At 41.4% G+C, this 72,089-nt stretch overlaps 4 protein-coding genes and 1 pseudogene across 5 annotated transcripts; 3 read left to right on the top strand and 2 right to left on the bottom strand.

Annotated features, from left to right (window-relative positions):
- Positions 1-19,187: 19,187 nt before the first annotated feature.
- Positions 19,188-21,400, top strand: LOC146636534 (transmembrane protein 272-like). Its single transcript, XM_085350878.1, has 4 exons — positions 19,188-19,254; positions 19,333-19,383; positions 19,477-19,659; positions 21,222-21,400. Exons 1-4 carry the CDS (start codon positions 19,188-19,190, stop codon positions 21,398-21,400), a joined length of 480 nt encoding a protein of 159 aa, XP_085207004.1.
- A 2,120-nt stretch (positions 21,401-23,520) lies between these two features.
- LOC146636533 (transmembrane protein 272-like) lies at positions 23,521-25,003 on the top strand. The gene is made up of 4 exons (XM_085350877.1): positions 23,521-23,569; positions 23,656-23,706; positions 23,850-24,014; positions 24,789-25,003. Exons 1-4 carry the CDS (start codon positions 23,521-23,523, stop codon positions 25,001-25,003), a joined length of 480 nt encoding a protein of 159 aa, XP_085207003.1.
- Positions 25,004-35,881: 10,878 nt separating this feature from the next.
- LOC146636532 (uncharacterized) lies at positions 35,882-40,030 on the top strand. Its single transcript, XM_085350876.1, has 5 exons — positions 35,882-35,907; positions 36,116-36,188; positions 36,272-36,322; positions 38,871-39,032; positions 39,751-40,030. Exons 2-5 carry the CDS (start codon positions 36,134-36,136, stop codon positions 39,957-39,959), a joined length of 477 nt encoding a protein of 158 aa, XP_085207002.1. The 5' UTR covers positions 35,882-35,907; positions 36,116-36,133; the 3' UTR covers positions 39,960-40,030.
- A 1,409-nt stretch (positions 40,031-41,439) lies between these two features.
- LOC146636531 (PLAC8-like protein 1) lies at positions 41,440-54,391 on the bottom strand (annotated as a pseudogene). Its single transcript, XR_014905463.1, has 7 exons — positions 54,155-54,391; positions 51,792-51,813; positions 47,056-47,167; positions 45,171-45,316; positions 44,792-44,930; positions 41,736-41,876; positions 41,440-41,498 (listed from the first exon to the last, which is right to left on the bottom strand). The product of XR_014905463.1 is annotated as a PLAC8-like protein 1 (transcript).
- A 3,058-nt stretch (positions 54,392-57,449) lies between these two features.
- LOC146636530 (cornifelin-like) lies at positions 57,450-70,479 on the bottom strand. Its single transcript, XM_085350875.1, has 5 exons — positions 70,451-70,479; positions 70,004-70,131; positions 59,043-59,153; positions 58,304-58,449; positions 57,450-57,716 (listed from the first exon to the last, which is right to left on the bottom strand). The coding sequence occupies exons 2-5, from the start codon at positions 70,128-70,130 to the stop codon at positions 57,621-57,623; spliced, it is 480 nt and encodes a 159-aa protein (XP_085207001.1). The 5' UTR covers position 70,131; positions 70,451-70,479; the 3' UTR covers positions 57,450-57,620.
- Positions 70,480-72,089: the final 1,610 nt, after the last annotated feature.

Genomic DNA, 72,089 nt, shown 5'->3' with positions numbered 1-72,089 from the left:
CAAATGTTAATCCCTGAGCGAACAGGAAAGTGAAATGGATTTTGAAATGAGCAGTACGAAGTGTTTTCAGAAAACACTACGTCTAGATGAACAGAATCAACTTTTTGGGATAAAAAAGGCAACCTTGTATGTATGTATGTATTTATTTACTTACAATTAAATAAAAAGAAACAGCACGGATATTTGCAAATACACAAACTCACACGTCATTAACAGGAAGCTTATATGATTGTTAAATAGGGAAGATCATGGTCATTTATTCTGCTATGATGGGTGATCGGTAGGGTTGCCAACTCCCTGAAAAATAAATAAGGGACACCTCGTGGCCAGGGCCGGGCAACCCAGTTGTCTTCACCCTTCCCGGTGTGGTAGCTCTTTTTTTGTATGTGAAATTATTTTTAAGCATTTGACTTGAATTTGATTTAAGCAGATGCATATTCTTTGTGATATGACCATATGGGAAACAAATTATCATTTAGCCATTTATTTTTAGCTCAAAATGACAACATTAACACAGTAAAACAGGTCTCTTTCTTAAACAGAAGCCTGTCATGCTTAACTTTTGAGAATATAAGTAAATCTTTCTTTAAAAGAACTCTGTCCTACTTAACTTAAAATTATATAAATTAATAGAAAGCAATAGAACGAAAAATATTCTTGTAACAGTGCACATTTAGTGCATTTAGTACAATTGGCTTCAGTTGAGGTATTATTTCAGCTTTTCTAAAGCTAATCAGCTGCTCCTGTTTGTAAACCCGCTTGTTCCCATGATTACGCATCTTAACTCATCATCATTATTCATCTATGTATTACTTTTATGTATTAGTCATCTATTTGTTGTAATCATCTATCCTTGCAGTTGTTTATTACACAAAATAAATTATATTATCACACTTCTGGCCACATAGCGCTGATATTCACTGCACATGCCCATATTAACCTTAACCAGAGGGTTTAAAAAAACAAACCAGTGTTTACATACCATATCTGCTTCTGCCGTGGCCTGGTGGACAAGAAATTGGTTAAGGGTTCCCCGAGCTTTCACGCCCCTCATGTTCTTCATGTGCCCACCACTAGAAGCATGCCTATGGAAAAAGTGCTCCGGCACACAGTGCAGTGCGCTTTAAAGGTGTTATGGTGTATTTTCCCAGCCCAGTGTTTTCCTTTTCCCATTCCTCCCTGTACTTTTGCAGCCTTTTTTTCTTTCTCTGAGGGGAACAAACATTGTTGCTCTAATGCTGGGCTCACACTGTGCGATTTTTGGCCCATTTTGAGCCGATTTATGAGTCGTGCGACCGATTTGGTGATCGGCCCGATTTTGGCCTTCATCGTGCATCGTGTAGTATACGTGGGGTAACGAGACACGATTAACACCTCACGACCAGCTCCCGATCATCAATCGCTCGTGAGGGTGTCACCGCAGCCGCTCACACTGCTCACGCGCAAACACGTAAACGTCGGTGAAAAAGACGGTGCAGCTCGGCTGTGCGGCGTGTGATCTGGACACAAGCGATGGAGGCACAACTTGTAGAACTTTGGAAAGCTCATCCGAGCCTTTTCGATGTGGCATCACAAAATTATCACGACCACAACAACTAGGGTTGCCAACTCCCTGAAAAATAAATAAGGGACACCTCGTGGCCAGGGCCGGGCGACCCAGTTGTCTTCACCCTTCCCAGTGTGGTGAATTTTCTAGCTCTTTTTTTGTGTGTGAAATTATTTTTTTAACCCTTTGACTTGAATTTGATTTAAGTATATGTGTATTCTTTGTGATATGAACACATGTGAAACAAATGATCATTTAGCCATTTATTTTTAGCTCAAAATGACAACATTAACACGATAAAACAGGTCTCCTTCTTAAACAGAAGCCTGTCATGCTTAACTTTTGAGAATATAAGTAAATCTTTCTTTAAAAGAACTCTGTCCTGCTTAACTTAAAATAATAGAAAACAATAGAAAGAAAAATATTCTTGTAACAGTGCACATTTAGTGCATTTAGTACAATTGGCTTCAGTTGAGGTATTATTTCAGCTTTTCTAAAGCTAATCAGCTGCTCCCGTTTGAAAACCCGCTTGTTCCCATGATTACGCATCTTAACTCATCATCATTATTCATCTATGTATTACTTTTATGTATTAGTCATCTATTTGTTGTAATCATCTATCCTTGCAGTCGTTTATTACACAAAATAAATTATATTATCACACTTCTGGCCACATAGCGCTGATATTCACTGCACATGCCCATATTAACTTTTTCCAGCCAGGTGTTTTCCTTTTCCCATTCTTCCCTTTCTCTGAGGGGAACAAACATTGCTGCTCTAATGCTGGGCTCACACTGTGCGATTTTAGGCCCATTTTGAGCCGATTTTTGAGTGATCGGACCGATTTTGGCCTTCATCGTGTAGTATACGTGGGGTAACGAGAAGTGATTAACACCTCACGACCAGCTCCCGATCATCAATCGCTCGTGAAGGTGTCACCACAGGCGCTCACACTGCTCGCGCGCAAACACGTAAACGCCGTGAAAAAGACGGCGCAGCACGGCTGTGCAGCGTGTGATCTGGACACAAGCGATGGAGGCACAACTTGTAGAACTTTGAAAAGCTCATCCGAGCCTTTTCGATGTGGCCTCACAAAATTATCACGACCACAACAACCGTGAAAATAGTTGGATCTACATCGCTGCTAAATCACAGCTGCCTGATCAATGTTTTTCATTAGCAATTTAGCAAAGTTGATGATGGTGGTGTGTCTGTGTGAGTGAGAGACAGACAGAGAGAGTGACAGATTTTCTGTTATAACCTTCATTTTATGGACGCACAGTGTGAGCACTCAGGTCGCATCAGAGCATCGGGTGGTATAGTGTGAGACCTGCATCGTGACCTACCAACTTCTAACCCCTGCGAGTCAATCGTGCAGTTTGAGCAGGAGCTGAATAACGCGACTGAAAAAAGCGCACAGTGTCTGCCCAGCTTTAGGTGTACTGTCGTCCGAGACTTGCACCGCAGTGTCGGCGTTTGTTCCCCTGTTGGCCATGCTTCTTGTTGTGGTCATCTGTTGTCTTCCGGTATTTTCTCCGTAAGCGACCTTTCCTCGACCAATGAGATGAGCGGTAATCTGAATTGTCATACTCGAATTGTCATAAGTGTGCTGTCAGCTCATTGGTCACAAAGCAGGAGAGGGGCTGGGAATTATGTTTTCAAACAAAGCGTTAATTCCATAAACATTTATAGACTACTTTTGATTCTCACTGTATTACGGGACAAAGTGCGTCCCTTATTAGCTCAATACGGGACGTGTACTTTTGTTTCTAAATACGGGACGATTCCGTATTTTAAGGGACAGTTGGCAACCCTAACAACAACCGTGAAAATAGTTGGATTTACACTGCTGCTTAATCACAGCTGCCTGATCATGTTTTTCATTAGCAATTTAACAAGGTTGATGGTGGTGTGCGTGTCTGTGTGAGTGAAAGACAGAGAGGGAGAGCGAGCGACAGATTTTCTGTTATAACCTTCATTTTATGGAGGCACAGTGTGAGCACTCAGGTCACATCAGCGCATCGGGCGGTATAGTGTGAGACCTGCATCGTGACCTATGAACTTCTAACCCCTGCGAGTCAATCGTGCAGTTTGAGCAGGAGACTGAAAAAATCGCACAGTGTCTGCCCAGCTTTAGGTGTACTGTCGTCCGAGACTTGCACCGCAGTGTCGGCGTTTGTTTCCCTGTTGGCCATGCTTCTTGTTGTGGTCATCTGTTGTCTTCCGGTATTTTCTCTGTAAGCGACCTTTCCTCGACCAATGAGATGAGCGGTAATCTGAATTGTCATACTCGAATTGTCATAAGTGTGCTGTCAGCTCATTGGTCACAAAGCAGGAGAGGGGCTGGGAATTATGTTTTCAAACAAAGCGTTAATTCCATTAACATTTATAGACTACTTTTGATTCTCACTGTATTACGGGACAAAGTGCGTCCCTTATTAGCTCAATACGGGACGTGTACTTTTGTTTCGAAATACGGGACGATTCCGTTTTTTAAGGGACAGTTGGCAACCCTAGTGATCGGTGTCTTAGCTTAACTGAATTCTGTGTCTCAATAAATCATGTTCACTTCTTCCAGACAAATGTAATAGTGATCTCTTCTTATTAAATTAAATATGGTTTACAATATGTACATCTTTGTTTGTAGTCATAAAGTTTCAAAGTACATGGAGCTAATAAATGATAATAAAAGATTGATTGATTGATTGAATCTTTATTTTGAACATGTTGAAAAAGTATAAAAAAAATAGAATTAAAAGAGACAAATGAACAAAGCAAACAAAAGGAAAACGAGCAACCACAACTCCAAATAACGTCCATGTTCAAAAAGGAGCAGGAAGAAGCATAAGCTTATTTAATCCCACCCCTTTTCCACTATCTAGTATCAATAGACTACAGAAATACCTCCTTGCAATTACATTATATGTAATGTGTAATTTTTTTTTAATATATACACATATATGTTTCTATCTATCCATACATACGTATATACACACATACGCACATATACACATTTTCAATAACCCCATTAACACCTCAAGGATACACAACCTACAATTATATATATATATATATATATATATATACCCATACCAACATACCCGTGCATGCGCACACACATGAAAATATTAGACAAGAACACCCTATCAAATCTCTACCTCTAAAGATTAAACATGAATTGTTAATCATAAGATTTCTCTAACAAAAGATCAAAAACTACATGTTGCTAGATTAACCAACATTAAATATATGATGTTCTAAATAAAGCACACATGAAAATATTAGTATATTTTTCCTGTTGTTTGCTTATGATTTTACTTTAGTCAGTGTCATTATTATTATTTGTAGTTGTAGTAGTAGTAGTATATGTTTATTACTGTGTGATATATTTTATTGTGACCCCATTCTACTCTTTCTCATCAGTATTGGTCCACTTGTCTAAGGGGAGATGGGAAACACAAAAACGTACATACATACATACATACATACATACATACATACATATGTGATATGATTAGCGCCACAGCAGTGGCCGAGCCTCATCAGAAATCTCGTAAGCCTCCATCCGGTTGTTGCAGCAAGCAGTAATAAGACAGGAAATATGAATGGCTATCAGGATGTAGGTCACGTTACTGCACCAAAATGCAAACAGGTAGAAATACATGTTGCATTTGAGATCGGTGTCTGGAGTATGGTTCAGGATGTAGTTGCAGTAGACATGTACAGTACCTGGAAAAATATAAATGAGGGCTCAGGAAATAAGGTTTTATCATGCTTGGATACACACAACATTACTGTAACGCAGTAATTCTTAAACTACGAAAAGCTTTGGTAAATGGACTGGTTCTTATATAGCGCTTTTCTACTCTGAGCACTCAAAGCGCCTTACACAACTTGCTCTTTTACCCAATCACATTTCTAAGATTTTAGTGCTAGCCAGCTAACATTCATACACACATTCACATTCCGATGGACCCATCGGAGAGCAACCTGGGGTTAGTATCTTGCCCAAGGATATTTGGCATGCAGACTAGGATCACACCACCAACCTTCCGGTTAGTAGGCGACCTGCTCTACCACCTGCGCTACAGTCACCCTAAGCTCTGCTAAAAATATTCATCAATAATTTAGTAAACCTCAATATAAATAACTTTTGAGACATGATGACTGAACTCACAGCCAGGTTATTTTTTTTAAAAATTTCTATTGTGTTTAAAAGCTGCACAACTGAATTTCAGGAACTTGAAAGCAGAAGAAAACAGCAAGTTGATTATTTGTTGAGAAAACAAATTCTAGAGTGGCTAATCATTTTCAACAAACCTGATCTTGTTTAGTTTTTAAACAAATACATTTCAATTTATTAAACCTCACAAAAATAAAATCTTTCTTTTTCTGATATCATTCATTAGTGAGAACCTATAAAGTTCACTTCCAGCTCTATATTTTTTATTGTATTATATATTGTGTGTATTACAACAGCAACCTTCACGGTTAACAAGCTAAATATAACTAAATATAAACTTACCTACGAACCAGATAAAAAAGAGAATGGAGATGATACAGTAGCAGAAAATTCTGCATCCATTCTTACACCAGCTCAATGCCCAGAAGAAAGAAATGAATCCAGAAATAACCATTGTGATAGGAATGAAGGGATCCGCTGGACAGTCATGAATGTATATGCATCCTACAGAGCACAAGTATGAAAACGAAGACGACCGTCAAGTTGTTGTTACACAGTTCATGTTATTTGATTTTTCAAATTTTCCTTCCAACACATAAATGAATGTAAATGAATTCAGTCTGAGTAAAGGACAACTCCTACTTACCAATTATCCCCTGAACAATAAACATGATGAAGAAGCTCACAGAGATACAGCCTGAAAAAGGCCGATATGGTTGCAGTTACAAATGACACCATGCAGCAGCTGCAGATGTGTGCAAAACAGTCCAAAATCACTTTCTTACTTAATAAAAGAGACATCCAAGTGTATTGAGGTCTATCGCTCTCTGGCATCGTGGCTACTTAGAAATGAAACCTACAGAGACACAAAGGAAGCTGTGAAACGAGCTCAGGTTGTCTTTAACTGTCAGGCAAATGACAAATAAGATAAGATAAGATAAGATAAGATAGAACTTTATTAATCCCTCGGGTGGGTTCCTCTGGGAAATTCGACTTCCAAAAAAAGCACAGCAACGACCGAAGTTACAGTTACAGAACTGTTATATATATATATATACACACACACACACACACACACACACACACACACACACACATATATAAATACAGAGACAAATATAAATAAAATATACAAAGGGGATAAATAGAATAAATAGGAATAAAAAATAAAAATACAAGTGAATTGCACATTTCAAGTATTGAGTCTATTGCACTGTTGACTATTTACAAAAAGTATTGCACAAGGTATTGTACAGTGAGGTGCAGAGGCACTGCAGCTTAGTTGTTCCCCCCTCCTTTGTCCTCCTGTTTCCCCTCCCTCTCCCCTCCAGAGAGGAGTTAAACAGTCTGATGGCGTGTGGGACAAAGGAGTTTTTAAGTCTGTTAGTTCTTGTCTTGGGGAGAAGCAACCTGTCACTGAACAGACTCTTCTGATTGTTTATGGCCGTGTGCAGAGGATGTCTGGCATTGTCCATAATGTCCATCAGTTTCTTTAATGTCCTTTTCTCTGCCACTGTCACCAGAGTGTCCAGCTTCATGCCGACCACAGAGCTAGCCCTCCTGATCAGTTTCTCCAGCCTGGATGAGTCCTTCTTTGCTGTGCTGCTCCCCCAGCACACCACAGCATAGTAAAGTACTCCAGCAACCACCGACTGGTAAAACATCCTCAGGAGCTTCCTGCAGATGTTAAAAGACCTCAGCCTCCTGAGGAAGTACAGTCGGCTTTGGGCTTTTTTATACAGGTGCTCTGTGTTGCATGACCAGTCCAGTTTATTGTCCACCCACAGCCCGAGGTACTTGTACTTGTTGACCACCTCCACCTCCTCCCCCTCTATCTGAACTGGCAGTGGACCTTCTCTGGACCTTCCCATCGTAAAGAAAACTCCCTTAAAATATGGACAATAACAAACCTGCTAAATTCCTTCCAGAATCTCTGTGTAAAAGAACAGTACCAAAAAAGATGTGTCACAGTTTCTGGATGATCCCCACAGAACGTACAATTAGTATTTATGTCCCTTTTAAATTTTACCATGTAGTGACTGGCTGGATAACATTTATGTAGAATTTTAAATGAGACTTCTTTTACCTTATTTACAATCAAATATTTATGGGGGACCATCCAGACTGTCTTCCACTTGATATCTGGAACAAATCGGTTCCAATAAGATATTATATATGGGAGAGAGACGATATCTTCTTGGAATAAACTACGTATTCTTTTATTGCTATTACCAAGTTCCTGTGAAAAGCAGATTTTTCCTATTGGTGACTCAGCTGGATCAGAGAGAGTGACTGAGGTAGAGATCGAGCTGTCAGTGTTTTTATATAACATTAAAGTCCCTGAGGGTATGGCACCAAGCACCATTGAGAATTCCTGAACACTGATTGGAAAATTATATAGTGCAATAAAGTCGTTGTAAGTAAGTAGTTGTCCCTCTTTATTAACCAGCTGAGCCACCAATAGGATCCCATTTTGGATCCAAGTTTCCAGGAAAAGTGATTTATTTTTATATAAAATATCTCTGTTGTTCCAGATAAGGTATTTGTGAGGTGAGAAGTTGTGTTTATAAATGAGGGTCCACGCTAAGAGGACCTGCTTATGGAAGGATGAAAGCTTTACAGGGAGTTTCTCAACATTGTAATTACAATTTAAAACAAAATTAAAGCCACCAAAACAAGAGAAAATATAATATGGTATAAAGTTCCAGATAGAGGTAGGGTTTTTAAGAAAATGTTTAGCCCAATTAATTTTGAAAGTGTTATTTAAAGTAGAAAAGTCTAAGACGTTAAGCCCACCTGATTCGTACTTATTCATCACAACAGTTTTTCTAATATAATGCGTACGGTTTTTCCATATAAAATTAAAGAGCATACGGTCAATATCTTTACTAATTTTCTTATCCAGATGTAAGGAGAGAGCAGCATATGTTAATCGGGATATCCCTTCTGCTTTAGTAATTAACACTCTACCTTTCAAAGACAAGTCCCTTTGCAGCCACTGGTTGAACTTTTTTAGGGTTTTCTGTATAATTGGAGTGAAGTTTGATGAGCATCTTGATTTTTGGTCTTTGGATATTAGCAGTCCCAAGTATGTGACTTCTTGTTTAACAGAGATATTACCCAAGCTTGCTCTCTGGCACAGCTACAAGCCACGTGAGCTCATAGCCCCTCCCGCTAGGATGTACTACCACAGTGGACTGTCGTAAAGCAGCCGCAAACCAATAGCAATTTAAAAAAAAACAACTCAAAATCATTGAAGAACATTTTATAACACTCAATATAGATATATACATATATACTGAATATCACACAATATCAGATAACCAAATTAACACTGGGTTACACCTACATTAAAATTTAGGGAACACCTAAAATGTCCAACTGTAATTTGATATACAATGAAAAATCACCGAACTTGTCTTTGAATTATGCATTTATTTAAGCAAATACAAAATAATTTGAAAATATCATGTGGTGAAATTATTATTAACCAGTCTGCTTTAAGAACAACATTTACAATGGGTAATTTAAATTAATAGTTTATGCCATTTAAATGTCATGCAGCTGTGTCAGAGATTAGCTTAAACCCCGCCCCCAAACCTTTGAAGGTTCAACTTCAAAGGAAAGTGGATGACGTCACAGTGGCTGCAGCCGAACGTGGGCGGGGCTTAAACCTATATAAAGGGGCCGTCCAGACTCCCAAGCATTTGGTTTACAAAGAGCACACATGCCTAGTCCAACTCCAACCAGCCAACAATTTATTTCCTCTTCTACATTTCAGAGTCAGAGAAATAGTAATACAAACTTAAACATGACAACTCCACACAGTAACACCTCAGTGGAAACATGGAAGTCCTTAAGTGACCACTTTTTTGGTACAATTGTACCACAGTGGCAATCTCTGCAGTTCAACCCAGAGTACTGCAACACTGAGCTGCCTTCCACTTTGCTGAAAGACATGTTGAAACTTTGTTCCATGTTAGTGGATGCAATGGACACAACCGTGGAGAAGGGAGATGCAGTGTCCACGCAGAATAATGAGCCTTCTCTTCACTCAGTGCACACAGAGTCCCCTGAGAAAACAGAAGAAACAGGAGCAAAGGACAGCATCCTGAAAGAAATTTCTGTAGATGACCACGGTGATAATGAAGAAACAGAAACTCCAGGACTGGAGGAATCTTCAGACTCAAAAAACCTCAAGCTGCATTTGACTGCAGAGGAGAGCAGTCTTGATGAAACATCCACAGATGACAGTGAAAACAGAGAAATTCTAACACTGCATCGTGTACCTGCACCACCTTGCATATATCCAGATATTTTAATAGGTTTCAGCTGTGAGTCATCTGAGGAAGAAGCGTCTGTGTCATCCCAGAGGTTTCCTCCTCAAACCCTCACCGCAGCCACAGTAGAACCGAAGAAAAACTACTCAGCTGATACAAAAGACTTGGACAACATAGAAGCTTCCCCCCTGGAAAAGCCTGTGAAGAAAACACTACATAGGTCAGTCCGTAAGTCTGATTCAGATTTTGGTTCTTATGATGTCACTCTGGCATCTGATTATCTGTCTGAAGAAAAGATGTGTGTTTACAAAGTTATTCAGTTGGTAGTTTCAGAGGCCGCAGGCAAAGCCTCGTCTAAATACAAGGACTTCACACGGTGCCACAACTCCGACTCTATCAGCGATCGTCTGCTTGAAAAAATCTGGCCTCAGATTGACGAGAGGGATTTGGATCTATCTCCAAAAAGGCTGACCAATATCAACAAGGACATTTTCACCAATCTTTGCAAAGCACATAACTGCAGGGAGAAGTATTTGATTTTATATCTGAGCGAACGGCTTGACGATATTACTGTCCCAACATTTACAAAACACCTGTTGGCCTTACCAAAAAGAGTACTCACTATATATAAAAACCGAGAAGAGTACGTAAAAGTTGTTGAAAGCTTCACTAAAGATTTGGTTCTGCACGCTATAAGCAACGCAAATGAGGCAGGGAAATTGCCTCCAGGTGCAGATAAAGCCATCATGAACAGGTTTACCCACAGGATTTGGGCTAAAATTTTGTCCCAAAAGCTTAAAATGTCCTTAGAGAACACTGAAGAAGTCAGTGTGAAAGTGTACAATGAACTCCGGCAAAAGTGGAAAAATCCAAACACTGTCCTGGAGTTAATGTTTAATGGCCAAGACAATATTGAAAACGTGATTGTCAAAAGTTTCAAAAGAAATGCCCCATTGAAGAGACCTAATTTCTTCTCTAGGGTTTTCTCACGAGCACGTTAAAGTTTACCTGACACCTGCATCTAAAAAGCTGCGTTTTCAAAAATACCTGGGTACATGTGGACGTAGCCTAGATGCATTACATTTTTATTATAATTCTTCATTGTTAATGTTAAAACCAGACTACTTTAAAATAATTGTCTCATGAACCACCTGGTTGATAATAATTTCACCACATTACATTATAACATTTTTCTGTCCTTTATCCCGTCTTCCTTCTCTCACCCCAACCGGTCGCAGCAGATGGCCGCCCCTCCCTGAGCCTGGTTCTGCTGGAGGTTTCTTCCTGTTAAAAGGGAGTTTTTCCTTCCCACTGTCGCCAAAGTGCTTGCTCACAGGGGGTCATATGATTGTTGGGTTCTGTACTATTGTAGGGTCTACCTTACAATAGAAAGCGCCTTGAGGCAACTGTTGTTGTGATTAGGCGCTATATAAATAAAATTGAATTGAATTCAAATAAAAATGAATTTAAAAAAAAGTTTTAAAAGTGTACTTACTTTTATTTGCTGTCAATTTGCCTAGAATGGAATATCAGATTAGAACGGCCTCTAAAATATAATATTTAATTTATTAAATAAATCAAATGATTTACAGAAAATAGAATTCAAAAACACTTTCATTTTCACTGTATCTGTATGGCTATAGAGGAGCTGTTATTATTTTGCCTGTTTGTCAGTGCTGGTACGAACCCCGTTGGTGCTGTGTTGATCCTTTTGCAGAGGTTTGAAGTTTCTTTCGATGAATCTGAGTCAGTTTGGGTCGATGCTCAGTGTATTTTTCCACAAAAATCTTGGTGACGAGGATGAGATTTCTTGAGTGATTTTTGTTCTCTGCTTTCATTTTGATTCCAGGAAACCTGCAGGTAGACTCAATGAGTCTGAAAGAGCGCTTATGTCCGAGCAAAGTATGGAGAAGGTGAGTGCGTGGCAACTGAGATCAGACAGAGTCACCGCTGAAATCTCAATTAATAAAGAATCCAGAGTGGAGAGCGGCTGAGACCAACTTGAATTTCAGATTTTATTGAGGGTTTTTAAGGGGCAAGTATGATTAAGAAATGTAAACTTACCCGGCGTTTGGTAAGGGTGTTAGCCATTCAGAGAAGTTCTGTAAACCGACAAGCACCTGATCAAACTACAAGGGTGCGCCTTGAGAGGTTCAAAGGTTTATTTTTATTCTTTTCATTGTTGGTTGTGGACATCTTAACTGTATAAACAACACACTGATTATACAGTTAAGATGTCCTTTTGTAATAATTACAGTTGGACCAAAATCAGCTCACAAAATGCTATAAGAAAGAAATGTTTTGATAAAATTATAAAGTGTGGTAAGTGATAGTAAAATAATGAAATATATAAGAAAGTCAAATGTGTAAAATTATAAAATAATATTGCAAAACCTAGTATGAACCATAACTAAGGTTAAATTACTATGATGTCCGCCCCAAATTTGTCAACAGATGCTGGGATCACCAAAAATGGTGCCAGGAGTTTCATACAGATGTGGCGAGAAGTTTAGAGGCTCTTATAATGATTATGAATATTATATTGTAGTTTGGGGCTTTTAATGATTTCTCTAACTTTACAGTATACATTTTAATGACTTTAAAAAGGAAGAATTGGGTGCAGAAGTTTGAATTTATTCACACAGGGTAAAAAGTATACATACAAGCTCAAGTATACCCATATGGAAAAGAAATAGAAAAAACTTATAAAAGACTTGCATAAGATGTGGCCTACTTCATATAGTGAATCATATAAGGCTTATGCGATTCACTCATGAAGGTGGCCACTTTCTCATTACTTTCATATATTGTTTTAGTAAGTATCCAAAATATACAAGTTTCATGTATATAATTTTTCAAGGGATCTTATATCTGTTTTCACTCTTGTATGCTTTTCATACAAGTTTCACACAAGACAGATACAGACTTTATAAGATTTATATAAATCGTTTCCATATGGGTATGCATGCACCCCACCTTAAGCTATATTAAGATAACAATGAATTAATATCAGTAGATATGAATACAAACTTCAGTCTAAGTAAAAACAAACCCCAACAACTTTTAATCGTACTCAGCTTGAATCTGAATAAAAAGAAGGAAAAAAAAAAATATCTATGTCCTGATGCCTACATTAAAATTTAGGGAACACCTAAAATGTCCAACTGTAATTTGATATACAATGAAAAATTACAGTCTTTGAATTATGCATTTATTTAAGCAAATACAAAATAATTTGAAAATATCATGTGGTGAAATTATTATTAACCAGTCTGCTTTAAGAACAACATTTACAATGGGTAATTTAAATTAATAGTTTATGCCATTTAAATGTCATGCAGCTGTGTCAGAGATTAGCTTAAACCCCGCCCCCAAACCTTTGAAGGTTCAACTTCAAAGGAAAGTGGATGACGTCACAGTGGCTGCAGCCGAACGTGGGCGGGGCTTAAACCTATATAAAGGGGCCGTCCAGACTCCCAAGCATTTGGTTTACAAAGAGCACACATGCCTAGTCCAACTCCAACCAGCCAACAATTTATTTCCTCTTCTACATTTCAGAGTCAGAGAAATAGTAATACAAACTTAAACATGACAACTCCACACAGTAACACCTCAGTGGAAACATGGAAGTCCTTAAGTGACCACTTTTTTGGTACAATTGTACCACAGTGGCAATCTCTGCAGTTCAACCCAGAGTACTGCAACACTGAGCTGCCTTCCACTTTGCTGAAAGACATGTTGAAACTTTGTTCCATGTTAGTGGATGCAATGGACACAACCGTGGAGAAGGGAGATGCAGTGTCCACGCAGAATAATGAGCCTTCTCTTCACTCAGTGCACACAGAGTCCCCTGAGAAAACAGAAGAAACAGGAGCAAAGGACAGCATCCTGAAAGAAATTTCTGTAGATGACCACGGTGATAATGAAGAAACAGAAACTCCAGGACTGGAGGACTCTTCAGACTCAAAAAACCTCAAGCTGCATTTGACTGCAGAGGAGAGCAGTCTTGATGAAACATCCACAGATGACAGTGAAAACAGAGAAATTCTAACACTGCATCGTGTACCTGCACCACCTTGCATATATCCAGATATTTTAATAGGTTTCAGCTGTGAGTCATCTGAGGAAGAAGCGTCTGTGTCATCCCAGAGGTTTCCTCCTCAAACCCTCACCGCAGCCACAGTAGAACCGAAGAAAAACTACTCAGCTGATACAAAAGACTTGGACAACATAGAAGCTTCCCCCCTGGAAAAGCCTGTGAAGAAAACACTACATAGGTCAGTCCGTAAGTCTGATTCAGATTTTGGTTCTTATGATGTCACTCTGGCATCTGATTATCTGTCTGAAGAAAAGATGTGTGTTTACAAAGTTATTCAGTTGGTAGTTTCAGAGGCCGCAGGCAAAGCCTCGTCTAAATACAAGGACTTCACACGGTACCACAACTCCGACTCTATCAGCGATCGTCTGCTTGAAAAAATCTGGCCTCAGATTGACGAGAGGGATTTGGATCTATCTCCAAAAAGGCTGACCAATATCAACAAGGACATTTTCACCAATCTTTGCAAAGCACATAACTGCAGGGAGAAGTATTTGATTTTATATCTGAGCGAACGGCTTGACGATATTACTGTCCCAACATTTACAAAACACCTGTTGGCCTTACCAAAAAGAGTACTCACTATATATAAAAACCGAGAAGAGTACGTAAAAGTTGTTGAAAGCTTCACTAAAGATTTGATTCTGCACGCTATAAGCAACGCAAATGAGGCAGGGAAATTGCCTCCAGGTGCAGATAAAGCCATCATGAACAGGTTTACCCACAGGATTTGGGCTAAAATTTTGTCCCAAAAGCTTAAAATGTCCTTAGAGAACACTGAAGAAGTCAGTGTGAAAGTGTACAATGAACTCCGGCAAAAGTGGAAAAATCCAAACACTGTCCTGGAGTTAATGTTTAATGGCCAAGACAATATTGAAAACGTGATTGTCAAAAGTTTCAAAAGAAATGCCCCATTGAAGAGACCTAATTTCTTCTCTAGGGTTTTCTCACGAGCACGTTAAAGTTTACCTGACACCTGCATCTAAAAAGCTGCGTTTTCAAAAATACCTGGGTACATGTGGACGTAGCCTAGATGCATTACATTTTTATTATAATTCTTCATTGTTAATGTTAAAACCAGACTACTTTAAAATAATTGTCTCATGAACCACCTGGTTGATAATAATTTCACCACATTACATTATAACATTTTTCTGTCCTTTATCCCGTCTTCCTTCTCTCACCCCAACCGGTCGCAGCAGATGGCCGCCCCTCCCTGAGCCTGGTTCTGCTGGAGGTTTCTTCCTGTTAAAAGGGAGTTTTTCCTTCCCACTGTCGCCAAAGTGCTTGCTCACAGGGGGTCATATGATTGTTGGGTTCTGTACTATTGTAGGGTCTACCTTACAATAGAAAGCGCCTTGAGGCAACTGTTGTTGTGATTAGGCGCTATATAAATAAAATTGAATTGAATTCAAATAAAAATGAATAAAAGAAAAAAGTTTTAAAAGTGTACTTAGTTAGTTTTATTTTATTTGAACAGAGAAACAAGACAGATCACAAACAGTGTTCACAAGTCAGTGAACGAGAAATAATATGTGCCAAAGCCAACATGTAATATCAAAAAAAGGAAAGATTTAAACTTTGTTTGTTTCATACTTTACAAATAAAACAGATGTATTATATGACAGCAATAAAAAGAGTGTTAGTTTAAATAGTTTGTTGCAGCCCTACCTGCCTGTGTGTCTTGTTTGAAGGGCGAGAAAAGAATGTTTGCACGAGAACTTGTCAACACATATCTCGATATAACGTGGGCCTATAGGAATGTGTTGTTGTCTCAACTTGCTGTTACAGGGTTGTATTGAACTGAGAGCACTTTAGGACATTAGGATTCACTTACTTAATCATAAGTAAGGAGTTACTGAAGTACAAGCTTTTAAAAAAAAAAGTTACTGTCTTTACAGATGTGGCAAGAGACTGAAAACATGCTGTTGTTTGCACATATTTAACATTCAGCTCTGCACAGGAGCTGAAGCAGGGTGCAGCCTGTTGCTTTTACAGTATAATACTTGTAATAAAAGTACAGTAACAGTAATTAGTGACTGAGCAGCCCGGAGCGTTTCTCTTGATTTCTTTAGTAAATTCATTCACCTGCACAGCTAAACGAACCCTGACAGCCGAGTGCTCATCTTAGCTAGCTAGGTCTCAGGAGCTAGCTAAGGACGGTAGTTACGGATTAGCTTACAAACACGTTTAACTTACCGAAAAAGTGCAGCGGGGCCTCGGGTCCTTCTGTCGGGTAGTCCAGTTTACTGAAGAACACCTCAGGCTGTCAGGTTAAAACACTCGGTCGTGTTTTCGTACTGTAAACGCTGGGCGTCCTCTCAGAGCCTACGCTCTATCTGCTATTCCCGAACAGAGATACGCAAGTTAGTGATGGGACGTTCTGTATCGAGGCTTCGGAGCGTGTGTCGAGTAATGGAGGGGGCGTTTCCGCGAAGCGCGTATCGAGGCTTGCTTCATTTATGGGAGGAGCTGAAAATGATGACGTCCGAAGCCTCGCTGCCCGGCTGTACCACGTGACTGGTTCATGAAGTGGTTCGAACTTTGCCGCGAGATATGACAGCGATATAAACCCCTCAGACTTCATTCAAAATGTGGGTGTTTGATGGAGAGTTGCGGTTAGTGAGAGTTTGGAGACCGTTTGGAGGTTTATGAGAGTGAGGAAAGTCAGGAGAGAATGGAGCCAGCTAAGAAGAGGAGGATGTCCTCCCCTGTGTGGGAACATTTTGATCTTATTCCTCCCAACAAGGTATGTAAATTTCTACAGAAGATGTATTTTCATGATACTGATGGTGCAATACAATTTATGTTGAGCTGTCTTGACTTTTGTACAAGGTGAAGTGTTTGCTATGTGCCAGGGAGCTGGGATATGACAACAACAACACCTCATCCATGCTTAGGCACTACAGAGCTTTGCATGAGAATAAGGGGGACACCGATTGTGGAGCAAGACCAGGTGAGCCATCAAATGCAATGATAATATAGGATGCAGTAATGTTACTAAATGATATAACAATATTATACAACTGTTATAAGTTACGTGTGTGATATTTATATTTGTGCTTTATCTTTATTGTCTTTCCTCAGGAGAACAATCTCAAATAGATGAAGACCTGGTCAGCATGGTGATTGAGGACTCCCAGCTATTTAGCATTGTGGAGGACAAAGGATTCAAAAGATTTGTTAAATCATTAAATCCTAGCTATGTTCTCCCCACTAAAAAGGTCATAAAAGCAGTGAAAATTTAGTTTTTACAGAATAAAATGTGAACAGGCAGGACTGAGGCTCAAAGCCTCAGTGTGTAGCTGTCCATACCTCAACGTTACAAAAGCACAACTACTGTCCACACCCCAACCACACCTCACCTCACAGTAAATGATCATTTCCATTTCAAGCATTTCCAAATAATCATTTCCCATACTGCCACTATAAATATACACAGTATACTGCCATCACTACAATATACATGTTTTACACACTCCTTTTGTTGTTGACATTTACAGGCTGTGTGCAAAATGCCACACTCTTCAAATTCATGCCAGCTATTATTTTTACGTCCAGTAGGTGTCCTGCTAGAGCAAATGAAGCTTCATGAAGCTTCGCGTTGGGGTGAACCAATTGGATGAAAAGCTTCAGTGCTTCATGGGGCTTCATCTGCCCATCACTAACGCAAGTTTCTCCGTGACTGCAGTTGTCAGTCAAAGCTCTTATGATGACGTTTCACCCCAATTTAACATCACCGCGGTAGGAATTAGAATCAAACTTATGGGAGAGGAGACCCCTTGGACATCAATCAGCGTGATGAGAACTATTGAAAACAAAAGAAAGAATCTTTGGGGAAAAAAATTATCTAAGGAGAATTAATTTGTTTTAGTCTGACCCCAGTCCCATCCGCTAACATGGAGGAGGCGTGGTTTATGACCTATACTGCAGCAAGACACCAGGGGGCGATAGAGACGTTTTGGCTTCATTTTTGGGGAGCTGTCGCGTCGTCCATGTTTTCTACAGTCAATGGTCCGAATAGGTAGGCATGCCTCTGGGAGGGCGGGGTAGTCTAGCTGCCCGGCGAAGCAAATCCACCGACAGCTGAGTGATCGAGTAGAAAGCCGGTGCCGGGAGCAGGAAGAGGTAGGTAGAAGGTCCATGGTAGCATATGGATCAGCCAAAGCTTGAGCTCGAAAATAAGCCATAAGGCGGACACGAATGCCGCTCCGTTTACCCCGCTTCCTGTAGCGTTTCTTGCGGCAGGCAGGATACGCTGGTGAATGAGACCGAGCGCATCAAGCTGGCGCCTCCAAAGGTCCATCGTGAGTCCGAGTCATGAGATTGAGAAAAACGAAGGTCCAAAAGCATCTGCCGGTCATAGGTAATTAGTGCGTTGCCACCAGATGAACATAATCTTAAAAGAATGAGTAGTACTATGCAAAAGTCGAGAAAAAGGAGTCTAAAGCAGGAAGGAGGAAGACGGCCAGCCATACACACCGGCGCATTTTTTTGCATCAGGGGCAAGTAAAAATGTTCATGCATAAGCAGAAGTCAAAATGAAATAGGAAGTCAATTATATCTTTGCTGAGAAAATACAAATGAGCACAGGATTAAAAACGAGAAGAGAAATCAGGAAAAAAAAGTCACTCAATTCGGAAGTCAAGACCAGTATTTAAATGACGTGAACTCTTCTTAATCCCCAGATGTTCTTCTAATTTTCATAGACAAGGTTGGAGGAAGAGGGACTCAAGAAGGTACAGCATCACCTTTACGACATTTTTACCATTATTTACGACTAACTCATCTGAAAACGTCTTCCCAGTGAAAATGGCTCAGTTTAAAGTTTGCTTGGTTATCTGGTCAGATTTACTGCGACTGTTCATGTTTACACTAGTGTAGTTGTTAAAAAAAATAACATGAAATTTACCTAAAATTATACTACAATGTCTTTGTTGGTATTTCATATATCATGAAAAAATTGTAACACTTGTTTTCAAATATCACCCGCCTGACAGCTTTCTGTGTGCAGTGTTGTGATTGTTGTGAACAGAGCTGGAGCTTCTGTGTCTTTTCCTTTTAAAGTTATCATTGGTGACGATGCCTGACACTGACACTGACACGATTCGGCACATCCGCAGACCTAAACCTCCATGTGTGGTTGTAGGTAAGAAGTGGTGCCACACTGACCTCACATGAGCAGACGCTCCTGATGACTTTAACATGTGTTCTGTTTTTGCGTCAGGATGTTTCCAGGTGATTTTGTGCATCATGCCCATTGCTCAGTTCATCATTGGTAAGCACAGGTGCACTCACTGTTACCAAGATGTACACATTTTTTATGAATTTATGAAGTGCAGAGTTCAGTAATGTTTCATTTGTCATAAAGGAGTGTTGTACCAGTTTGACTGCCCCAGGCAGCCCTACATTCCCATCTACCTGCTGGTGATGGGAGTGGTCTTCATGCTGCTGGCTCTGCTCTCCATCCTTCTGTGTTCCGCAGGCTTCGGCAGCCACAGCGGCGCCTGGACCTGCCTCGTCTCACTCTTCTTCTTCTGCTGGTTCATTGCTGGTAAGCTGAAAGAGTCAGATGGCTGACCAATCTGTGGACAAACTAAGCAAACCCAATTTCTACGAGCAGAAAGCAGCTTTTCTTTTTTTGCTTTCCAGAAAGCAAATGTCAGAGTCAGCACGTAGGTAAAACCTTCAGACGTGTTCACACAGTTACTTCCTGCTATTGTTACTCATATGTTACTTCTATTGGTTTCCTTAGTTATCTCCATCAGACCACACTATGTATGTGTGTTGTTACAGTAAACTGACATTGGATTTTGATTAATTAGGAAGTAAGAGCTTGTTGTCTGAGACTGAAAGTCTGCACTTCAGTCACATCTTGATAGTTTCATTTTAAATTCACTATCAAAGAAATGTGTGATTGTTCAAAAACATATAAAAACCATTGTTTTCATGTATCAAAGTTCCTGATATCGGTGATGAACTCACAGCGACCCATGTTTCAGTTCTCCTGTTTGTTTTTGGTTATAACCTGTAGCTTTAAAGTTTGGTTTCACTCTAGGACATCTCAGTGACCTAATTTTCTACATATGTAACTATTCAAATAAAGCAACTGCAGAAAACATTTTCTATCACTTTTGAAAAAGACAAATATATTAGGTGTACCATAATTTTATTGGGACATAATTTCCAGAGGTGGGAACTAATACTTTACTTGAGTATTTATTTTTCTGACAACCTTTTACTTTTATTACAATGTGTTTTGATAAATGACGTATTTTTATATTGTGAAACGTCCTGCAGCGTAAACTAAGCTATACTAGCTTTGTGTTACTCAAAGGTTGCATGAAGATACTGAGCAGTTTTGTGCAGGATAAACAGGTTAGCTTCCGTTAATGTGGTTCATTCACAGTAGATCACTGTGTTGGACCAGTGCACAGTGGCTGTGTTAGGTTACATTAAGTGTAGCAGAGATTAATTTACATTTAAGATGACGACACTTAGATTTATTGGTTGAAATCAACCTTTTTACCAACCTTATGTTGTCTAGTATAAAGACAACGTACAGTAGGGTGAAGCATCTTTACTTTAACTTTATTGATTTATAGAGCACTCTTCACAGGATAGAAAACCACAAAGTGCTTCACAATAATATAAAACATCTGCTGACATCTTGTTAAATTCAGTTGTGTAAATCTACAAAGAGCAGCAGGTCAGCTGATCACAGGCTGCACGCTAAGAAAATCTACTGAAGCTGATCAGAAATTATTGTCAGTTGTGAATATTTGTGTCACCTTGAGCCACGACAACAGATCTTAGTGCTCCTCCACCCCTCTTTTACTGCTTACAGTTTAGATTTGAATAACAACTATACTCTCATCTACTAATATTATTCTATTAATATATTAATATAACAGGAGGCCCTGTTACCTGTGCATATAAATGATTAGTAGAATTGTGATTCAAAGAGCTACTACTTACTTTCCTACTTTCAGAGCCTGGACTTTTTTACTTATACTTGAGTAAAAAAGTGGGTTCAGTACGAATCAGATGAATGCACACTGCTCATGAAACTCTTCACTGCTATATTAAACATTTTATTTTTGCTCTGTCTTTCAGGAAATGTGTGGATCTACTCCGTCTATGAGCCCAACTACAATAAGACAGTAAGCAGGGATGTGTACTGCAACAAGATGCTCTACCTGTTTGCCTTCTGGACCACCAACATGACCTACGTCCTGTTCGGCTTTTTGCTTTTCTGTACCTGTTGTCCGTGGACTCTGTGTGGTGAAGATTAAAATACATACACAAAATATTTTATGGTGCAGACTTGAGATCAGCGACCCACATTTACATACTGCTAGGATGGGCTGAATTTTAACAGTCGGGGGCACAAGCTCAGTAACCTCTTATTGGTTTGACTTGTTTGCATGTGTAGAGCTCTGTCTTTACATTAGTCTCCCCCTGTGCCATGAATTGAGTGCAGAAAATATCAACAGATATCAAAGATATTAATGTCACTGTGCTAGATGCAAAGATAGGAAGTGTGAACTTTCAACGAACTATATCATGGGAACAATAAACTACCACGTTGTAACTGGTTCCCTTCATAAGAGAAAAATAAAAATATTTCAGTCTTTGTTTGCCGTCATCACTTTTTAATTAAATCTCTCCACCTATGTTAGTTTTTAATTCCTTTAACTGTCATGTTGTGTCAAATTTGACTGATTTAAAAGTTTTACGTACCTAATTTGATTAGACTGACCTAAGATTCCATGACTTTGTCCACAAAGAGGATTTCAACACAAAATATAAATTAGATCCATCTGCATCCAACTTTGTGTGTTTTATTCAACATTTCTACACTCTTGGTTTTCCCGGTCAAAAAAAGCCGGTCATTAAAAATTAATGGGAGAGGCAATTAGCGTAAATAACTGAGTACAGGTACATGCACATTTGTCACATGTACACTTGCAAGCAAGCACCTATACATGTGCATAAACACACACACATACACACATACAGACACCTTGGGTTACTTGGGAAACACTACGCGAACCTTAGTGCCCAGGAGAGCCTCTCTTCTACAGGAATAGCTCACAGGTCACTGTGTGGCACCATCATAGCAGGTCAATACACCTTAAGTGAGACTCTATGTATTTGATCACTACACTGGTGAGGAGGAGAGAGGCCAGGAAACTGACAGAATATAATCTGACCAAGAAATGACTGATGAGGAAGAATTCAGTGATGAAGAGGAGCTGAGGCTGCTGTCAGATTTAAGTTTAAAAAAAGGGAACTTTTCCCACCTGAGAATCAAGTTTGGCTTTTAGCTTAAAATGTCATCAGGATTAACACAGGACCAGCAGAATGTGCCGTACCCAAGAATCTCTCAAAACCGTAGTGATAAGTTTGACCAACCTGGAGGGGAAACAGTTTTAGCACAGCAACTGGAAGGAGGTAACCTAGAAAGACACCAAAGACATGGTTAAATCAGAAACATTCTGCATACTGCGATCCGTATTTTGGATCTTAGTTTTGATCAAAAACAGAGCTGTGGGGGGATTTCCACCATGTCACGGTCTCTGCTTTCTATTGTTTTGTTGAACATAAAGGCTAAAATGTCCGAAACATTTTTTTAAAAAGTGCTTTTATTCGTGGTAATATCACTGTTATACAAACGATTATCTGAGTAAATGGCTTGTGAATCCTCATGGCAAGTTCTCCCAGCGCAATGAGACTCTGTAACAGGAAGTTCAGACAACAACACATTCATGTGTGAACACGTTGCCAAGTTCTCGTGCAAACATTCTTTTCTTGTCCTTCAAACAAGACACACAGGCAGGTAGGGCTGCAACAAACTATTTAAACTAACACGCCTTTTATTGCTGTCATATAATACATCTGTTTGGGGGTTTTTTAACTACATGAAACACACATAAAGTTTAAACCTTTCTTTTTTGTCTATTACATGTTGGCTTTGGCACGTATTGGTAAATGGCCTGCATTTGTATAGCGCTTTACTCAGTCCCTAAGGACCCCAAAGCGCTTTACACTACATTCAGTCATTCACCCATTCACACACTGGCAATGGCAAGCTACGTTGTAGCCACAGCTGCCCTGGGGCGCACTGACAGACGCGTGGCTGCCGGACACTGGCGCCACCGGGCCCTCTGACCACCACCAGTAGGTAAACATGGGGTAAGTATCTTGCCCAAGGATATTTGGCATGCAGCCAGGAGGCAGCGTGGGATCGAACCACCGACCTTCTGATTTCTCTTTCACTGACTTGTGAACACTGTTTGTGATCTGCCTTGTTTCTCTGTTCATTTGTCATTTGCCTGACAGTTAAAGGCAACCTGAGCTCGTCTCACAGCTTCCTTTGTGTCTCTGTAGGTTTCATTTCTAACTAGTCACGATGCCAGAGAGCGATAGACCTCAACACACTTGGATACCTCGAGTAATAAGTAAGAAAGTGATTTTGAACAGTTTTGCACACATCTGCAGCTGCTGTGTGTCATTTGTAACTGAAACCATGTCTGCCTTCCTTCAGGGTGTATCTATGGGATTTTTCTCATCATGTTTATTGTTGAGGGGATTGTCGGTAAGTGTGAGTGGCTCTATATACAGACTGAATTTATCTACATTCATTTTATGTGTTGGAAGGAAAATTTGAAAAATCAGATAACAAGAACTATGCAACAACGACTTGACAGTTGTCTTCATTTTCATGCTTGTGCTCTGTAGGATGTGTGTACTTTAATGACTGTCCAAGGGCGCCCTCCATTCCCATCATTCTGGTTTTTTGTGGATTCATACCTGTCTTGTGGGGATTGAGCCGGTTTTTGAACAGGTGCAATATTTTCTTCGACTGTCTGTTCCTCTACCTCTTTTTTGCCTGGTTCATTATCGGTAAGTATCCTGGTTCTGGATCACTTGACCCAGCATTTTGAGGAACTTTGTTTTGAGCAGCCTTATTAAACAGCTCACTTTCTGATAAAATAAAGTTTTGTTCCACGCTTCTACTTTTGGGTCCACAAGTATAACTCCACAAAGTGTGTATCGTCAGATTGTGGCAGTAAGCTTGAAGTTATATTCAGCTTCTTAACAGTGAAGGTTGCTGTTGTAATACACAGCCAGGCACTGCAGTACATACCTGATGTGATTAGCAACATGGTGGTGACAAATGCTGTATTTTTCAAAGGCCAAGTGCAGCTTCTCATGACTGAAATTAGACCAAAAACAAAACTTAAAGCTAAATTATTTTTGGAAAAATGATACCATTATTGCCCTGTGGTTGCTGAAAATGCAAACCTGCCACTTCAGCCTCCAAACTGCTCTCAATGCTCACTTTATGATTTTTTCTACTGTTGGCTCTGTACAGCACAAACTGTCAGTTTATGAGAGGTAGCCAATCAGAAGAAAGTTGGCTGTTTGAAAATTAAACTAGATCATTATGAATAATTAGCCACTCTAGAATGAGATTAAATTAAGTCATGCAGCTTTTAAACACAAATAGAGATCAATGATAACCTGGAGTTCAAACATCTTGTCTGAAAAGTCATTTATATTAAGGTTTACTAAATGAAAGTTTTTTAATGCAAGAATAAATGCATTACGGCAATATTTGTTGTTGCCAAGCATGATCAGACCTTATTTTCTGAGATCTTATTTACATTTTTCCAGGTAGCATAATCGTCTACTCCATCTATGAACCCGACTACAACAAGAACACTACAGACACCGATCACTACTGCAACAAGACGCTCTACCTGTCTGCATTTTGTTGCATCACCCTGACCTACGTCCTGACAGGTGTTTATGTTTTCACTTATTTTTTTGCTCTCTGCACCAACCAGATGGTTTACGATGATGAGGATCGGCCACTGCTGTGGAGCTAATCATATGAAAGTGTGTACGTAGACCAATACTAATGAAACAGATTAGAATGGTGCCACAATAAAATATATCACACTGTATGAACATATGCTACTACTACTACTAATAATAATACTAATGGCACGGACTGAAATAAAATCATAAGCAAACAACAGACCAAATATTATATTAATATTTTAATCTGTTCTTTATTTAGAACATCATACATTTAAGGAAGAAGTGAACATGACTTATTGAGATACAGAATTCGGTTAAGACACTGATGACCCATCATGGCAGAGTAAATGATCATGATTTTCCCTGTTTAACAAACATATATAAGTTTTGTGTTAATGAAATGTGTGATTTTGTTTATTTGCCAACATTCATGCCGTTTCTTTTTTGTTTAATTTTAAGTCAACAAAAATAAATAAATAAATAAATAAATAAATAAAAGGCTGCCCTTTTTATTACCCCGTTACATCTTCTGCAATTTTTTGTCAACAATAAATTGAATAAATTGATATATATTTTTTTTTCACAATGAACTAAACAGAAACAAATGTGGGAACTAAAAAGTAGGAGAAGTATTTTGGAAGAGCAGAGATTTCGTGCTTCAAAGAAACACATGTCAGACAGGAAAGGCTCAGTGGGTTTGGACAACAGCACAATGCTCCGGAGTCTGCTGTAGTCAGTGCTATCCTCTATGCTGTTGCATGCTGGGACAGCACGTTGAGGGTTGCAGATGCCAACAGACTGAATAAACTGATCTGCAAGGCGACTAATGTTGTGGGGATGGAGCCAGACTCCCTTAAGGTGATGTGGGAGAGGCAGATGTTGTTCATGATAAGGACAATACTGGACAATACATCCCACCCGCTCCGTGACGTTCTGGCCAGTCACATGGAGCAGGTTCAGTGACAGACTGAGATTACCTACATGCAATGTTACGCTTAAATGCAGATGTTGGTCTCAACCTTGGTGTTTTTCTAAGCATTTGTACTGTGGTGAGAAGTACTGAGCCCAACATAAATAACTTATATAATAACCAATCAATATATAAGTTAAGATTGAAGCAGCCACTGATCCATTTTTTCATCCTGAGACCATCTTTTAATTTAATCAAAGTAAAGTTAACTTTTACTTCTGAGTCATAGGTGGTGGTGGGTTTTAATAGACGAGCTAGCCTGGTCTATATTAAAAGGACCTGCTCTCAGATTCAGACCTCAGCACCACCCAGTGACAATAATGGATCGCATTTATATAGCGCTTTTCGGGGCCCTCAAAGCACATTACAATACCACTATTCATTCACTCTCACATTCACACACTGGTGGAGGCAAGCTACAGTTGTAGCCACAGCTGCCCTGGGGCAGACTGACAGAAGCGAGGCTGCCATATCGCGCCATCGGCCCCTCTGGCCAACACCAGTAGGTGAAGTGTCTTGCCCAAGGACACAACGACCGAGACTGTCCGAGTCGGGGCTTGAACCAGCAACCTTCCGGTTGACAAGACGAACTGCCAACTCTTTGAGCCACGATCGCTCAAAGAGACAAATCATCCTATATGTTCACTTATTGTGGTAACTCCAAAATTAACTGATAAAAACATTAGAAAAGGAAAGAAAAAAAATTCCACATGATGTGCAGCTGTTTTATTGATAAAGTTAAAGAGAAAACATCAAAGGAATTAATCATCCATGTAACTGAGTCACTATACAGGAACATAAACAGTACCTTTGTTTGGTGTTTCAGAAAGTTGTTCATCTCAGACCTGCAGAGCGTCTGTTTTTAACACTGAATGTAGTCAGCTGCATGAAGATGAGATTTTCTCTGACAGCATTAAAAAAAAAAGCCTAATGGAAGGTCAAAGGTCGTCACTTGATGGCTGAACTAAAAACTTTAATCTGGAATTCTTTCACACTGTGTTTTTCCAATGGTGTGTAATTTACCACAAAGTAATTCAGAGTCATTCATATCAGAGCAACCAGAAAGGATAATACATTTTTAAATACACAACTTTCTACAGGACTATTATCATTGTGTAACAGTCCACAGCCTCTCAGAACTCTCTGAATATCCGTATCACACTGTTAATGAAGTGCTAGGTTTGTCCATCTTTTCCTGTCTTCTCATCCTACAGTGGAGGTCTGAAGAAGACTATGAGTCCTGCTTGATCCCTGTTACGACCTTTACTCTTCCTGATGTTTCTGAAATGATGTCTCTCTGTCAGTGTGTCAACAGAACATCTGGCACAGGACAACTGCAATGAAAGAAATTGAAATAAAATAACATCTGAACCCAGGAAACCCAGCTTGGTCCTGATGGTCTCCTTCACAAGTTTTCCCCCCAGGGTGAATGTAGCTGTTGATAATAATGTGGACTGTTATTAAAGGGTGCATGAAACGCTTAACACATACAGGCTAATTTACATCACAGAGCTCTGCTCTCAAATACTGACCTAGATGTGACTCTGTCTGTGAAGTTGGATTTAAGAAATAAGTGCTTAAAGTTAAAGATTTAAAACATACTTCTGTCAGTATAGACTATGATGTCATGTGGTTGGTTGGGGCTAATAGAATAACATTTATCTTAGCTAACAAGTGTCAGAATCGATAACTCAGAGGAACATAAGGACACTAAAGCTAAAAAAATCTGTTTAAGGGGATCACTTTTGTGCTGCCAAGGCTTAAGAAACCAAGGTAATGCTGTCCACTATCAGTCTCTTTAACAGTAAGTGGCTATTTCCTGTTTGGCTAGCTGCACTCAAACCGGAAATCCAGCTGTTAGCTGTAATCTTTGGGTTTATTTGTAAAACACTTTATGAATAAAAACGAAGGCGAGCGCCTTTCACACATCAGGTGACGGCCTGGTGAAGCCGACAGAACCACATCATATGCAAAAAAGCTAAGATGAGATTCTTATTTTGCCCAAGTGGATTTGAACAGAATCGATGACAAAGGGCAGGCCTGGCCGAGTCCAAAACCCAGCGGAAACGAGTCCAACTTGTTGACAGCTACATAGACCAAGCACCCCATATAGTTAAAGCACATCCTCCAGTCCCCTTTCTTGAACATGGGAACGACCATCCTGTCTGCCAATCCAGAGGTACCACCCCTGATCTCCACACAACATTGCAGAGGTGTGTCAACCAAGACAGCCCTACAACATCCAGAGCCTTCAAGAACTCAGGGCAAACCTCATCCGCCCCAGGGGATGCGAGAGACCCTGCTTATGCAGAGCAGAGTTTTTTTCCCTTTGTCATCAGAACGTCAAGACAGTGTGACGACATTTCCTATCGTTAAATCTTCCCAAATACAACACAGCATCTGTTCCTTGGAGGATGCAGTGCTGGGGAATATAAAGTTTAAGCTAGCTATATAACTGAAAATACATTCTTTGCAACAACTTTTAGTGAAGAGAGAATAGGAGGACTGGGCAGATGTGACTTTGGGAGCTGTGAGAAAGAAAGTCTCACCTTACAGCAGTTTTGATAACCTAATGACTAAACTACAGGTTGTAAAGTCTTTCCTTGTTAACAATTTCTTGAAAAAAGAAAACAAAGCTTGTGTTTTACTGGGAGACAGAAGCATGGTAGTTTGTATTGTAGAGTTATCAGACACATTGTGTTTAATCATGGAGTGATTGTTTTTGTCTCAATAATGACTTATTGATTTTATGGATGCTACATTTCTCCAGAAGAAAGCTTCATCTGTGACATGAAATATTACTACACTAATGTTAAAGCAAAGCAGAGGCTGTAAATATGTAAATAATATGATTTATTGTGTTTCTCCACCCAGTTTGGGAATGTATACGTATAGAGAAGATAAGGACAGTGAGAGGTAATACTTTTCACAGTGTAGTTTGTGCAAAGTGGTCTCCATTAGCAGGAGGACAATTAGCTCATGTCAGCATTCATCACCCAGTGTACTGTGTCAAAAAGGAGTCTATCAATCAAACAGGTCATACATATGTGGTTAGTCATAATTCACTGAACTTTCCATGAAAAGTGAAAGGGAAGAACTTGGAGGACAACAGCAGAAACATCTTGATAGTAAAAATATGTTTGACTGGTAATACTGGTTTATTCAGAGTTTTGGTTTCTGCTCAGTTACTCTCTGTGCAAAAGTTCAGCCACTTGCTTGCTTTCTTGCTCATTTCATGTGTACAAACTGACATAATAACGGTAATATTAAAGTCTTATATGCTGGTGTTCATGTTATTTTGTTATTTTTGATATGTAAGACTTTTCATTTCATTTTGTGTAATTCATGGAATTCAGAGTCCATCTTTTCTCATGTTCACTAAAAGCTCACATGAATCTGATTACTGAGCCAGTGTGTTATAGTTTTAATCTTTCTATACAACAGAACACCAGAGATGTGTAAGCGTGCCTTTGTTCTCCCCCTACTGAAAGGTGGTTCTTCAATGGTTAATGATTACAGGCCAGTTTCCAAACTCTGTATCTCAGCTAAGGTTCATGACAAACTTTTTAATGATTAATTTCAAGTTTTCAAGTTTCAAATTTCACATTTTATTGTCATGTACGGATAAACAGTGTATCCACATTTATCCATAATGAAATTGTTTGGCTCGTGCTCCTCAGGTTTACAGCTTTACATGAGCATATAGTTTAAAAGTTATCTGGATGAAAATAGCATTTTATCTCCTTTCCAATTTGGTTTTAGGAAACTGCACAGTACTGTAACTGCTTCCCTGTGGCCTCATAGAGATACTTAGGTATTGTGATTGAAGAAAATCTTTCCTTTAAGCCACACATTGATCCAGTATTAAAGAAACTAACTTAGAAACTCTTTTTCAGAAACGGATCATGTCTCTCTTTCACCACGAGGAAAAGTCTTGTTGCTGCCACCTCTTTACCCCTCCTGGATTACAGTGACATAATTTACATGAATGCCTCTGCTCACTCTCTTCATCTGTTGGATTCTGTCTATCATGGGGCATTAAGATTTACAACAGGCTGTAAACCTTTAACACACCACTGTACTCTATATTTTCTGGTTGACTTGTCCTCAATGGCCTTACACAGGATGGTTCATTGGTATCACTTTATCTATAAATCTATTACTGGTTTACTGCCTTGTTATTTAACAGAGTACATGTTACACAAACTACACAGTTTAGTCACTGACTGTGTCAGGACATCATTACATTCACCCCTCCATCAGTTCGTGCAGATCTTGGGAAGAAGGTGTTCTCATTTTCTGCCCTTGTTCACTGAGTAAATTGCAAAAGGATTTGAAACTCTCAGTGGATTTCACTTGCAGACTTCAAAAGATGTACAAAGGTTTTTGTGAAATCATCACTGGGAACATTGAGACACTGAGTCTCAAAGGGACAACCTGCATAAACAAAGGTTAAATTATAAAATTTTTTTTACTGAAAGTTATAAAAAGATAAAAATATCGACCAAATCCATCAACACAAAGACAGTGGTGATTTATTGCTTTACAGGAATGCTGTAGCACTGCATTGCTGTAGATCATCTAAACAAGAATTCAATGTACAAGATGTGGCAAATGGAAACAGCACACACGCACACTAGTTGCTAAATCAGCTGGGGAATGTTTTTTTCAATATGTAACTGACAGTTTGATGACAGGATGTCCTAACATGCTGCTACAAGTCCTGGCACCAAATTGCAAAAAATCCTGCACTTGATGGTGATGTATGCTATTGGCTTGAAGCCAGGTCCGAACCAGCTCCAATCAGCCAGAACTCTGTTATCATGGTTCCAAATTGGTAGATGTCGTTCAATGTCCTCCATTGAGAGTGTCACCAAACATACGCCACAGCCGACCATCGAGTATCCGATAGCAAATGTCTCCTCAGAACAATCGGGCTCTCCCAAGCCCAGGCTTCTCATCGAGAAGAGGTTGTCAATTTCATTAAAGGACCAGTTGTGGATTAAAATCTATAACACAATATAGATTCATTAAAATCCTGGATCGATTTTAAAATATTTTCCCCGAAATGTCAGAATCTCAGGTTAAATCTCACAAAAACCACCAAACAGCTAAAACAGTAAATGAGATCAGGTACACGGATTCTGCAAAAAGATGTCAGCTTTCAGCCTCGCTGGCACGGACATGTCGTTGAGGCTGAAAGCCGATTTAAAAGTTTTATCTTTGAAAAATTAAGCTAATTTGATCAGACTGACCTACGATTTGTCCACAAAGAGGATTTCAATGCAAAAAACAAATCTGATTAATCTGCACACAATTTTGTGTGTTTTAGTCAACATTTCTACACTCTTGGCTTTGCTGGACAAAAATATCCAATCATTCGAAACTAATAGGAGAGACAACAATTAGTGTAAATAACTGAGTTTGTCACATGTACATTTGCAAGAAAGCAAGCATACATGTGAATACACACACACACACACACACACACACACACACACACACACACACACACACACACACACACACACACACACACACCTTGGGTTACTTGGGAACCACTATGGGAACCTTGGTGCCCAGTAGAACCTCTCTTCTACAGGATAGCTCAACATTTCTATCATTCAGTGATGAAGAGGAGCTGAGGCTGCCATCAGAGTGAAGTCAAAGAATGGGAACTTTTTAAAAAAGTGCTTTGTAGTTTTTATTCGTGGTAATATCACTGTTATACAAACGATTATCTGAGTAAATGGCTTGTGAATCCTCATGGCAAGTTCTCCCAGCACAATGAGACTCTGTAACAGGAAGTTCAGACAACAACAACACATTCATGTGTGAACACGTTGCCAAGTTCTTGTGCAAACATTCTCTTCTTGCCCTTCAAACAAGACACACAGGCAGGTAGGGCTGCAACAAACTATTTAAACTAACACGCTTTTTATTGCTGTCATATAATACATCTGTTTTATTTGTAAAGTATGAAACAAACAAAGTTTAAATCTTTCTTCTTCTTTTTTTTGATATTACATGCTGGGTTTGGCACATATTATTTCTCTTTCACAGACTTGTGAACACTGTTTGTGATCTGCCTTGTTTCTCTGTTCATTTGTCATTTGCCTGACAGTTAAAGACAACCTGAGCTCGTCTCACAGCTTCCTTTGTGTCTCTGTAGGTTTCATTTCTAACTAGTCACGATGCCAGAGAGCGATAGACCTCAACACACTTGGATACCTCGAGTAATAAGTAAGAAAGTGATTTTGAACAGTTTTGCACACATCTGCAGCTGCTGTGTGTCATTTGTAACTGAAGCCATGTCTGCCTTCCTTCAGGGTGTATCTATGGGATTTTCTTCATCCTGTTTAGTGTTCAAGCGATAGTTGGTAAGTGTGAGTGGCTCTATATACAGACTGAATTCATCTACATTCATTTATGTGTTGGAAGGAAAATTTGAAAAATCAAATAACAAGAACTATGCAACAACGACTTGACAGTTGTCTTCATTTTCATGCTTGTGCTCTGTAGGATCTGTGTACTTTAATGACTGTCCAAGGGCGCCCTCCATTCCCGTCTTTATGGTTATTTGTGGATTCATACCTGTCTCCTGGGGATTGAGCCGGTTTTTGAACATGTGCAATATTTTCTTCGACTGTCTGCTCTTTATCCTCGATTTTGCCATATTCATCATCAGTAAGTATCCTGGTTCTGGATCACTTGACCCAGCATTTTGAGGAACTTTGTTTTGAGCAGCCTTATTAAACAGCTCACTTTCTGATAAAATCAAGTTTTGTTCCACGCTTCTACATTTGGGTCCACAAGTATAACTCCACAAAGTGTGTATCGTCAGATTGTGGCAGTAAGCTTGAAGTTATATTCAGCTTCTTAACAGTGAAGGTTGCTGTTGTAATACACAGCCAGGCACTGCAGTACATATCTGATGTGATTAGCAACATGGTGGTGAGAAATGTTGTATTTCTCAAAGGCCAAGTGCAGCTTCTCATGACTGAAATTAGACCAAAAACCAGACTTAAAGCAAAATTATTTTTGAAAAATGATACCATTATTGCACTGTGCTTGCTGAAAATGTAAGCCTGTCACTTGTTGGGATTAAAGAATTTGCAATAATGCTATGCTTTTTATTAATAAGTGTTATGAAGTCATATAGTGTAGTATTAAGTGGACACAGCCCTGAAAAATAAAGGCATTAGACTATGTGTAGACTCTCGCTCACGCTTGCCTGGGAAAAAGTAGATAACAGGGGACCATCTCTATTGGAAAGTTACTGAGACACTGTTGTTTAGACTAAAGTGGGAGAGCTGGTAATAAAACTGTTAGGGGCACACCACCAATTTGAGATCCACGGCAACGTGTCATGCAGGAAGCTTGTCTCTTCTAGAAGTATTGTGAAAGAGAATTAAAGTGTTAAATGATCTGCTGAGCAGTGTTTTGTCTTCCATCAGCTGCCTCTGAGGAATCAAAAGAACTCGGTGAAGTGTTGATATTTAACACACTTCATCCTCCAAACTGCTCTAAATGCTCACTTTATGATTTTTTCTACTGTTGGCTCTGTACAGCAAAAACACGCCACCTACAGTTCAAACTGTCAGTTTATGAGAGGTAGCCAATCAGAGGAAATTGTTTTAGAACAAGAGGAGCCAAAGACATGCATGTGACCCTGTTATTCTAATTATTTATTATTGGTAACAGGTCTTGTGATGGGTCTTTAAAGAGTATAGGTTGTGTGAGTTTGACCATGTGAGTAGGGAGCGTTTGTAAGCTGTGAACAAATTGCCGTTTGGGGATTAATAAAGTTTTTTGAATTTGAATCAAAACCTCTAGTTGCAGACAAAGGATGAACTGAGAGGCTGCAAGAAGCAGAATATAAAACGAATCAGCATTATTTAAAAGTTTTAATGATGTAAATCAACTTCAGTGGAATAAAAATCTAAAGCTGGAAGTTGGTATTAAAGAAAGACACCAGAATGAGCAGGATTTTTTTTTTGTGAGGTTTAAAAAAATGAAATGTATTTCTTTAAAAATTAAACTAGAACTAACAAGAATAAATGCATTACAGCAATGTTTGTTGTTGCCAAGCATGATCAGACCTTATTTTCTGAGATCTTATTTACATTTTTCCAGGTAGCATAATCGTCTACTCCATCTATGAACCCGACTACAACAAGAACACTACAGACACCGATCACTACTGCAACAAGACACTCTACCTGTCTGCATTTTATTGCATCACCCTGACCTACATCCTGACAGGTGTTTATGTTTTCACTTATTTTTTTGCTCGCTGCACCAACCAGATGGTTTACGATGATGAGGATCGGCCACTGCTGTGGAGCTAATCATATGAATGTGTGTACGTTTGTGTGTTCCCCACCTCCTCTTAGACCAGTGGACCAATACTGATGAAACAGATTAAAATGGTTTCACAATAATATATATCATATCAAATATATCAAACTATAATGGACATATACTAATAATAATAATGATGCTGGCTGTAATAAAATCACAAGCAAACAACAGACCAAATATTATACAAATATTTTCATGTGTGCTTATATACAGAACATAATACATTTAATGTTGGTTAATACAGCAACATGCAGTTTTTGATCTTTTGTTAGAGAAATCTTACTATTAACAAGTCATACAGATGACTCATCATAGCAGAATAAATGATCATGATCTTCCCTGTTTAACAAACGAATATATTTTGTTTTATTAAATGTGTGATTTTATTTATTTTCCAATATCCATGCTGTTTCTTTCTTCTTCTTCTTCTTTTTAATTGTAAGTAAATAAATAAATAAAATGGGTTAGGACAACAGGACAACCTGTTGTTGATTGGTTCTTGTTGTTTTGAGACAGCAGCTTTGATCATTGATGTGTGGTGTAAATTTAAGCTGCTTCAAACTTCTCTTGTACCTCCGCTAGTTTGTAAGTTAACACCAGAGCACTATTACATTTCCTAGTTGTTTATTATGCTAAACACCCCTTTTTTATTTTATTTTATTTTATTTTATTTTATTTTATTTTATTTTATTTTATTTTATTTTATTTTATTTTATTTTATTTTATTTTATTTTTGCTTTGCTCTATGCTCTATGAGAAAACACACTTCTACCCTGTGGGGCAAGGAATCGCCTGCAGTAATATTTGAGGCCACTAGATGTCCCCCTAATGCCTCTACATCATGCAGTAAATAATTGTTATGACTGAATCTCGAATAACAAATTTTCTCAACATTATTCATTTTCTTTGCATTATTAATATATATCCTTTTTTGCCTTTTGACATGATTTTTTTTCTACACTCAACCATCAGTGAAATTAAATTATTAAAAATAAAAGAGAGTGGTGTTGGAACTGAGAACAGGGCGTGTATTTCACAAGAAGCAGAAAGACCTCGTCCGGCACAGGAAGTGCACTTATACTCTGTCTACAACAATGTTTATGCGAATACGAGGGGAGGCTGATGGAAACCTCTTCTGGGAGTAAAACTGTCAGTTAGAAAAGAAGAACCATGGCCTACTCTCATAAGATTCTGGGGTTTTCTTCAACAGAGGTGTTTACGTTTGTGCTCTGATCTGTGAACACAAAAGAGACCTTTGGAAAACTGAAAACTAACACTGGAAAAAGGATACAGTGAATTTTCTGCAAACCCTGAGCTTTACCCCACATTTCCTTAAATATACAAAAACAAACAAGAAAATAAACGAAAACAGAAAACAGATATTTTTTCATTGTTAATTTGCTTTATGTAAAAGTGATTCACATGTTTAATTACCATGGAAATGGCTGTACTTACTTATGATTACATGATATAACTGTAATGGGATGGGCAGGCAAAAAGAGAACAGGCGTTAAAGTGAGACAGTGTAAGAGGAAGTTGAAACAATATCATGCGCACATTGCTGTTTATGTGGCCACGTACTTGCAACAGTCCTTTTCTGTATCTTCAAATGTGTCCGGTCAGACACACAAACAGGTCGGTCTGTAATAATCTATTTAATGCTCTCACATAATACACTTTAATTTGCTAATTATTTTAACACAGGAAAGGAAGTTCATGGGCATTTCCTTAAATTGTAAACGATAAAATTCAGTGCCTGGTTTAAAAAGATGGAAAAACATTGACAGACAGACAAATATTAACAGCTGGAGGTTATCTCGTGGCTATCTTTGTGTCTTTGTAGGTTCGACTAATAGTTATCATGCCAGGGAGTCAGAGACCACAATCCGTGTGTGGACTTCGAAACATAGTAATAGGTGAGAGAGTTGAAAATCTTTGCACATGTGTAGATGGTGCACACTGCGATTTGTGACTGACAAAGCGCTGTATCTGCCTCCAGGATGTACCTTGATCATTTTCTCCTTCACATTTGTTGCTCAAGGAATACTTGGTAAGTAAGAGATATTGTTATTGCAATGTTCAGATCAGATTCATGCGAATGTATTTTTATGTGTCACAAAAATCCCAAAAGGTTGATTCTGTTCATCTGGACGTAGCGTTTTCAGTTGGAGAAACGTTTTGTGACTCATCCAAGTGACTTCTTCAGTCTCAGCTGACTGCAGGTTTCCCCAATCTTATAAACAGTACATTTGCATAATGACTGAAACCAGCCCACTGAAGGAACACTGGGCTGGGAGGTCAATTCCTTGATCATTAACATCATGATCATTGACCAAAGCCCACTGATCAATGGCCATGAGTACCATTCACAGAGAGTTGGGGGATGGCTGCAATCATAGCATTGTAAGATGGCGAAAGATGTACCCTTAAGCCCCCTCCTCAATTCAGAGATGGTCTTTCCCTTTTCACGTAAATGGCCTCCTTCACTCTGCGCTCAAACCAGCGTTCCTCCCTGTCCAGGATGTGTACATCCTCATCATTGAAAGAGTGTCCACTGGCCTGTAGGTGTAAATAGACTGCAGAGTCCTGGCCTGACGAGGTAGCTCTTCTGTGTTGTGCCATCCGCATCACCAGAGGTTGTTCCCAATGGAGCAAGGAACTGAGCTCCCAGCCCATTGTTTATTCAGTGGTGCTAGTTTCAGTCATTATGCAAATGTACAGGGTGGGCCATTTATATGGATACACCGTAATAACATGGGAATGGTTGGTGATATTAAAGTCCTGTTTGTGGCACATTAGTATATGTGAGGGGGCAAACTCCTCAAGATGGGTGGTGACCATGGTGGCCATTTAGAAGTCGGCCATCTTGGATACAACTTTGTTTTTTCAATAGGAAGAGGGCCATGTGATACATCAAACTTATTGGTAATGTCACAAGAAAAACAATGGTGTGCTTGGTTTCAACGTAACTTTATTCTGTCATGAGTTATTTACAAGTTTCTGACCACTTATAAAATGTGTTCAATGTGCTGCCCATTGTGTTGGATTGTCAATGCAACCCTCTTCTCCCACTCTTCACACACTGATAGCAACACCGCAGGAGAAATGCCAGCACAGGCATCCAGTATCCGTAGTTTCAGGTGCTGCACATCTCGTATCTTCACACCATAGACAATTGCTTTCAGATGACCCCAAAGATAAAAGTCTAAGGGGGTCAGATCGGGAGACGTTGGGGGCCATTCAACTGGCCCACGACGACCAATCCACTTTCCAGGAAACTGTTCAGCTAGGAATGCTCGGACCTGGCACCCATAATGTGGTGGTGCACCATCTTGCTGGAAAAACTCAGGGAACGTGCCAGCTTCAGTGCATAAAGAGGGAAACACATCATCATGTAGCAATTTCAAATATCCAGTGGCCTTGAGGTTTCCATTGATGACGAATGGACCCACTATGGTTGTACCCCATATACCACACCAAACCATCACTTTTGTTGTTCCAACAGTCTTGGAGGGACCCATCCAATGTGGGTTAGTGTCAGACCAATAGCGGTGGTTGTGTTAGTTAACTTCACATAAAAGTTTGCCTCATCACTGAACAAAATCTTCTGCGTGAACTGAGGGTCCTGTTCCAGTTTTTGTTTTGCCCGTTCTGCAAATTCTGTGCGCCGATCTGGGTCATCCTCGTTGAGATGCTGCAGTAGCTGGAGTTTGTAAGGGTGCCATTTGTGAGTAGCTAATATCCGCCGAAGGGATGTTCAACTAATGCCACTCTCCAGTAACACGCGGCGAGTGCTACGCTGTGGGCTCTTGCTGAATGAAGCTAGGACAGCCGCTGATGTTTCTTCATTAGTGACAGTTTTCTTGCGTCCACATTTTGGCAAATCCAACACTGAACCAGTTTCACGAAACTTAGCAAGCAGTTTGCTAACTGTAACATGGGAGATGGGTGGACTCGTAGGGTGTCTTGCATTGAAATCTGCTGCAATGACCCGGTTACTGCGTTCACCAGATATCAACACAATTTTGATCCGCTCCTCATGTGTTAACCTCTTCGACATGTCAATGGCTGTGAACAAAGAGAAACTTGTAAATAAGTCATGAAAGAATAAAGTTACGTTGAAACCAAGCACACCATTGTTTTTCTTGTGACATTCCCAATAAGTTTGATGTGTCACATGGCCCTCTTCCTATTGGAAAAACAAAAGTTGTATCCAAGATGGCCGACTTCTAAATGGTCACCATGGTCACCACCCATCTTGAGGAGTTTGCCCCCTCACATATACTAATGTGCCACAAACAGGACTTTAATATCACCAACCATTCCCATGTTATTACGGTGCATCCATATAAATGGCCCACCCTGTACTATAAGGCTGGGGAAACCTGCAGTCAGCTGAGAATGAAGAAGTCACCTGGATGAGTGAGGAAACGTTTCTCCCACTGAAAACGCTACGTCCAGATAAACAGAATCAACCTTCTGGGATTTCTTTACCTGGATGACTGAGCATGCATCAAGACGTGTCACAAAAATAATTGAAAAATTAAATAATATTTCAGATGCTGTGTTTTAGTTTTATTTATTTTTGTGCCCCATAGGTTCAGGACTCTATAACTGTCCCAGACAGACTTTTATCCCTTTCTACATGTCCCTGTATGGGATCATACCGGTCTTCCTGGCACTGAGCTTATGGTACAACTGGTGCAACACTTTCTGTTGGTCCATGACCATCATCTTCCTGTGTGGCTGGTTACTTGCGGGTAAACTTCAAATTTTTCTAACACCACAGTAAACAGAGCAGGAAAAGTAAATAACAAGATGATTAGTTTGAAAAAATTGAGAATTTCACTACAAGGCCTGGACATTTTCCTTGTGAGTACAGGGAGACAAAAACACGAGCAAACCTTTTAAATAATAAGGTCACATATGTAAAATTCCTCGACTTGGTTAGAAGTTTCTGTCATCGTGCACTTTAGTTTTAGGCATTTTGGCATTTTTGATTATTCTACCTAACAATGACCTCCCTCACTTGCACTAAGATTTATCTGCCCTCATATTTAAAATTACAGTGAACAGCTATAACAAAACGTAAAAAATATAACAATTTTATGTCTGCTTCATTTGTCATGAAATAACAAAGGGAACAGGTCTTATCAGTAAATCAGTCGATTTATTTGTAAATTAAACTGATCATATACGTCACGCAGTACTAGCTGTTTTTGGATATATAAGGAGAATACACAATGTTAAATGACCAAGTGCTGTTGTAATTTTTTGCTAATAAAACTGAATTGAATTTAACAGAAATAAATTTTTCTTATTGTTCCTTGGATTTTTTTTTTTTTTTTTACATTTTTAAAATAAACTAATTACAGCAGCATTTTGAAAAAATCTTGAAGCCAGTTCTGCATTTATGTAGAAGCCGTGCAGGTCCATCACTCTCATTCTAATTTGAGATCATTTTTTATATTCTTCCAGGTAATATAGTCATCTACTCTATTTATGAACCCAACTACAACAAGAATATGACACAGCCTGATGTCTACTGCAACACGATGCTCTACCTGTTCGCGTTTTGTTTCACCGTTGTGACCTACATCCTGTTAGCACTGCTCTTTTTAGCTTTCTGCTGTTGTAGACAACGACAGCCCGATGGTGACAATGACACTCAAAGACTTGTGCTGTAATTAAATAGAGATAATTAAAACAAGACAACAATTATGGCAGATGGTGCATTTAAAGACAGTTTTCCTGTGTGTCAGGGTATATACCATGTGCATTCCACAACACTCTTTTAATATGTAAAAATATCCTTGGATAAAGCAAGTTTTAGAGTTGAGCACAACTCTATGAAACGGGAAGATGTGTCTGTGGCTGGACACAAACCACTTACTGTCCTGGTGCAGAAAGAGCAGCATTGTGTTTGCAAATAAGTCATGAAACAGTTTTTCCCCGTGTTCTTTATCATTAACATATCGTGCTGTGCAGGAATCTTGAGCCACCCCTTTTTGTTTGCATTAATATGTTTATTAAGACATGCAAACATACATAGAAATACAGCATATAAGGTAAAAACAGAATCTGTATAAAGTCAATATTTGGTGTGATCATCTTTATTCGTCAGCATTCGTCAGTCTGCAATCTCTCAGTCAAACTTTCTTAGTATTTCTTCAAGTAGTCTTCAGGAATAGTTCTCCAGGCTTCTTGATTTCCAAGCTCTTCTTTGGATGTTGGTTGGATGATTTATAGGTCACTGTTGTTGTCATATTATCATGATCACCATCGTCGAGCATGGTTTTCTGTCAGATACCTATCTGACAGATACAGGGACTGCACTGAAAATGAGTGAAAAAGCAGCCAATGAAAGACCTTCAGAAAACCTGGAGAACTATTTCTCAAGACCACCTTAAAAATTACAATTAAAAGTCTGGCTCCTTGGGAAAAGTTTTTTAAACATGAGGGGTGGCTCAAGTCTTTTGCACAGACTAAAAATGTATCTACATGTTAATTTATTGTCTTTAAATAAAAATGAATGAAACATTATATCAATATTTCCTGTCCTTTTATTGGCTGATGCCGTCTTTTCCAGCCTGCTTCCTGAATAATATGAAATGACAATTTTCACAATAAAAGCAGGAGATGCATTTTATAAAAGCAAACTTTGCGCTGCTGAGAAACACGTGGCATTAAATTCTTGAGGTAGAGGTCCGAGTGGGTTAGGGCAATTGAGAGGAAGTGTTGTTATCTTAAAACAAAAGCCTGTCAAAAGTGTGTTTGTATTTACAGAAGCTGTTGTGTCTGCAACGTCTTCTGCTGATAGTAAATTTATGAGAAAAGAAGAACCATGACCTACTGTTTTTCCTTGACAGAGACATTGTTGGTGGTTGGCCATGTTTTTGCACTGATCTGTGACGCAAACAGTTCTTTAGGAACCTGAAACCTAAACTACGTTTAAAACCTTAAACTAATACTAGAAGAAAACAGCTTACAGTTTCTTAAAAAACTGAAGCAAGGAAAATATATTTGCAATTTTTCAAATAAAGAATTATTTAAAAGAGTAAGTGGCTGTACTTACTAATGATCAAATGATATAACTGTAATGGGAAGGTAAGGCAAAAAGAGAACAAGTAGTAACGTGAAACACTGTAACAGGAAGTTGAAACAATATCATGACCACACGGCCACAATCTCTGTGCTCATGTTCTTGCGACAGTCCTTTTCTGTATCTTCAAATGTGTCCGGTCAGACACACAAACAGGTCAGTCTGTTACAATCTATTTAAAACTTTCACATAATACACTTTCATTTGCTTACTATTTTGACACATGCATAAAGTCTTCAGGGTTTTTTAAATTGAATTTTTAGCATGCTTGTTTCTTTAAGCCGATTCAGTGACACTATTTTCTTTTGTTCTTGTTCCTGATAGCTTCCAAAACTGATGTATGTCAAGAAGAGTCCTTTACTCCCATGTGCATCCTCAGTTACTGAATCATGTCTGCATTCATGGCACTGAGCGTGTGCACAGCTCCAAGACTGCAGCGCCAAATGGTGCAACATTGTCTTTTGCTCAATCCCGATTGTGTTCTGCTGTTGCTGGTTCCTTGCTAAAAAAAAAAAAAAAAAGAAGAAGAAGAAGAAAGAAAAACATATCAACAGCAGTAGATACCTGCTTTAAAAATATTATTTACAGACTGCACTGCCAGAATAACCAACAACATATAGACTGTGTATATATACATTTATTTATTACATTTGGAAAATGAATGCCTTAAAGTATCTACTACAATATTAAACCCAAATGCAACAAGAGCACAACCAAAGCCACTGTCTACTGCAGCGAGACGCTCTGTCTGTTTGCATTTTGAAACACCAACTAGACCTGCATCCTGGTCACAGACCTGCATCTCTTTTTTTGTTCTGATGACGATAATGAGACTCAAACACTTGAGTTTTGCTATTAACATATCAGGTACCTAGAAATCACTGTGGAATAGACTGTATGTGAATTCTAATGCACGCATTTATTTTATTAAGGTCTTGGCTTGAAGGAGATTACTAGTTGGCGTCACACATTTAAAAGTACTCATAAGGGTGACAAAGTGATGTTTCTTCACTAAGAACTTTGAGTGAAATGACCTCATTGAAACATACATACAGTTTACAGTACAGACCTTATTAAATACAATTACATGTGCATTTTGGTGAGAAGCTTATATGCATTTTAATGGTTTCTTATAGTAGGCAAAGTTCCTTTAAAGACCGCACTGTCATGAGGCTCCTCACCTGTTTGCGTTCATGCTGTACAATACTGCCACCTTGTGTTTAAAGGCGTCTGTGTCCTGTTTACAGCAAGCTGAGTGGCCAGTAACTAGTTTCTGGAGGTTTGCGCATGCACATTTTCGGTAAACCTCTGGTCTTTAATGGTAAACCGAGGGGAGACCAGAGTCAGGTGCATGCTGGTCTGCTTTTACTTCTCTAAGATCGGTCATTAGCCTTCCGTGATTCCGTTTCATAAAAGAGGAATTTCCTCTTGCTAACCAACATGTGTGATGCAGACAGGGGCGGATCTGCACGGATGGCATGGACCACCCTAAAATAATCTCTTACCACCCCTGGTGCCACACTAGTTTTGCATACGACAGTACTAGAGAGAAACGTGGACGGTTCATTCTCTGCCAGATCCTATAGTTTCACATTTCTAAAAGAAGTAAAACATTTCTTATGTTCCACTTTCTCAGTAATTTGACTTTGTACTTTTTATGTGATATAGCTGACAAACAAATGATGTAAAGGTAGATTTGTCATAGAGAAATGATTTAATCACTGAATTGTGACTGATTCACGAAGGCATTTACATGTGACCAAATCTTCTTACCGTTAACAGTTAAAGTCCTGTCAGACACTAAATGATAGCCCTAACAAACTGTTTAATTCTCTCACTTAATACATTTCAATTTTATTTAATAATTATTTTGCCAAATGTAGAAAATATTTAAAGCTTCACGTTCTGTTTGCGATTGACAGCCACTCAGAAAGCTGGTTTAAAGAAACCGGAGGTAAAAGCACTTCAAGCACTTTGAATCATTTAATCAGTTTAATAATTTCAATTTACCGGTCGATCTACGTCCCTACCCTCACCTATGGCCACGAGCTGTGGGTAGTGACCGAAAGAAAGAGATCGCGGATACAAGCAGCAGAAATGAGCTTCCTCCGAAGGGTGGCTGGCCTCTCCCTTAGAGATAGGGTGAGAAGTTCGGCCATCCGGGAGGGGCTCAGAGTAGAGCAGCTGCTGCTCCACATCGAAAGGAGCCAGCTGAGGTGGTTCGGGCATCTGACAAGGATGCCCCCTGGGCGCCTCCTGGGTGAGGTGTTCCAGGCATGTCCCACTGGGAGGAGGCCCCGGGCAGACCCAGGACACGCTGGAGAGATTATATCTCTCGGCTGGCCTGGGAACGCCTTGGTATTCCCCCGGATAAGCTGGAGGAGGTGGCTGGGGAGAGGGAGGTCTGGGCCTCTTTGCTTAGGCTGCTGCCCCTGCGACCCGGCCTCGGATAAAGCGGATGAAGATGGATGGATAATAATTTCAACTTTCAAATAAAACAGATACAGTACTGTGCAGATGTCTTGACCCAGCCCTCATTACTTTATATTCAGGACCAATCATGAGAAAAAGAAAGTAGAAGGAAGCACGTTACAGTGAAGTGCTGAAACTAACTACAATCATGAGTTTGTGGATGGAAGTCACCTTGTTTATACTGATGATGGCAGGAACACAAAGATAGATGTAAAAGCTGTCAAAGAATAAGCACAAAGCAGTTTCATCCAATACTCTAAAACAGCGGTCCCCAACCCCCGGGCCTCGGACCGGTACCGGTCCGTGAATCGTTTGGTACCGGGCCGCGAGAGTTGAGGCTCAGGTGTGAAATGTATAGTTTTCAGGGTTTTTATCGGTTTTCAGCGTTATTTTGTTACCGTTTTTATCGTTTACTCGGTCTTCCTGGGTCTTTTCACGTGTGTTATGAATAAATCTTCTTTTTTCAGTACCGGTACTAGTTTTATTTTGTTGTATTTATCCGCGACACCTTAAAGGCCGGTCCGTGAAAATATTGTCGGGCATAAACCGGTCCGTGGCGCAAAAAAGGTTGCGGACCGCTGCTCTAAAGTGTTGTGTGATTGGGAAGTGCATCAAAACAAGCAATGGATAATGACCATCACCCACTGTACAGTACATTTACTATGAGTATATAAAGAGAAGTATGGAAGGTCTTACTTACGATGTCCTTATCACTGTCATATCACAATAGTGAATTTGAATAGTTTTTATTTGAACACTGGTTAAACTCAGCTCTGTAGAAGAAAACTATTACAATAACAGCCACAATATTGTGTAAAAAAGTATTTTTATGGCCAGACACCTTTCCTCATATACCATTCAGCACATTAATAAGTCAGCAAAAGTAAAAAAAATATGGCTTCAGCGGTGACATAAGCCCTTAGCCAACAGCCAAACTGGTTGTACCATATCCACGAATGACCTGTGTGGTGATCACAGTTGCGCTGGCGGGCTGGTTCTCCCTGATCTTCTGCTCACGATGCATCTGGCACCAGGCACAGGGGTAACAGAAAAGTACTGTGCACCAGTCCTCACAGCCAGAACCCTGCAGGGTGGAGAAGAACAAAATAAGCAACAGCGCTGGCATCCAGTCAATTAAGACACACAGATTTTTCATTATTCTGGACCCAAACCAACGTGACTAGAAAGAAAATCAAGCAGCAACCTCCAAGGTTTAAAAGTGAAGCCAATGTGGAAGACTCAAAACTTCACTTCCTCTAGTGGCCACCTCCATCTTTTAAATCTTGTCTGTAACATAGCCCCTCCATCTCTAACCCAGCCTTACTTCGATGTTGTGTTGCTCTCTGATGGACTGGCGGAGTAAGCAGGACACCACGCCGCAAATATCCAGGAGTGATGCGCAGCAGCACCATCCATGTTTACTAACTGTCATGCACTGCATGCAGGGGAAGCACCAAAAGCCGCAGCAACCTTCAGATAAAAAAATATACAGATTTAAACTGCACAACAAAAAATGTAAGGAGCACTTTTCAGTCAGATTATCACATCCACTCAGTTAAATCGCCTGGATATTGATGTGGTCAGTTAAGCAGCAGAGACGGTTGGTTATCAGTTTCAGGTACTTTGATGTTAACGAAATTAAGAATAGCTGCACAAGAGAAACAACAATGAGACAACCCCCACAGAAGGCCGCTTATCCATCAGAAGGACACGTATCTGTTCCTTTATGCAAGGAGGAACAGGATGAGCATTGCCAAAGCTATAAATGACCACCAGCTAGTGTAAAAGTCTCTGACTGAACAATCAGAAACAGACTTCATGAGGGTGCCCTGAGAGCAAGTTCACTGTGAGCTTATGTGACAGATGTGAAAGGATCTGGTGAAGCCATGGAGAACGTTATGCTGGTGTAACATCTTTCAGCATGAGTGGTTTGCTGGTGGGTCAGTGATGGCCTGGGGAGGGATATCCATGGAGGGACACACAGACCCGACACCCTGACTGTCATTAGGATGAAACCATGGACTCACTGTTAGACCTTACGCTGGTGCATTTGGTCCACGACAATGCTTGGCCTCGTACCGAAAGTATGCAGGATGTTGAAGTTCATACCTGACCTAATCCTGTGAAGTACCTTTGGGACATTATGTTTCGGTCCATCTGACAGTGCCAGGTTGCACCTCAGACTATCCAGGAGCTCAGAGATGCCCTGGTCCAGATCTGGGAGCAGGCCAATGATGTCAGGCATACATGCACAACAAAACTACCACTTTCATTACAGGTGAGCTGCTCTAAATAAATTATGAAATTGTATGAAATTATATTTAATGTGTCAAATAGCAGTGTTTACTAAAACACATACTTTTGTCATGGCAATAATGAAGCAAAGACTATAAATAATTCAAAACACAAAACACTGAGTCACCGACCCAGGATCATGACAACTTTGCTGCTTTAGTTCACCCTTGTCATGTTTTTTGGTAGCTTTGGTAGAAACCAAAAGACAGGAAGAAAGAGAAGAAATGCCAAACCCTGAGAATGTTGCCTTCATGTGAGGTTTCAATTAGTTCTCTGGGTATTTAAACACTTCTCATTCTTGCTTTCAATTTGTGTGTTCCCTGTGCACGTGCTTCCTCTTCACATCACATGATCTGCATGTGTTCTGTTTGGTCACCTCATTGAGTGGTTCATTTGAAGTTTTCAGCTACCATTTTTTTTTTTAACTTTTTTTGGTGGATGGCATGAGTTTGTTCCAGTTTCCAGTCAGCTAAAATTAAAATAGTCCTTTTAATAACCTGCCTGTAGGTCCAGTGTTTGGCTCCTCATCCTCGCAGCCTTTCTTACTCAACCAATGAAAAGATATTTGCTTCTACCTGCAGAAACACCTTCACCACAGCATTTATGCCTCCACACTGTTGATAATGTCATTACATGTTAGGTCAGTCATGTTATGGCGTTCATTAAATTTCAGAAGGTTAAACTAAACATTAAAGTGTTCAGAGACTAGTTTCCCAGTTCGCTTAGAGCACTCTGACTCCATAATGCTACTAAATGGTTATTGTTATGAGACAGTCTCAGATATTTTATCTTCTTGATTTTTTACTGACATCAGACTCTCTGCTACCTTACTGCAAACAAAGTCTGAAACAAAGCTGAGGAAATCGCTCATGTTGAAATCCCTGCTGTTTGTAGAGTTTGCTGGGTTCACTTACAGGTGTCCATATCAGAGCAGCAGTCAGAGGTCGGTGCTCCATTGGCTAGAGTTTTGAAAAGCCCTGGTGACTGTCACCACCTCGGTGGTCTGCTGGTGGATGGTAGCCATGACTGTAGGAAACAAGACAGAAATGAAGACGCAGACTGAAATGTTTTAGTGGTTATAGCTTGTCAAGGGTAGTGTCGTGGATGAGAGAAGGAGGACCCAAACGCTGGACTCACAGGCAGGTAGGTGAAGGTGGATGTTTATTGCCGAAGGAGTGAGCAAACAGTACAGAGGGAGGAAATGGCTGGCTGACTGAATGAATGAACAAAGGACTGACTGACTGACTGACTGACTGACTGACTGACTGGACATACAGACGACATCAGACATACATCATTAACATCAATGACACGACAGAGAACTGGTGAAACCGAGGAACTTAAATACACAGGTTGAATGATGACAATGATTGGAAACAGGTGAGTACAGGGCTGAACATAATCTGACTAATGACACGGGAGACAAGCTGACACGGGAAAAGACAGGAAGTGAGAACATTAATGTGGCAAACCAAACTGAACATGAACAAACTGAAATCACTGGGTCAACGACCCAGGAACCCTGACAGTACCCCCCCCTTCAAAGGCCGGCACCCGACGGCCAAAAGAGAAAGAAGAAAAAAAAACCAGAACAGGGTGGGCGGAGGGGGCCCAGGACGGAGGGACGGAGTCCACACCAAGACAGTTCAGGTGGGCGCCCCCGCGGCCCGCGGCCGAGACGAGACAGTTCAGGTGGGCGTCCACGCGGCCCGCGGCCGAGACGAGACAGTTCAGGTGGGCGTCCACGCGGCCCGCGGCCGAGACGAGACAGTTCAGGTGGGCGTCCACGCGGCCCGCGGCCGAGACGAGACAGTTCAGGGGGCCGACCGTGCGGACGGCAACGGCGACAGCACTGGTCCGGGGGCCGACCGCGTGGAAAGCAACGGCGGCGACGTGGGCACAGTTCGGGGGGCCGGCCGTGCGGAAGGCGACGGCGGCCACTCAGGCGAAGGCGGTCGGGGGGCCGGCCGTGCGGAAGGCGACGGCGGCCACTCAGGCGAAGGCGGTCGGGGGGCCGGCCGTGCGGAAGGCGACGGCGGCCACTCAGGCGAAGAGGGTCTGTGGGCCGCCCACGACGGCGATGGCGCCCGGCCAGAGGCCTAGCCAGCGGTCTAGAAAATGGCCGTTTAGCTCCAGACCCAGGCGAGGCTGAAGGCTCTGAGGCTGAAGGCTCTGAGGCTGAAGGCTCTGAGGCTGAAGGCTCTGAGGCTGAAGGCTCTGAGGCTGCAGCGGACGAAGGCTCTGAGGCTGCAGCGGACGAAGGCTCTGAGGCTGCAGCGGACGAAGGCTCTGAGGCTGCAGCGGACGAAGGCTCTGAGGCTGCAGCGGACGAAGGCTCTGAGGCTGCAGCGGACGAAGGCTCTGAGGCTGCAGCGGACGAAGGCTCTGAGGCTGCAGCGGACGAAGGCTCTGAGGCTGCAGCGGACGAAGGCTCTGAGGCTGCAGCGGACGAAGGCTCTGAGGCTGCAGCGGACGAAGGCTCTGAGGCTGCAGCGGACGAAGGCTCTGAGGCTGCAGCGGACGAAGGCTCTGAGGCTGCAGCGGACGAAGGCTCTGAGGCTGCAGCGGACGAAGGCTCTGAGGCTGCAGCGGACGAAGGCTCTGAGGCTGCAGCGGACGAAGGCTCTGAGGCTGCAGCGGACGAAGGCTCTGAGGCTGCAGCGGACGAAGGCTCTGAGGCTGCAGCGGACGAAGGCTCTGAGGCTGCAGCGGACGAAGGCTCTGAGGCTGCAGCGGACGAAGGCTCTGAGGCTGCAGCGGACGAAGGCTCTGAGGCTGCAGCGGACGAAGGCTCTGAGGCTGCAGCGGACGAAGGCTCTGAGGCTGCAGCGGACGAAGGCTCTGAGGCTGCAGCGGACGAAGGCTCTGAGGCTGCAGCGGACGAAGGCTCTGAGGCTGCAGCGGACGAAGGCTCTGAGGCTGCAGCGGACGAAGGCTCTGAGGCTGCAGCGGACGAAGGCTCTGAGGCTGCAGCGGACGAAGGCTCTGAGGCTGCAGCGGACGAAGGCTCTGAGGCTGCAGCGGACGAAGGCTCTGAGGCTGCAGCGGACGAAGGCTCTGAGGCTGCAGCGGACGAAGGCTCTGAGGCTGCAGCGGACGAAGGCTCTGAGGCTGCAGCGGACGAAGGCTCTGAGGCTGCAGCTGAGGCAGAGGCCGGGCCGGGCGTGGGTGCAGCTGAGGCAGAGGCCGGGCCGGGCGTGGGTGCAGCTGAGGCAGAGGCCTGACCAGGCGATGCAGGCGCGGAGGCCTCTGGCCGGAGACAGGCAGGGCCAGCAGGCGCGGAGGCCCCTGGCTGAGGAGCGGCCGGGCCAGCGGGTGCGGAAACCCCTGGCTGAGGAGCGGCCGGGCCAGCGGGTGCGGAAACCCCTGGCTGAGGAGCGGCCGGGCCAGCGGGTGCGGAAACCCCTGGCTGAGGAGCGGCCGGGCCAGCGGGTGCGGAAACCCCTGGCTGAGGAGCGGCCGGGCCAGCGGGTGCGGAAACCCCTGGCTGAGAAGCAGGAAGGCTCACAGCTGGCTCTGGGTGCTGTGGCTGCAGGTCCGGGAACTGGACGGGATGGTGGACAGGTGACTGGGAAACAGGAGGCGACTGGGCTACAGAAGAGTGGAGGACAGGTGGAGACTGGACTACAGGTGACTGGAGGACAGGTGGAGACTGAGCTACAGGTGACTGGAGGACAGGTGGAGACTGAGCTACAGGTGACTGGAGGACAGGTGGAGACTGAGCTACAGGTGACTGGAGGACAGGTGGAGACTGAGCTACAGGTGACTGGAGGACAGGTGGAGACTGAGCTACAGGTGACTGGAGGACAGGTGGAGACTGAGCTACAGGTGACTGAACTGACTGGACAGCAGGTGAGGGAACTGATTGGACTAAGGAGACTGACGGATAAACAGAGGCCGGTGAGGCTAATGGCTGAGCTAAAGAGTGAGCTAGTGACGGAGATAAAATTACGGCTTGGGCTCGTAAGGCTGGTGCCTGGGCAGGGGACAGTTCAGCTAGTCTAACCAGTGATACTGCGAGGGCGTGAAAAGCTGGATCAGGAGGTGGATGAAAGGGTGAAGTAGTAGGTGGACCGGTTAGCTCTTCCAAGCCTCCAGGGAGGTCAGGCTGGGTTCTGGCTGCCCTCAGCCTGGGCGCTGGGACAGGCACAGAAGGTGGCTGGACACCAGTCACCCCCACCCGAGAAACAGGAGCGGGTGTGGAGGTAGACTGGGTCGCAGCTGCCCTCCTCCTGGGAGCTGGCACTGGAGTGGGTGTAGGCTGACTGATAGGAGTGGAAATAACGACTGGGTGAGTGACACTGACAAGTCTATCGGGTTGTATTCCGGTCTTTCTGCCACCACTATTTACAGTTTTTGACTGAACAGTCTTTGGGGAGCCAGAGCAAAAAAGATCTTCCCAGTCCACATCATCCTCAAGGAGGGAAACTCCCCATGAATCGGAAAAGAGTCTGTGGTGTGTTTTAAGTGGATAATCAGATGAGGGGTGTGGAAAACAGTCACTGGAACTCACCACCGGGAGTTGCTGAACAGAGTCCGTTTTATGGCGGCGTGTGCGCCGCTCCCCCCGGGAAGAGGAAGCGGGCCGGGTAAACGGCTGAGCCTCTGGCGCGGTAGCCTCCGCTGAGCCGAGATGGGAGGTGTAGCCGCTGTGCCGTGGCGAGGCGGAAAGGCTGGAGAGTGAAAAGGCTGGCGGGCGAGCGAGGAGCGAAGCGGCGGGAGAGCGAGCGGCCGAAGCTTGGGCTGTGACGCCCACTCTCCGCGGCGAATGCTCCGGTGCAGCTGAGGCAGCAGGTGGGGGAACGTGGCGTCTCCGAGGCCCGCCCAGAGCCAGGCGAGTCCCCTCGAAGACGTGCTCTCTCTCCGCGAAGAGCCGCTGTTTTCCCCGAAGCCCCTCCGTCCAGCGAAGGAGCGCTGCCTCCTGCCGCTCGAAAAGTTCAGGGTCCGCTGGGTCCACAACGCGGGGTCGTGTCATTCTGTCAAGGGTAGTGTCGTGGATGAGAGAAGGAGGACCCAAACGCTGGACTCACAGGCAGGTAGGTGAAGGTGGATGTTTATTGCCGAAGGAGTGAGCAAACAGTACAGAGGGAGGAAATGGCTGGCTGACTGAATGAATGAACAAAGGACTGACTGACTGACTGACTGGACATACAGACGACATCAGACATACATCATTAACATCAATGACACGACAGAGAACTGGTGAAACCGAGGAACTTAAATACACAGGTTGAATGATGACAATGATTGGAAACAGGTGAGTACAGGGCTGAACATAATCTGACTAATGACACGGGAGACAAGCTGACACGGGAAAAGACAGGAAGTGAGAACATTAATGTGGCAAACCAAACTGAACATGAACAAACTGAAATCACTGGGTCAACGACCCAGGAACCCTGACATAGCTCTTGTGTATGAAGACATTTAGTGCTAGAATATGAAAATATGACAAAGGAAATCTATAAATACCTTGGACCAGCTGTAACACTGATTTGTGTACAGTACAGAGGAAAGAGTTCACCATGCAAATTACATCATATTTACATTGATGTATTGCAACTATGTCTTCCTGAGAAAAATTACATCAAATATTACATTCATGAGTTCACAATGATTCACTTCATCAGTTTAAGAAAGAATGTCTTACCTTCTTCTTCTTCTCTCTTTCTCTGAGAAAAAACAAAATGAGACATTTGGGAAACTCAGCATCTTTCCACAAATCAGAAAGAGGAAGTGAAAGTGGAGGTCAAGTCTGTTAAGGGCTCCGTGCACACACACGCTGTTGAGAGTTCGCCTGAATAACTCACTCTCCAGCTCCGGTAACTAACCTTCCCTAATACACACTCAACGTCTTTCATGCAGCACAACCAAAACAGTAACATTGTAACAGAGATCCTGAACACACACACACACACACACACACACACACACACACACACACACACACACACACACACACACACAGGAGGACCAGGAGAGTCGCAGACATCAAAATGTAAATGTAATAATTAAGTGTGCAATAAAGTGTGCCTTAATAAATTCATTTATAAATTAGTTTTTAATTTCTTTGTTTTATGTAAATATCAATAAAGTTAGTCCTTTTGTTAGACTGGTGGGTGTAGCCTGCCCTGCAGTAGCTGGAATAGGCTCTAGCCCCCCCACAACCAATGAACTATTAATTACCTAAATATAAAATAAGGATTTGAACAATGGAGACAATATGAGGATGAGCCAAAAGCAGGACCCAAAGAGCAGACTCATACAACAGTGAAAGGATTTTATTTACAGTGAAAATAGCAACTTAAATGAGGTGATGAGTGCAGATTTCGTGTGCTCATCTTAAAGAGGGAGATGGGGAAGGTGTGGATGAGCACTACTGAGCAGCAGTCATGTGCTCCTGCCACATCTCAGTGTTAATAGTGCTCTAGTTTTCATACAAACATGGCATGTCAGCAACATTGTGATTCCTTCTGTAGCAAGCTTATCAGAGAATCTTCTCCAAGCACAGCATCCCAGCAAACTTCAAACCCAGAAACACAGACAAAAACTGGTTCATCCCAAGGACAAAACTCCCAAACACCAACTAAACAATGTGGTATTTGCTCTGCAATGCAGCGAGGAGAGCTCAGACTTCTACATTGGAGAAACCAAAGAGCCACTTCGTAAACGCATGGCACAACATGGAAGAGATGAGACTCAGTCAACGCCTTTTGTCACACCTTGGCACATGTGATGAGGCACGTGATCGACCCTCTTAAGGGACACTCCTGCTAGGATTTAAATACCTGGGACTCACCACTATTTGATCATAGAACTGAAGAAGTTTTATGGATAAGATGTTAAATCTTTAAGAAACTTAAAGAAGTCCAGTCGCTTTCATTCCAACCTCGTTAGATTACCATGACCTAGATGACGGTGTCAGGGGTTTGTGTGTGGATGAGAGGAAGAGAGGACAAGGACTCGTGGCTTGATTGAAGATGAGAATGGCGTTTATTATACAAAATAGATCAACAGAACGTGAACGAACGCTGACTGGCTGAACTGAAAGCACACACGGAAACGACAACATCACATCGACAATGACACAACCCAGAACAGAGAGAAACTGAGGGTTTTAATACAGGGACTGATGAGGATGATAATGAGAGACCGGTGAGTACACAGCTGAACATAATGAAACAGGAAATGAAAAATGTGGAAAATAAACAGTGAACATGAACTGAAAATGCTGGGTCAACGACCCAGGAACCCTGACAGGCGGAGAAACTACACAGATGTGTGTGTGTTGTGTGTGTGTGTTGCTATGCCTGGATCTGGGGTTCTCCCTGTGGGACATTGTTATGGAGGGTGAGTTCCCCTCCCTGCTGCTCCCCACTCGTTGTTACAACGACCAATACTGGACGTGTAGCTCCAGAGCACCTGACAAGGTGTTGTGGCATGATTTCTGGCCTGTGCCCTCAGGGGATGCAGTTGGGATGTTTTGTACCTCTTTAGCGCACAGCCACCCCATCTGACTTTTCCTCGGCTCGTGCCATGGCCACTGTCCTCTGCCAGGGTGGACTGCCCATTGCGTCTGGTTGTCTGGGGCTCTTGCCTTTTGACTATGGGCATCCATTCCCTCCCCTCTTTCTCTTTCTCTCTCTCTTTCTGTTTCGTTTCTTTTTCGATCCCTCCTCCTTCTTGTCTTTATTATCATCTCTTCTTCTGTCTTTTGCCAACCTGGCCCTCACCCCCTATCAGCCCTGGCATAATAACCAGTCTGATAATAATGTGAATAATAAAATAAACTGAAATGAGTACCAATAGGAGCCTATACAGAGTCTACAGCGCTCCTCTTGGCAAAGCAAATGTGTTTGGCTCAACAAAGCATTCAGACCATGTTTTTACTAAAAGTGCCTGACACGACAGGTTTAAAAAAAAGAAAGAGGGAGAAAAGAGAAGTTAGAGATAAATAACTCTAAATCTGGCTGTAACTAAATTAATAAATGGGAACAAATGAATACTGCTTACTTGTCACACTGTAGTTTAATCCAGGAAGCTTAATATTTGCAGGGTTAAGTTTCTCTGAGAATCCAAATATGGTGGCGTGATCCGGCCAGATGAGTGAAAGATCACAGCAAACAAGGTTACAACTTGTTACAGTTGTAACCTTGTTACAGCAGTTACAGCAGCAGGGCCAAACATCAGAGAGCCTTAAATGTTTAAATGTTACCACAAATGCTGCAATAATAACTCCCACTCTGGCTTCTTCTTAATACGCCGCCCCAATGACAGAGCTCAAACACAGCTGAGTGGAACAAACCTCAGCCCCTGCAGCTCCGCCCACAGCATACCAAGCATAAACTAAAAACAGAACCAGCCCCAGCCTGCCCAGACCCTCACAGACAAATGGTCAAGAAGACAAAGTCTATAGAAAATGCTGTTTTTTAATATATTACTATTCTGCCATGATGTAGCTGGGCTACTTTTTTATTTTGCGAACATAGAGGTAGGAGTGAAATCTTAAACCCCCTTGTGCCAGTCTGTTAATACTTCTGCGATCATTCCAAACACACACACTCAAACAAACTAAACTGGTTACATTCATAAACATTTGGCCCCAATATGTCAGTCTTTCACTACATTTACTGACATACAGACAAAAGAATGCTTGGAAGCCATGACTAAATGAGCTGCTAGAGGAGATTAACTGGATAATAATGCACATGTACATAGATAAATATTTACTTATCCATGTGGAAATAGTGTTGTAGGTCACAAAAATGCTGTTACATCCCACATAGCCAAATTGGTATGGCCTGGATCTAGTCCACACAATGTGCTTACACATGGCCCACATGCCGCAAAGAATGACGGCCCTTTGGTGGCCCAGATCTGGTTTGCCAGAGGTGGCCCACACATGGGCCAGCACGAGGCCAGTTGCAGACACACTGCTGACCCTGTGCTGGCCCAGAACAGTTTCAGCTCTGGCCCAAGATGTCAGCCTAATGTGTACCTTAATCAAGCCATGTAATAACAACATGTGCCAGAACATAATAGTGCAAAAGTACCACGACAAAACTCTGTTCAGAAAATGAATGGACTGATTCTTATATAGTGCTTTTCTACTCTCCCAGATTACTCAAAGTGATCTATACAACAAGCCACATTCAATCAGTCACACACTTTCTCTAAATTGCACACTTCTTAACTACATTGACACTTTTGACATGCAGAGTAGAGAAGCCAGGGATCGAACCACAAATCTTCCAGTCAGGAGGTGACCTGCTCTACCTCCTGAGCTACAGCCAACCAGTGGTACACATGAGTAAGCCCTCACTAGGTTTTGGATAAAGTGTACACTCACAAACCTGCATTTGAAGCATTGGCTACCATAGCAGTATTGGATTGCAACATGGCATTTGGGTCTTCAAACTAAAGTAGCAAAATAGGAACATAAATAGGGGCATCATTGCCAGAACTGGCCCACATCTGGTTGACATACACCCTGCCATGACACCAGTTACTCAGACCTGTTTTCTATGAGCCTGGGCCACATAAACCAAACCACAATTGGGCCAGATGTGGCATGCCACCGCATAAACAGTGCCATCTACGCCGGGCCTGGCCCGTATCTGGATGACATACCACTTACCATGCCACAAGTCAGCCAGCAGTGCCGGCTTGACACCAGATTCGGGCCAGACCTGTCTGCTACTTACTGGTGTAATCTGTTACTTATAAGTAACATCATGTAACAGCAAAAAGAGCTTCTGTGTTTTCAAAACCACAACATCTGATCAGGTTCACATCAGCTGGCATGTTATGGTTGATGTGTGTGACCCTTAATAAAATTTAAGTTTTGCTTGAATGATGCAAAGACAATCATCAAATGTTTGGTCATGATAAGTTACTCATATAGACCAAAAGCCGATGAAACCCAACTTTATATATCCTTAATAGACCTCTATGAATTGAATCATTACTTATTTTTAATCTCTGGCTCTCTTCCACAGCATGTCTTTTTTCCTGTGTTCCTCCCCTCACCCCAACCAGTGCAGCAGATGGCCCCGGGTTCTCCAGAACCCCCAGCTGACGTGGCTTGATGCTGGCCGGGTTCTCCTGAACCCCCAACTAAAACACAAGACGACTGGACGCAGAGGCAGACTGCTGAATCAGTTCTCCTGAACTGCCAGCTGAGACAGACAGCGGCGTGGGAGCCACGAAATGCTGGATTGGCTCACTCGAGCTTCCAGCAGGAGCTGATGCATGGCCAGAAGGCGTTGAGGTCCCTGGCTAAAGGTGTAGATGAGTGACTGACTGGATGGGTGACAACACTGGAGTCTGAACTGGTGACAAAGCTAATGACTGCGCTACTAACTCAGGTACTGACTGAGTTATGGACTGTAACAAAGGTTGTAGTGATTCTGATTGTGATAGTGGCTGAGTGGCTGACGGGGCTGAAGACTGAGCTAAAGGTAGCAGGGCAGATTGTGGTGGAGGTGAAGACTGAGCTAGCGGCAACTGAACAGGGGACTGGGCTAGCGACGACACAGAAAACTGAACAGGGGGCGACTGAAGTTGAGGTGAAAATGGTAGTGGAGTTGGCGACTGAACTACAGGCCAGGTGGCTAACTGGGCTCCGGGCCGGGTGGCTAACTGGGCTCCAGGCCAGGTGGCTAACACATATCCATGTGTTAGAATGGCCGAGTCAAAGTCCAGATCTAAATCCAATCGAGAATCTGTGGCAAGATCTGACAACTGCTGTTCACAAACGCTGTCCATCTAATCTGACTGAGCCGGAGCTGTTTTGCAAAGAAGAATGGGCAAGGATTTCAGTCTCTAGATGTGGAAAGCTGGTAGAGACATACCCTAAAAGACTGGCAGCTGTAATTGCAGCAAAAGGTGGTTCTACAAAGTATTGACTCAGGGGGCTGAATAATTACGCACACCCCACTTTTCAGTTATTTATTTGTAAAAAATGTTTGGAATCATGTATGATTTTCGTTCCACTTTTCACGTGTGCACCACTTTGTGTTGGTCTTTCACGTGGAATTCCAATAAAATTGATTCATGTTTGTGGCTGTAATGTGACAAAATGTGGAAAGTTCAAGGGGGCCGAATACTTTTGCAAGCCACTGTATTTCATTTACAAATATTATAATACTGTGAAAAGTTATATGAATGGACAGTGTGACCTTACAATGTCCTTCTCTGTATCCTATCAAAGTTAACAATTAATGAATATGACAAGTCTTTATCTGAACACTGGTTAAACTCAACTCTGCAGAAGAGGACAATTAATCTCACACATGATGTTGCATAGAATTAAAGGATTTTATTGGCCTGAAAAAGTCACATAGGCGTTCAACATATTATATGACAACAGATTTAAAGCACTTTGGTTCAGCAGTGACATAAGCTCTCATCACACAGCCAAAACGTTTGCATCATATCCACAGACGACTTGCGTGCTGATCACAGTCGAGGTGGCGGGCTAATGGTATTGCCTGAGCTTCAGCTCACGATGCATCTGGCACCAAACACACGGGTAACAAAAGCACACCTTACAGCAGTCATCAGTGAACGAGCCCTGCAGGATGGAGAAGAAGAAGCAGATAGACAGAGGATGAAGCAGCAGGAGTTACTGTTGTTACCCCTCAGACATAAAAGTTTAGTGGGGTGTTGTCATCCCCTCATCCGGCAGCTGTGTCCCTGTGTAGAGCTGGGTAACCAAATATCTGAGAGTTTGTCAAAACAAGAAGCCGCAGCTTTTTCCCCCACAGTGAGGGCAAGAGAGTTCAGATTTGAAGAACTTTACACTTCCTCTTTCTCAACTCAAGCTTCTCCATTATAAACTCTACGGTTTGCAAAATACCACAAGTTTTATCCAGGTCACTTTTATGATGGCACTGCATGATGTGGTTACTTTATCTCAGTTTGACCATGAGAGGTGAGGGTGAGTGAGAAGGATCTGCACAAAGCACAATTTGTGTGCATTTTTTGAATCTCATAAAATTTACATTTAGATGTTATGTTAGTTCATTTTACAAGCAGAAACCTCCAGGGCTTAAAAATGAAGCCAGTGCAGAAGTTATAAAAGTGCACTTCCTCTAGTGACCGCATCTATCTTTTAAATGTAGTTTGTAACAATATCCTCCATCTCTAACCCAGCCTTACATAGATGTTGTGGCGCTCTCTGATAGACTGACGGAGTAAGCAGGACACCACACCACAAACGTCCAGGAGTGGCATTGCACAGCACCATCCATGTTTATTGGCTGCATCACACTGCATGCAGGGGAAACAGCAAAGGCCACAGCAACCTTTGGGGAGAAATATATACATATATAAATAAATATTTATGTATATATATTATTTACTATTTTTTTATTAACTACAACAAACCAACCAACCTGGATGTTCCAGGGGAGCAAAAAAACTTAGAATTTTTGCTATATCAACTTTCCCTGAATCCAACCACAGAGAGACTGGACTTCTATTTTATTGTTATTATTATTATTATTATTATTATTATTATTATTATTATTATTATTATTATTATTATTATTGTTGTTGTTGTTGTTGTTATTATTTATTGATAGTAAAAAAATATATTTGGGACACTCTAAGTCTGATTTTCTATGCTATCATAAAAGGAGTCATTAAGTTTAAGTTGAACATTTGAGACATTTCCACTCCAATTACGAAAAGTCAGTTTTCTGGTGAAAAATGTAAAATAATGAAAAACTCCATAATGCTACTAAATGATCATTGCTATCATGTAGTCTCAGATAGTTCATTTATTCTTGATGTTTTACTGACTTTAAACACTCGGTTAGCTTGTTGCAAACAAAGTCTGAGGAGATCGTTCATGCAGAAATCACTGCTGTTTGTAGGGTTTCCTGAGTTTACTTACAGGTCTCCATATCAGAGCAGCAATCACAGAGGTCGGTGCTCCATTGGCCAGAGTTTTCAATGGTCCTGATGACTGTCACCACCTGGATGGGCTGCTGGTGGACGGCCATGCCTGTAGGAAACACAGACACAGATTGAAACGCTGTAGTGGTTATCTTGTGAAAAGAGAAATTTAATGCTAGATTATGAAAAAGGTAAAAGATTGATTTTGATACATGTTATAAGTATAACAGGATGACAACAAATATCTTGGGCCAGCTGTACAAATGATTTATGTACGGCCCAGACAAAAGAGCTGACACCGTTTTTATGCACAGATTTATTATCTCTGACTTCCTCAGAAAAATGTTACCACGTATTACATTCATGCTTTCACAAAGATTTCTGATTCTCTTAAGCTGTTCATCAGTGTAAAATGTTTTTCTTACCTTCTTTTGTCTTCTCTGGTTCTCTGAGCTTTCAAAACAAGAGAAAAAGTTTGGAAACACCAGCATTTAAGCACAGACCAATAACAGGAAGGGGAGGTGCCGAGAGTACGCACACATCTAAGTTTTACTGGATTGCCAGATGATTTTGGATTACTTATGAGCCGCGGAGGGCTGAGCCTGATGGGAAGTCCACACACACAGTAACTGCTATGACGAATGTTTAGGAATTCACTGAGCCCCTGCTTCAGTGCTGTGAAAGGAAAACACACTGCTTAACCGATGAGCAGCAACAAGACTTATTCTATGAATCCATCAGTACTTCTGCTGTCAATCCAAACACACTTGACACCAGAGGTGGAAAGTAACAAAGTACAAATACTTCATTACTGTACTTCAGGTATCTGTACTGTACTTAAGTAGTGTTTTTTTAGTGATTACTTTTTACTACAAATATCTGTACTTTCTACTCCATTGTGTAAAAAGGCTTGTTACTTTTGCTGGTTCTCTGAGCTTTCAAAACAACAGAAAACGTTAGGAAACACCAGCATTTAAGCACAGGCCAATAACAGGAAGGGGAGGTGCCGAGATACGCACACACACTCCTAATTTGTATTGTACTGGCAGATGTTTTTGGGTTGCTTTTTTTTCTGACTATTTTGTACTACAAATATCTGTACTTTGTACTCCTTACATTTTGTAAAAAGGCTTGTTACGTTTGCTTAATGCAGTTCTGTCATTGTAAGGCTCCAAACATGAAACTAATTTCAGCCTAAACAGAAACATATGGCAGGCTGTTTATTAACCGCCAGAGGATGTCACGTAAAAAGAGATGACTGTGCCAAAGTCTGGGGTTAAAAGTGGGACTGTGTTTGTTTTGTTTTTGCACAACACCGGAACAACTGCAGGTGTCTGTAAGTTGTGGTACTTCAGCATCTAGCTTGTGGTACTGAAGAGGAGCGAACATAAAGGGAGTGACGTTTTTTAAGTGTCAGGTCATTTTAAATGCAGTGTTACTATCAGCTCACAAACAGAGAGAGGAAGAAGAGAGGGTAGATTTAAAGGTAAGGACTGCTCATCTGACTGACTGACACATTCTCCTGTTTAGAGGAAAAGTCACCCTCTACAATGTGGACAACGGTAAATAGAAATACTTTTTAGTTTCCTTCTTTTCTTCAGCTTCAAGCTCAGTATAATTAGATTTTTTTTAAAGTTTGTATTCCCATCTACTGATATTATTTTATCATTATGTTAATAAAGCACAAGTAAGGCAAGTATTGTAGTGAGTGGTGGATTGTCAGATGTTTTTCGGTTGCTCGTGAACTGCAGAGGGCTGAGCCTGAAGGAAATTCCACACAGTTCCTCTAATGACTTTCCAGTAACTGCTACGATGAAGGGTCAAGAGTTCACTGGGTCTCTGCTTCAGTGCTGTGAAATGGAAACACTGCTTAACCAGTGAGCAGCAACAAGACTTATTCTATCAGTCTTGACACAAGAGGTGGGAAGTAACCAGTGTTGAGTAAGTTACTTTTAAAAAGTAATTAATTACTAATTACTTAATCAATATTATCTAATTACTGTGTCTGAAAAGTAACTTAATTACTCAATAAGTAATTTAACTAAATACTTTTTTAAATCCCTATAAACCTTGAGTGGACAAACAATAGAAATTAAACTCTTTAAATAATAAATAATTTTTTTTAAAAGACGTAGACTCTACAGTACGCAGCGGTAGCAGCTCTTCCACAATGTAGCCTGCAATCATTTTTTAAGCTCGCCTTCAGACGCTTTCTGTGCTGCTGAAGTAAAATCAAGCTTTGCCTGCTTAGCAGGAGTTGCCGCGGTGTTATCCATGGATGATGAACAAGGATCACTCAGAAGTGTTCGTCTATGCTCTCGTGTCAGGCGCTTCAGTAGATTACTCGTGCTATTAACAGCAGCCGATAGTTTTTACATATTACTGTAATGTTCTTGTCTGCTTGTTTCACAAAAGTGAAGAGACGGGAATATGTCCATTTCATAAAACAGCCACTCGCTTCAGCCGAGTCCGACATCTTTAGAATACGACTATGCAGCAAACTGGCACGAAATGACATGCAGCTGCACTACAGCGATGTTAAAGCGGCAGAGTTTACTTTTACCTTTAGAAGACAAATTATTGAATAATTAATTAATGATATTCAGCGAGTTTGATTATTTTACAATGTAACGCAAGTACTTTGTAAGTAACTGTAATTAAAATACCTAAAAATGAACAGTAATCAGTTACTCTACTTTTTCAGTGGAAAAGTAATTTAATTACAGTAACGTGTTATGCGTTACACCCAACACTGGAAGTAACGAAGTACAAATACTTCATTACTGTACTTCAGGTATCTGTACTGTACATGAGTGTGTGTGTGTGTGCGTGTCAGAGCGTTTCTTTACCACACACACACATCCATACACTGCTTTTTACTATTCCATAGCACCTTGTCCAACATTCACACTCCAATGGACACATCTAGGACAACCTGAGGTTTAGTAGGTGCACCGATGATACTTGTTATGACTGGAGGAATGTCTGTTTTCTTTAATGGAGAATAAATCTTATATTGCTGTTAGTTCCCCTTAAATAGTGTCACATTTGTAAGGAAAATTATTGAAGATGATTAAATGATTAAAGAAACAAGACATGTTGGCACTTTAATTAAACAAACAAGATGCCATTTTTAGCTGCTAATGAGCTAGCTTGTGTCTTTAGTTGATTTCACAGGCAGTGCCGTGCTGTCAAAGCTGCTTCTTTAAGTTTTTGGCTCAGACAATATGGTACATAACTAGTGTATGTCTTGCATGGGTTGCACGGGTATCACAATGAATTACAAGGTGAGATCAAACGTCAATAAAACCAATAAAATCGCAGGTAGTTGCAATCTGTTGCACGGTGTAACCATGTAAGAATAAACTCTACCATTTTTGCAACAGGTGATCAATCGTACTGGATGTGTATAAATAGTCCTGTCTAGGGATGGGAATTGTGCACCAGTAGATCATTTCCTTGGAATTGTTAGTCTGCCTGCCTATCGATCCTCCATATCAGTTCCACTTGGACTTGCTCTACAAAAAATCAAAAATCGTATTCTGTTTTATTTTTTATGTTTCTTTTGAGTTTGAGTTTTGGAAAAGAGGATCTTAAGACACTGAGAAAAACAAAAAAAAGAGAAACCAATCCTCAAAAAGGGAACTGTTCTGAATCTCTAAAAAATTTTGATCCCAAATGCCTGTTTGAAATGTACTAACTTGTTCAGAATTCATAACAAGAAAATACCACAAAAATGTAACAAATAATTATCAAAGAGGGTAAAAGCTCAATAAACTTGTCTATAGTAACCTGAATGTTTCTAATACACAATATGATGAGAAACTGTCTGTTGTAACATCTGTGTAACATGCACATCGGCAACATGAAAATGAGGAAGCAAGAAATCTGCAAACTCCGTTTATGGCATGACTTACGAAATTTGTACTTGGAATCAGGCAGATGATGCTGGCCAAGAAATCACATGCTTTAAACCCTGAAATACCTCCTAATATTTACTCAGAAATGTAGATGTTGATCACACACTAGTTGAGAAACTGTCAGTAACAGCAGTGAGAGCTGTAGCTCATAAAAGAAGAAAAAATCTACACGAGAAGAATCGCTTTCTTTATTTTGCCCTCTTATATGAACAATCAACTTGTGTAAATCTACAACTTGTCTTCTTAGATCTTCACTGATTTTCTTGGGCTTTACTTTTTTTCAAAGTATTGGTCAGTCCAAATGCTTTTATGCTGCACTTGTAGTCAATCATCATCACCAACAAGAAGTTGACAGGCCTCAATCTTGTTAGGTCAAAAGACATGTAGAAAAATAAATTAAAATTTATGCACACAACTTTTAGTTTTCAAAGTCATCAAAGATGTGTGCTGTGCAATTATTCTATGCTGGAAAAAGAACAGTGCATGAAATAATTAAAAGACCAAAATCACCAATGAGTGATTTTGGCCTTGACCAATGACCAATGATGAGTGGATACAAACGTCCGATCACAACTATATATAGTTTTCCGTGATTTTATCATCTCTCTGTCCTTCTCTTGAGCAGATGCCCTATGGCTCACACATCCGGTTGCCTAACTCAGCAACTCAGATGACACTTCAGTATTCAGAATCAACACATTTTAATTTGAAACTTTTCTGCTTATTCACTACATCAAACAAAATATGTATATTTGTTACATCGAATGAAATATATCTTTGCTCCTACAAAGATTAGCTTCAGCAAATTCACATACAGCTATACTTGTTGTTGAATTCTGTGTTATATTTCTATCATCACTTAGTCACTTAGTCAGTGGAGGTGATAACAATGCTCATAACAATGGTCAGTTAGGCTCTGGTGTTTAAATGATGCTAGTCCTAAATACTAGCGTGCTAGTTAGTACTAAGGGACCCAAAGTGTGCCTAAAAATATCACCAGCATCATCGCGCCATCACCAGCCTGAACTGTTGATATTTTCATGTTTACAGCAAACACTGACCCTAACATCTGAATGTTTTTGCAGAAATCGAGACTCGTCACACCAGAATATCAAATTGTAGCCTCAGTTTCCATTGCTTAGCTGACACTCAGTATGCCTCATGTGAAAGGTTAAGCATTGTTTTACAGTTTGGGAATTTTAGGTCCCATTTTGGGTCTGTAAAAATCTGGAGACAATATTCCCAAGAACTTCTTAAACTTTTCTTCCTTACCTCTTGGACACAACTATTACAAATGCATAGAACAGTAGGAAGACTAAACCTCAAACATTTTTATTGAGTTTGTTTTTTTTGTTGTTGTTTTTTTTTTTGGGGGGGGGGGATTTAATTCCTGTTTTCTCAATTATCTATAATTCTGACCATTTGTTGGTTGATTTTGTCTGAACAACTCACCAGACGAAAAGAAGAAGGCAAAAAATGAGTGTTTACCCTTATAAAGACAGTCAAGGCTTTATTGTTGTGTACGTCCAAGTACGAGTATTGTTGCACCCCTAATATACATACATATATATAAATATATATATATATATATATATATATATATATATATATATATATATATATATATATATATATATATATATATACCAGAGGCCTGGGAGCTTGAGGGTCCTGCGCAGTATCTTAGCTGTTCCCAGGACTGCGCTCTTCTGGACAGAGATCTCCGATGTTATTCCCGGGATCTGCTGGAGCCACTCGCCTAGCTTGGGAGTCACCTAGTGCTCCGATTACCACGGAAACCACCGTTACCTTCACCCTCCACATCCTCTTGAGCTCTTCTCTGAGCCCTCGGTATTTCTCCAGCTTCTCGTGTTCCTTCTTCCTGATATTGCTGTCATTCGGAACCGCTACATCGATCACTATATATATATATATATATATATATATATATATAGAGGGAGGTTAGCCAACTAACGGAGTTGCAGAAAGGTGCGACAAATAAGGTGCCTAAGAAATACAGCAAGCTGTCCTGAGGCCTTGGAAACTGCCAAGCAAAGACTCACAGCCTTGGCCAGCCGCTTGAGGAGGTACACCAGAGAGATAGAAGGCAGGAGAATAAACCAGCTGTTCTCCACAGAACCAGCAAAGGTGTACTCTCAGTGGCAAGGGAACAATAAGAGAACAGCACCACCAAGGCTGGAGACGGAGCAATACTGGAAGAGCATATGGGAGAAGGATGCAACCCATAACGGCAATGCTCAGTGGCTAGAGGATCTGAGGGCTGACCACAGCGACCTCCCTGAACAGGGTCCAGTAACCATCACAGTGGCAGATATCCAAGAAAGGGTCTCCAGTATGAAGAGTTGGACAGCACCAGGGCCCGACATGGTTCACGCCTACTGGCTGAAGAAGCTGACTGCACTCCACGAGCGTCTGGCAGCACAAATGAACCAGCTGCTAGTTAACGAGAGACACCCGGAATGGCTAACTGAAGGCCGGACGGTCCTGATCCCCAAGGACCCCAAGAAGGGACCGGTCCCCTCCAACTACCGACCAATAACCTGCCTCAGTACTACATGGAAGCTCCTGTCAGGCATCATATCGGCTAAGATGAACAGGCACATGGGTCAATACATGAGCGGGACACAGAAAGGAATTGGCAAGAATACCAGAGGCGCAAAACACCAGCTACTGGTAGACAGAACAATCAGCCGAGACTGCAAGACCAGACTGACCAACCTGTGCACTGCCTGGATTGATTACAAGAAGGCCTATGACTCAATGCCCCACAGCTGGATACTGGAATGCCTAGAATTGTACAAGATCAATGGGACCCTAAGAGCCTTCATCAGGAACTCAATGGGGATGTGGCGTACAACACTAGAGGCCAACTCCAAGCCCATAGCACAAGTCACCATCAAGTGCGGGATCTACCAAGGAGATGCTCTGTCCCCACTGCTGTTCTGCATAGGCCTGAACCCCCTCAGTGAGATCATTAACAAGACTGGCTACGGATACCGACTACAGAACGGAGCAGTTGTCAGCCACCTCCTGTACATGGATGACATCAAGCTGTATGCCAAGAGTGAACGAGACATCGATTCACTGATCCACACTACCAGGCTATACAGCAATGACATTGGAATGTCGTTCGGACTGGAGAAGTGTAGTCGGATGGTAACAAAGAGAGGGAAGGTAGTCAGAACTGAGGGGATTGAACTACCAGAAGGCAACATTGCAGACATAGAGGACAGTTACAAGTACTTGGGGATCCCACAGGCGAATGGGAACCATGAAGAGGCCGCTAGAAAAGCTGCAACCACCAAGTACCTGCAGAGGGTCAGGCAAGTCCTGAGGAGTCAGCTGAATGGTAAGAACAAGATCCGGGCCATCTACACGTACGCCCTGCCCGTGATCAGGTACCCTGCTGGGGTAATAGGCTGGCCAAAGGAGGAGATAGAAGCCACTGACATAAAGACAAGAAAGCTCCTTACCATGCATGGAGGGTTTCACCCCAAATCCAGCACCCTGAGGCTGTACGCTAAGCGGAAGGAAGGGGGCCGGGGACTGGTGAGTGTCAGCACCACAGTCCAGGATGAGACAACGAACATCCAAGAATACATTAGGAAGATGGCCCCAACTGACCGAGTGCTCAGTGAATACCTCAGGCAGCAGAAACCCAAGAAAGAGGAGGGAGACGAGGAACCATCATGGAAGGACAGGCCCCTGCACGGTATGTACCACCGGCAGATAGAGGAGGTGGCTGATATCCAGAAATCCTACCAGTGGCTGGACAAAGCTGGACTGAAAGACAGCACAGAGGCACTAATCATGGCAGCACAAGAACAAGCTCTGAGCACAAGATCCATAGAGGCTGGGGTCTATCACACCAGGCAAGACCCCAGGTGCAGGCTGTGTAAAGATGCCCCAGAGACAATCCAGCACATAACAGCAGGGTGCAAGATGCTAGCAGGCAAGGCATACATGGAACGCCATAACCAAGTGGCCGGCATAGTGTACAGGAACATCTGTGCCGAGTATAACCTGGAAGTCCCGAGGTCAAAATGGGAGATGCCCCCAAGGGTGGTGGAGAATGACCGAGCTAAGATCCTGTGGGACTTCCAGATACAGACGGACAAAATGGTGGTGGCTAACCAACCGGACATAGTGGTGGTAGACAAACAGAAGAAGACGGCCGTAGTGATCGATGTAGCGGTTCCGAATGACAGCAATATCAGGAAGAAGGAACACGAGAAGCTGGAGAAATACCAAGGGCTCAGAGAAGAGCTCGAGAGGATGTGGAGGGTGAAGGTAACGGTGGTCCCCGTGGTAATCGGAGCACTAGGTGCAGTGACTCCCAAGCTAGGCGAGTGGCTCCAGCAGATCCCAGGAACAACATCGGAGATCTCTGTCCAGAAGAGCGCAGTCCTGGGAACAGCTAAGATACTGCGCAGGACCCTCAAGCTCCCAGGCCTCTGGTAGAGGACCCGAGCTTGAAGGATAAACCGCCCGCAGGGGCGTGCTGGGTGTTTTATATATATATATATATATATATATATATATATATATATATATATATATATATATATATATATATATTAGGGGTGCAACGATACTCGTATCGATATTGAACCGTTCGATACAGTGTTTTCGGTTCGGTACGTATATATATCGAACAATACAAAATTTTTAATTTATTTTATCAACTTTCCTTCTGACGATGCTGTCTGTGTTTAGCGCTCAGTGGATCTGCACTCGACAGTGCAGCCTAGGCGGAGTAGTCGAACGCAGATTCACTGAGCGCAGGGCAAGCAAGCGAGACAGAAGTTAAGCTCTCCTTGCAACATGGCAAATTGAACCTCCCCACCCTCATTCAGATCTGGCGTTTGGAACTATTTTGGTCTTCATGTGACGTATGCCCCTGAAGGTAAGCGCGTCATGGACTAAAGTAAAACAGTATGTTGGATGTGCCACGCAATGCTCAATTACATGGGTGGGAGCTAGTGTGTTAGCGCAGTTAGCTCGTTAACGCCCCACGCACGGGGCGATCCGCGGTAGCTCGTTAATGGAAATTTGCCGTGTTGTGGCGTTAACGTCATTTCAATGAGATTAACCTGAAAGCACTAGTGGGAACACAACGAATATGACTGCACATTTACGCCGACATCATCCTAGTGCAAAGACAAGTGGAAGCAGAAAAAAAACAACAAGCACGCATGCTACAAACTTTACCCGAGTCATTTAGACAGCCGTTAGCACATGATTCTCCTTATGGGGACCTGATATGTTTAATATGCTGCTGAGAATATAGCCCAGAAGAAGCGTATAGTATAGCTTTTATTTTGGAAAGAGACATTTCTCTGTAATAAACTCTCTTTTCCAAAGATGAGTGATTCCTCAATCAGATAGATTTATTTTTATTACTTTGTTGTTTCAGCAACATTCAATTTAAAAACTGTACTTTTGAGTTAAAATATATATTTATAATTTTAATAAATGACAAATTAAAAAGGCATGAACATTTTTTTTTGTATTGAAAAAATATCTAACCGTGACACCAAAGTATCGAACCGAACCGAACCGTGAATTTTGTGTATCGTTGCACCCCTAATATATATGTATACAGAACCCAGTATTCGGAAAGGTACAAATAACGTGTTTTTTACGAATACTTATTTCAAACAAATACTTAAAAAAATATTTGTATTCGGGAACAAGGAAAATCTTTATATGAAAAAGCTTTCCTTTTTTTTTTCCTTATGATACCACAGTACATGGCCGAACGAGTGAATGACATGTGAAAGAGGTGACTGACACAGGCTGCTCCACACAGCAATAGAGACGACTCGGCTGAGCGAAAAAAGACTGAACTGCATCACGATCGGGTTTTTTTGTACCTTAACTGGTTTCCGGAGGCAGTTTATAACTTTCGCGAAGATCAGGTGATTATTCCATTACACTGCACTATTAACGCCTGCAGTCGTTAATAATTTACGTATCTCTGTTAGCTCGCTCATTTAGACAATAAGCTGTTGATAGAGTAACGTTAACATCCGGTTAAAAAGGTTAAAACAATGCTTGTTGTCACTTATTAACTTAGCTGAAACTCCCCACATGGATTTAGGGAACCAAAAAGAAGAGTGTTACTGCTGCTGAGCCATCTGGCAATAACATAAGTAACAACAGCCAATGTCTGTTATGTTATTTTCTTTTCAATGACGTTCCTTGTTACTTGTTTATTGCTGGATTTATAGAAAAACATCAAATAATTTTGCATATCCATAATTATTATAATGGATATAATCAAAGAATACTTACACTATAACGCCTGTTAGAAGTGTAATGCAAAAAGACTGGATTTTTATGCCTATTTTGAATTGTATTCAAAGTACAAATACAAATACTTGTCCCTCCTCAACAAATACAAATACAGATAGAAATACCGGCTGCTTTGCACATCTCTAATACATATATATATATATATATATATATATATATATATATATATATATATATATATATATATATGTGTGTGTGTGTGTGTGTGTGTGTGTGTGTGTGTGTGTTATATAAATATATATTGAATGATTGATTCATTGATTCATTGATTGATTGGTTGATAATACTTTATTCGTTTTATTCATCCCAAGGTCAGGTCAGAGAGGTATAACAATGGAAAATCCACAACATGACGAAAGACGAGGTGAAAAAAGAACTCCCCCAGACTGAGCTCCCTCAGGGAGATCAGTTTGAGAACAGAAGAAAAAACACCTCAGCACATGAATCATCACATCTCACAACGTATTGAGACATTTCCACTCCAATTACGAAAACTTGGTTTTCTGGTGAAAAATGTAAAATAATGAAAAACTCCATAATGCTGCTAAATGATCATTGCTATCATGTAGTCTCAGATAGTTCATTCATTCTTGATTTTTTACTGACTTCAAACACTCGATTAGCTTGTTGCAAACAAAGTCTGAGGAGATCGCTCATGCAGAAATCACTGCTGTTTGTAGGGTTTCCTGAGTTTACTTACAGCTCTCCATATCAGAGCAGCAATCACAGAGGTCGGTGCTCCATTGGCCAGAGTTTTCAACGGTCCTGCCGACTGTCACCACCTGGGTGGGCTGCTTGTGGACAGCCGTGCCTGTAGGAAACACCATGCTGAAAGAAACACACACACAGATTGAAATGCTGTAGTGGTTGTCTGGTTAGAGAAATTCAACATGAAAAAGGTGAAAGACTGGTTTTGATCCATGTTATAACAGGATGATTCCTGGTTCATATAAATGACAACAAATACCTTTGGCCAGCTGTACAAATGATTTATGTACGGCCCAGACAAAAGAGCTGACACCGGTTTTAAGCACAGATTTATTATCTCTGACTTCCTCAGAAACATGTTACCACATATTACATTCATGATTTTACAAAGATTTCTGATTCTCTTAAGCTGTTCATCAGTGTAAAATGTTTTTCTTACCTCCTTTTGTCTTCTCTGGTTCTCTGAGCTTTCAAAACAAGAGAAAACGTTTGGAAGCACCAGCATTTAAGCACAGACCAATAACAGGAAGGGGAGGTGCCGAGAGTACGCACACATCTAAGTTTTACTGGATTGCCAGATGATTTTGGATTACTTATGAGCCGCGGAGGGCTGAGCCTGATGGGAAGTCCACACCAATCACTGTAATGATGCACAAATAGTACTTCATACTACTACATACCCTGCGTGTTCCTATGTCTTTCTCCCCGGGTCTCCAGTTAATGTTTCAGGTAGTGATGGGCAGATGAAGCTTCATGAAGCATTGAAGCTTTTCATCCAATTGGTTCACCCCCAGCGCAAAGCGTCTTGAAGCTTCATTTGCTCTAGTAGGACATCTACTGGACGTAAAAATATTAGTTGGCATGAATTTGAAGAGTGTGGCCTTTTGCACACAGCCTGTAAATGTCAACAACTAAAGGAGTGTGTAAAACATGTATATTGTAGTGATGGCAGCATACTGTGTATATTTATACTGGCAGTATGGAAAATGATTATTTGGAAATGCTTAAAATGGAAATGATCATTTACTGTGAGGTGAGGTGTGGTTGGGGTGTGGACAGTGGTTGTGCTTTTGTAACGTTGAGGTATGGACAGCTACACACTGAGGCTTTGAGCCTCAGTCCTGCCTGTTCACATTTTATTCTGTGAAAACTAAATTTCCACTGCTTTTATGGCCTTTTTAGTGGGGAGAACATAGCTAGGATTGAATGATTTAACAAATCTTTTGAATCCTTTGTCCTCCACAATGCTAAATGGCTGGGAGTCCTCGATCACCATGCTAACCAGGTCTTCATCTATTTGAGATTGTTCTCCTGAGGAAAGACAATAAAGATAAAGCACAAATATAAATATCACACACGTAACTTATAACAGCTGTATAATATTGTTATATCATTTAGTAACATTACTGCATGCTATAGTATCATGGCATTTGATGGCTCACCTGGTCTTGCTCCACAATCGGTGTTCCCCTTATTCTCATGCAAAGCTCTGTAGTGCCTAAGCATGGATGAGGTGTTGTTGTTATATCCCAGCTCCCTGGCACATAGCAAACACTTCAACTTGTACAAAAGTAACGACAGCTCAACATAAATTGTATTGCAGTATTATGAAAATACATCTTCTGTAGAAATTTACATACCTTGTTGGGAGGAATAAGATCAAAATGTTCCCACACAGGGGAGGACATCCTCCTCTTCTTAGCTGGCTCCATTCTCTCCTGACTTTCTCTCCTCACTCTCATAAACCTCCAAACGGTCTCCAAACTCTCACTAACCGCAACTCTCCATCAAACACCCACATTTTGAATGAAGTCTGAGGGGTTTATATCTCTGTCATATCTCGCGGCAAAGTTCGAACCGCTTCCTGAACCAGTCACGTGGTACAGCCGGGCAGCGAGGCTTCGGACGTCATGATTTTCAGCTCCTCCCATAAATGAAGCAAGCCTCGATACGCGCATCGCGGAAACGCCCCCTCATTACTCGACACAAGCTTCGAAGCCTCGATACAGAACGTCCCATCACTAGTTTCAGGTTTGTTTTGTTAGTTTTTTCCAGTTTAGGTTTTGCTTAGCTTCCTC

The sequence above is a fragment of the Diplotaxodon limnothrissa genome, linkage group LG3 (genome assembly GCF_057381915.1).
Source record: "Diplotaxodon limnothrissa isolate DT_005_m linkage group LG3, D_limnothrissa_male_GT1.1, whole genome shotgun sequence".
NCBI classification, from domain to species: domain Eukaryota; kingdom Metazoa; phylum Chordata; class Actinopteri; order Cichliformes; family Cichlidae; genus Diplotaxodon; species Diplotaxodon limnothrissa.
Note: the sequence above shows the minus strand (reverse complement) of the source record. Positions and strands in the feature narration are given on the sequence as shown.

Excerpts from the sequence above, each read along its gene's own strand:
- LOC146636530 (XM_085350875.1), bottom strand. The coding sequence starts at position 70,130 with ATGGTGTTTCCTACAGGCACGGCTGTCCACAAGCAGCCCACCCAGGTG. Across the intron at positions 59,154-70,003 it reads CTGCTCTGATATGGAGAGCT|GCATGGCCGTCCACCAGCAG; the intron begins GTAAGTAAACTC and ends TGTTTCCTACAG. Across the intron at positions 58,450-59,042 it reads CTGCTCTGATATGGAGACCT|GTTGCTGTGGCCTTTGCTGT; the intron begins GTAAGTAAACTC and ends TTCTCCCCAAAG.
- LOC146636534 (XM_085350878.1), top strand. The coding sequence starts at position 19,188 with ATGCCTGACACTGACACTGACACGATTCGGCACATCCGCAGACCTAAA. Across the intron at positions 19,384-19,476 it reads CATTGCTCAGTTCATCATTG|GAGTGTTGTACCAGTTTGAC; the intron begins GTAAGCACAGGT and ends TTTGTCATAAAG. Across the intron at positions 19,660-21,221 it reads CTTCTGCTGGTTCATTGCTG|GAAATGTGTGGATCTACTCC; the intron begins GTAAGCTGAAAG and ends TCTGTCTTTCAG.
- LOC146636532 (XM_085350876.1), top strand. The coding sequence starts at position 36,134 with ATGCCAGGGAGTCAGAGACCACAATCCGTGTGTGGACTTCGAAACATA. Across the intron at positions 36,323-38,870 it reads TGTTGCTCAAGGAATACTTG|GTTCAGGACTCTATAACTGT; the intron begins GTAAGTAAGAGA and ends TGTGCCCCATAG. Across the intron at positions 39,033-39,750 it reads GTGTGGCTGGTTACTTGCGG|GTAATATAGTCATCTACTCT; the intron begins GTAAACTTCAAA and ends ATATTCTTCCAG.
- LOC146636533 (XM_085350877.1), top strand. The coding sequence starts at position 23,521 with ATGCCAGAGAGCGATAGACCTCAACACACTTGGATACCTCGAGTAATA. Across the intron at positions 23,570-23,655 it reads TTGGATACCTCGAGTAATAA|GGTGTATCTATGGGATTTTT; the intron begins GTAAGAAAGTGA and ends GCCTTCCTTCAG. Across the intron at positions 24,015-24,788 it reads TTTTGCCTGGTTCATTATCG|GTAGCATAATCGTCTACTCC; the intron begins GTAAGTATCCTG and ends ACATTTTTCCAG.